This window comes from Aegilops tauschii, chromosome 4, assembly GCF_002575655.3.
Source record: "Aegilops tauschii subsp. strangulata cultivar AL8/78 chromosome 4, Aet v6.0, whole genome shotgun sequence".
Taxonomy (NCBI): Eukaryota; Viridiplantae; Streptophyta; class Magnoliopsida; order Poales; family Poaceae; genus Aegilops; species Aegilops tauschii.
Window position 1 is genome coordinate 509,127,466 of NC_053038.3, and position 71,364 is coordinate 509,198,829.

The 71,364-nt window shown below is 47.1% G+C and overlaps 4 protein-coding genes and 2 pseudogenes across 5 annotated transcripts; 4 read left to right on the plus strand and 2 right to left on the minus strand.

Annotated features, from left to right (window-relative positions):
• The first annotated feature begins 831 nt into the window (after nucleotides 1–831).
• On the plus strand, nucleotides 832–1,608 carry LOC109756783 (uncharacterized). The gene has a single exon (XM_020315616.4). It carries the CDS (start codon nucleotides 884–886, stop codon nucleotides 1,316–1,318), a length of 435 nt encoding a protein of 144 aa, XP_020171205.1. The 5' UTR covers nucleotides 832–883; the 3' UTR covers nucleotides 1,319–1,608.
• Nucleotides 1,609–18,443: 16,835 nt separating this feature from the next.
• Nucleotides 18,444–22,119, plus strand: LOC109756781 (uncharacterized). Its single transcript, XM_020315613.4, has 6 exons — nucleotides 18,444–18,661; nucleotides 19,536–19,653; nucleotides 19,745–20,116; nucleotides 20,672–21,125; nucleotides 21,391–21,472; nucleotides 21,799–22,119. The coding sequence occupies exons 1-6, from the start codon at nucleotides 18,482–18,484 to the stop codon at nucleotides 22,000–22,002; spliced, it is 1,410 nt and encodes a 469-aa protein (XP_020171202.1). The 5' UTR covers nucleotides 18,444–18,481; the 3' UTR covers nucleotides 22,003–22,119.
• Nucleotides 22,120–22,594: 475 nt separating this feature from the next.
• LOC120963149 (uncharacterized) lies at nucleotides 22,595–23,507 on the plus strand. The gene has a single exon (XM_040387635.3). It carries the CDS (start codon nucleotides 22,679–22,681, stop codon nucleotides 22,934–22,936), a length of 258 nt encoding a protein of 85 aa, XP_040243569.1. The 5' UTR covers nucleotides 22,595–22,678; the 3' UTR covers nucleotides 22,937–23,507.
• Nucleotides 23,508–23,619: 112 nt separating this feature from the next.
• LOC109735569 (uncharacterized) lies at nucleotides 23,620–25,848 on the minus strand. 2 transcript variants are annotated; one of them, XM_020294789.4, is made up of 4 exons: nucleotides 25,403–25,848; nucleotides 25,015–25,300; nucleotides 24,158–24,835; nucleotides 23,620–24,087 (listed from the first exon to the last, which is right to left on the minus strand). In XM_020294789.4, exons 1-4 carry the CDS (start codon nucleotides 25,663–25,665, stop codon nucleotides 23,752–23,754), a joined length of 1,563 nt encoding a protein of 520 aa, XP_020150378.1. In that variant the 5' UTR covers nucleotides 25,666–25,848; the 3' UTR covers nucleotides 23,620–23,751. The 2 variants fall into 2 exon arrangements, with proteins under 2 accessions (XP_020150378.1, XP_020150377.1); XM_020294788.4 differs by having other exon boundaries at nucleotides 25,015–25,306; nucleotides 25,403–25,846.
• Nucleotides 25,849–30,143: 4,295 nt separating this feature from the next.
• LOC120963639 (small nucleolar RNA SNORA57) lies at nucleotides 30,144–30,275 on the plus strand (annotated as a pseudogene).
• Nucleotides 30,276–68,921: 38,646 nt separating this feature from the next.
• Nucleotides 68,922–71,364, minus strand: part of LOC109735560 (uncharacterized) — a 3,299-nt pseudogene continuing 856 nt past the window's right edge.

Consider the following 71,364-nt stretch of genomic DNA (forward strand, 5'->3'; position numbering starts at 1 on the left):
GATCAAGCCGTAGTAGACCAGGAGGTGCCAGGTTTTAAATCCCACCATGATGATTTTTTCCATGTTATTTCTCGTATTTGAGGTCTTTCCTATGTGATTAAATAAACATAAGGGATTTCTGTAAAAAAAAACTCACGCGCGGAGTACCCAGCACTTTCCCGCTCTCAACCACTTACAGGTGGGTCACCGCCACGCTAGCACGCCACGCGGGCTGGACGTTATGTTCGGATACGGAAGGAGGCACCGTATTTGCATGATCTAACAAGTTCAAGCATCAATTTTATGTTTTTATAGTTTTAGACATCAAACTGACCGTGTAGGACAATTCGAGACACCTCCCGTGTATTTAACTCAAAAATAAAAGTAAAAACGACATAATTGCGCCGGCAATGATGTTCCAAATAGAGATATAGTATAAATTCCCCTATTTTTCTGCGATGAATCCAGCATACATTTTCAATTGTGCTACATTGCATATTGCATACCCATTCAATTCAGCGGCTGGCGGGCTGTGCTATGCCGTCGCAACCCTTCTCCGGACTTGGTCAGAGAAGGCTGTGTGAGTATCACCATATCTTCCTTCTTCACCACTTAAGGGCTCAACAAAGCTCACATATGTTGACGAATTCAATCAAAAGATAAAGAAGTACGTAGTTCCAAACATATTGACACTCTAGAAGAAATCACCAATCTGTAGCTCTCAAACAGAAAATACTCTTATAGACGGTGATCAACATTGAAGCTTTCTCGCATCTACTACTACATGTAGCTAGCTATATATACCTTGGCCTGGCATATCGCATTCCATCACTCACGGCTAGGCAGCTCTTCCATTTCGCAAGATCGTCAACACCGCGTTACAGAAAATATAGCATCACCTGACATGGCATCCCAAGCCGTCGAGAGCCACCGTGTGGGTGCGGAGATATTCCGCGGCGACGACGCCATGTGCAGGAAGAAGTGCGTGGAGGTGCTGGAGGAGCTGGGCCTCCCCACGGGCCTGCTGCCCCTGGAGGACATGGAGGAGTTTGGGTACAACCGCGCGGCCGGCTTCATGTGGCTGCTGCAGAGGAAGAAGACGGAGCACACGTTCAAGAAGGTGAAGCAGACGGTGTCGTACGCCGGCGAGGTGACGGCCTTCGTGGAGCCGGGAAGGCTGAGGAAGATCGCCGGCGTGAAGACCAAGGAGCTGTTCCTGTGGCTCAGCGTGGTGGAGGTGTATGTTGAGAGCGTGACGGCCCCTGGTAAGGTCACCTTCAAGACCGGCACCGGTCTCTCCGATACCTTTGACGCAGCTGCTTTTGCACTTGGAGAATGAGTAGTTGTGTTGTGCTATATATAGTTGCACAAGTCTGTGCCAGATACTTATAAACCGTTGCGATGCTTGTAAGCTGTCCGTCTTGTTCCTTGCCTGAATGAATAAAAGTGTCCAGTTCCTGCCTGCCTCCTATGCAATTCAGCACTGCGAGACCAAAGGCAAATCCTATTCCCCCGAGCAAATGCACAGCACTGAGGAGCTCTCTGTGCCGGCCAGCTGTTGGGCTGCCGATTTTATTTTCATTTTATATTTCTTTTTCCCATTTTGGTTTTCTTCACAAAAAAAAATATCCTTCCTGTCTTTTTCTTCCCGATTTCTATCGGTTAATTTCATTTCATTTTACACTATTCTTTTTTTCATTATTTTTTTATGTTCGGTATGTTCCCTTTTATTTTTTTTATATTCATGACCTTTTTAAAATACACGACGAACATTTTTTACAGTATGAGCTGAACATTTTTGTGATACAGGACGAACATGTTTCAATACACTATCCACGTTTTCCAAATACTCGACTAACATTTTTTTATTATGTGCAAAATTATTTCAAATACATAACAAAAAAAATTAGATATCAACGAACATTTTTAATACACTATTAAAAATTTTCAAATATGTGATTAACATTTTTTTTAAGTACATGATCAACATTTTTTCAAATACGTCATAAATATTTTTGTAAATATGCGGTGAATTTTTTTCTAAAATTTCTGACGAATATTTTCTCACTCACAAACATGCACATATTTTCATTTCTCGAAGCTGAATTCAAATTATTTATTTATTTATTAATAAAAATTGCAAACTTTTTCTCAACACGTGACATGGCCCCAGCTCTCAAACACTGCGGGGTGCACGTTGGCTCGCTATCCCCCGCCCCTATGCGGGGACTATGAGCTCTGGAGACGAGACCAAAGGTACCACCGTGCTCTTGTTTCGCAAAAAAAAAGACCAAAGGTGTCACCGTGCGATAAATTGGGCTCTAGTTGATCGCGAACGCTGCCGGCAGCAATGGCCGGATGTGCTTGCAGCCACTACCGCCCCCCCAAAAAAGTTGAAGAACGGCAACCTACTTTGGTACCCAGGAATTCCATTCTAACCATAAGGACAACTCTAACGGATTCCCTAAATATAGAGAAGTAAAACGGCAAAGTAAACCTTAGTGGAGTAAACCACTAAGTTTTGGTCGTTTCTAACTGATCCCCTAAACTTAGTGGAGTAAAAAAAGTTCATTTGCATTACATATTCGGCCACCGAAACATATTTCTCTACTTATTTATTCCATTCAACGACATTGGAGTACATAATTCACCAATTCTTCGCCACGAGAACAAGACCAAAGAAAATAAGAACCACAATTAGATATTTTAGAAGATTTTCAACTTCCCTAACTGCTCCCACTAGTTGGACTAATATCTTCTCTATGTCTTCATCCTTGACCTGCAGATTCTCGATCTTCAACACTTCATTCTTCTTCGATTCTAAAGAAGTAGATGTTGCTTCGCATCTAATTTCATCTCTAATCTCATGTCTAGTCTCATCTCTACCCTAATTCTAGCAACGAGTGCACGAACATTTAGTAATTTTCATGCTATCAATAGATCGATGTATTCTTCTTCACAATACCAAAACTTGCATCCATCATTCTACACACATAGATGAGCAACAATTAGCTGCCAAAATTGCGACGAATCCGGTGAAGAACCGAATCAAAACAAGCACATACCCCATCGTTTGTGCATCTGAAGAACATCATCTGGGATGTTGCGGCGTGGTAGAAACTCGGCGCACCACCTGCCGCGAGCAGGCACTATGCCAGCGCCGAGCCCGGGCGACAGTCGGGCGTGTATTTGCCCGCGAACCTTCGATGGGAGAGATTTGAGTGGCTAGAGGAGGAGCCGGTACCTGCATGCGGTGTGGAGGGGTTGTCGGGGATGTGCGGTCCGCTTCTCGACCAATCCATGGCAAGGCGCAGCCCCAGGCGGCCGAAATCGCCAAATCCGGCGGCGATGGCAGCAGCCGCAGATCCACCGCTTTTCTGCCGGCCACGAGACGAGGCGGCGCAAATCCAAGCAGAAGGGGATAGCGGCGGAGCCTACTGAGTGTCCCCGACGGGGGGTGGGAGGGGCAGCGCTGGCACAGTTGCGGTGCTGGACGGGAGGGGGGGGCAGTGAAGAAGAGGTGCGGCTTTTAGTCAGCCGCCGAGTGGCGGAGTAAATATAACGAGATTTTATGGGTGAGGGGTACAATTTTATACCCTTACGACAAATAAGGGATCAGCTAGTCCTGTTTAGAGGAGTAAAACCGCTTTTTATTACTCTAACCGGTTATAAGGGACCGGCTAGTGTTGCCCTAAGACATATAAGTTTCCTAAATCTGAAATCACCACGAGCAGCAGCTCTTGTTTCTTTCTGGGCGGGACACGCAACATGAAGGAGCACCAGTCGCTATGCCCATAGGTGTAGAACCATGGAAGCAATCCCTCTGGATGGCAACAGATAAGGGCTCCTTTGATTCAAAGAAATTTTATAGGATTTCTAGAGGATTGAAATTCTTAGGATTTTCTCCTATGTTGGTCCTTTGATTCATAGGATTGAATCCCGTAGGAACTTTTCCTATGGAATCTTTTGTACTACATTTCATAGGAAATTTAACATCCACTCCAACCTTTTTCTATAGTTTCTTTGTTTTTCCTGTGCCATCAAACACTCATTGCTAATCCTATAGGATTCAAGTGGGCATGCCACTCCAATCCTATACTTTTTCTATTCCTACGTTTTCAAAATCCTACGAATCAAAGAGGCCCTAATGGATTCAGGGAGCTGATTGCAGAAAGGGCAAACTAGAAAATGGACCAGGCCTCCACTTGGAGGCGATCTGATGTAAAGCAACGATTAACACATTACCAACCGACAGTAAAACAGAGATGCTCCGCATAGTGTCTCTCCTCCATGCCAAGGAAAAACATCATGTAGGCCGGTCGGGACGACTAAGCACCGTTTGGTGTAAGTGTCCGTTGGTAAAGATTATTCTCATCAGTTCTGGCAAAGACAAGATCATTGATGAACAGGAGGCAAGTCATCTGAATTCCGTGGCAACGGGTTAAGAATTCAGCAATTGACTGCGTTTTACTGAATGAACATGGCCAGCAAGCACTTTCCTGTTCATCACGGACACATTCTACTGATTATGAACTCTTGCCTCCACGACCGAACGGATCATGGCACCATGGGCCCAACCTAAAGGGTGCAGATCAGGTGCAATTTCCACGGGGCTCCTGTTGTTGACACATCTGTCAGTATCAGAATGAGGCGCCATAGCCATTGCCAACGACACATCTTTTGGTTGCCAGAAAGAGGTTAAGCACTTTCGCAGGGATCAACATCGAGAGCCCCGACCAAGCTCTGATCAGGCCACTTTCTCTGGCCACCACCATCCGATTTCAAGGGCACCATTGAGAAATTTCAAATTGTGTATGCCTCATCCCCCAAGCTCAGTCGGGCGACTCACTTGATCCCAGGCGACTGAGGCAGTAGCCGTCATTTACAATGTTAAAACCCATGGAGGTAGATCCACCGAGAGCATGTGATAGATGGCAATGGACCGTTTTGATTAGAACAACCCGGTGGCTACATTCATGCCTAATTTGGGAATTTTTTCATGCAGGTTCATGTATGAACCTGACTAGTTTGTTTAGCAGGAATGAGAGACCACCCCCCCCCCCACCCCCCCCCCCCCCCCCCCCCCCACCCCATGTCTAGGGAATGCTTCGAGGCTCCTAACATTGGACTTACTTGCACGCAAGGTCGGTATCACGAGCGAGACAGTGGTCGACCTTGGTTCCATTATGCAACACCAATAGGCCTATATTTTGAACCAGCTCGCTAGCTGGTACTCTTGTAAGTTTCAACTCCCCGTCGGCATCAGCAAGGACGTGGATTGTTATTCAGATTAGCTTCTAATCTGACAGCCAAGCAAATTACGAGCACCCGCGGACCGATCGACGTGGAGTACACGTTTAGTCAACGTCTTACGTGGCCAATCATCAAGCGATTGCACAATTACATGGACCTAAACCCACGAAAAAGATTCTTGAGGGGGCTAATCAGAGTTGAGAGAATGAAAAAGATAAGTTATGCATTAACTCTGAATATTTTTTTATGTTTAAGCCTAATAATTAGGTGTACACTCAAGAGTTTTCATAGAGTAGGGGGGCAATAGCCCCCATGAAGCCCCATGATAATGCTCGTACTCCCCTGGAGGCTGTCTTCACCGCTTGCTCGTTTATATTATATTGGGCAGGGTTGCTTAAGGAGGACGACAAGACGAAGTTTCAGGCTGGGGTGAGGAGGCTAACTCAAATAGTTCTTTGATAGTTTTTCAACTGAAAATTTTGTGAATATCTCCCTCTGTAATTGTATGAAATCATCCACACCTTTTCATTTTCCTTTTATCGCTACCATGCATACTTTCTGCACAACATAAATAGTATTCTCTTTGTCCCGAAATAAGTGTCTAAATCAAGGAACCTTATTTTGGGATGGAGGGAGTAACACATAATGCTGGGAAAAACTACATCAAATGTTGAATGGTTCAAGCAATAAATCATGTAGGGTAGAGATAAGGAAATGATAATATGATACCTCGGATTGGTCAAATCGGCGATTTACCTGTGTGTGCCTGAAGATGGAAGAGGACGGCAGTGTGGCGTATTGACTAGCGTCTCGCGATCGGGGGTCTGGGAACTGAAATCGACGAGACAACAAACTGACGATCGGAATTATAGGAGAGGCGGGTAGCCCCTTGGCCTCCGGCGGCGGCGGCGGCCACCTCGTCGGCGGCGCCTTGGGCGCTGCTCTCCTTCTTGAAGGCAGCGTTGAGGTTCACCTCCCCCTCCTCCCCCTTCCCCTGCACCCGGGTGAAAGCCCACAACTTTGGTTTGGGCGGCGGCGGCGCCATAGCGGCGTCGTTACCTTCTTGAAGGCGTCGCTTTGGGTCTGTGGGGAGGCGGGTAGGCTCCTGCGTGCTTCGGGTGCTCCCGGTGGCGGCGTCTTCTCCTTCCGGTGGTGACTCTTCCCATGGATGACCCTGTTCCCTCCTATGGCCGCCGTGCTCTCCCTCGTGTGGTCCTGTCTGTCCGGCGGATCGACGCCCACGGCCTGGGCGAGAGGGGATAGTGGTCCTCTCTTCGGCGACTAGGACGTGACGGTGGTTCTGAGATGGTGGTCGTGGCGAGCTCTGGTTCTTCATGGTGGCCGTGTTGCTCAATCAATGTCGTGCCTTCGTGGGACGCCCCTGGTCCTTGCCTTGCGTCAACGACTTGCTTCAATTGTGGGCGGCAGCTTGTGTTCGATGTTGCTTGCTGGGGTGGTCGTGCCCATTGCCTCCGCCGGCCTGACATATATGTCGAACTTGCTCTGGGGAGCAAGTTCCTCCTTGTCGACGGCGCCGCATCCCTCAAGCCTGTGCGTGAAGACTTGGCCCCGTGGTGGTGGCTTTCAATCTTGTTGGCTTCGGGTGCAAGTCGTTCCCTTTCGACTCCCCTCAAGAACTTAGATCTTCAAGCTGTAGCCTTCTTTTATGTTCGTTGCGTCTGTGCTTTCCTTTCACTCCTTGTATTGGCCGTTTCAGGGTTGCATCCCTGCTTTCTTTTTCTTTCCTTGTTGTTTGGTCTGTTGTCGTTGTAATCCTGGCCGGTTGATGGCTTTATTAATTCAAAACCGGGCTATGCTCGAACCCTGCTCGGGCTCAGGTTGTGCCTTCTCTCTAAAAAAAGAATTATAGGAGAGAGGGAGCGCGAACTCGCCAACATTATGGTGGTTGGCGGCCTGAGATGGGATCGCTGGCTCGGCTAAACGACGAACTGACGATCGTCGGAATTAGGAGAGAGCAAAGTCGCGAACAATATGGTTGTCAGCGGCAGCAGTTGGGGATCGCTAGCTCGCTGCATCTGCGTATGGAATAGCCGAATAGGAAGGACTCGGTCGCTTTCCTTTTTCTACGCAAAGGAATCAATAGCTTTTTTTACAACCTCGCAAAGCTTTATTATGTCGTCACAATGTTTACAGGGACGAATAAAATGCCATTGCGCTGGCTTAACCGAACATGACGGCCAGCACTCAGAGTTAAAGCATGCTTTGCTAAGTTGTGAGCATCAAAATTTGAGCTGCTAGACTGATGAACTACGTTACAAGAAATAAAAGAAGAAGCTTGTAACTCGATCTCCCTGACCACTGGTCCGTGTGCCGCAGTACTCCTCCTGCCGATCTCAGAAGCCACACCCTTGCAATCTGTAGCGGCCTGCACCTTTGATATGTTTAAATCTGCCGCAAGATCAAGGCCTTCTCTTACCGCCAAAGATTCTAGTGTAGCAGGATTTGTAATATGTTTGAAGATAAGAGTCGAAGCCCCGAGAGAACTACCATCTTGGTCCCTGCAGATTGCCGCAACAGCTCCATATCGGCTCCCGCGTCCAACAGCCGCATCCACGTCCAGCTTTGCATATCCTTCAGGAGGAGCGATCCAGGCCGGGTGGTGCGGGGTTTCACCCCCTGATCCTGCTCTCGTTGGGGCTATGACCTGAAATTCAAATATATAGGAGTTGATGAACCCATGCGTCGTTTGGGGCGACTTAAACAGGCCTTCATACAATGCTTTCCATCTTGCTCCCCACATGGCCCATAGTGATACTGAGAATGTTATAAAATCATCAGGTTTTAAAGCTCCCATCATCGCGAATAACCACAACTTGGGGCACACTTGTTGTTGAGAACTCAGCTGGTCCAGAATGGCCTCCGAAGAAAGCGCCCAAGTGCATCGCACCATCGGACAGTTCAGCAGTGCATGTCTCCAAGAGTCGGGTGACCCGCACAGCCTGCATGCCCCTGTCGTCGCCATGTTCCTCCTGCATAACACGTCACCCGAGGGTATAGAGTGGCGAGCAAGTCGCCATAGAAAAACCTTGATTTTGCTTGGTACCTCAACCTTCCAGATGGCTTTCCATTCCTTGCTATACCCCTCACTGGTAGATGGCGTCTCTCGTTCTTCAAGCCATCCTTCTCTATCATATTTAGTCTGAACTAGCATGCGGTATGCAGACCCTACTGAAAAATTTCCCCGAGGTTCTTCTCCCCAGGACTAGAAATCATCGATTCGTCTTGTGCATAGAGGTATTTTCAGGATTTCTTCCGCATCGAACTCAGTGAACACTGCTCGAATCATCCCCTCTCTCCATGAGGCCGTAGCCGTCTCAATAAGCTCCGACACCATTTGTGGTGGGGCTGGAACCAACGACGTGATTGGTCTCTTGTAGCTTGCTCGTGGGATCCAGTTATGGTCCCAGATCCTGGTAGAGGCTCTGTCACCAATACTTCTAATCACACCTTGAGCCAACACATCTCTACCCTCTAAAATCGCACGCCAAATCTGAGACGGATGCGACCCCAATTCTGCTTGAAGTAGTGATACTTCTGGATAGTAAGCAGCCTTCAGCAGCCTCGCACTCAATGATTCGGTCTCATTCAATAGTTTCCACGCCTGTCTCGAGAGCAATGCTAAGTTGAAAATCTCCAAGTCCCTAAACCCCATTCCTCCCATGTGCTTTGGTTTAGTCATGATATCCCACGCTACCCAAGCTGGTTTGTGTTTCCCCCTTCTGCTGCCCCACCAGAACTGACGAATCATAGATGTGATATTGTCACAAAGTCCCCTTGGCAGCCTGAAACAAGACATGGAGAATACTGGTATTGCTTGTGCTACTGATTTAATGAGGATTTCCTTCTCTGCCGCCGACAAAAGCTTCTGCATCCACCCTTTCACTTTCTCCCAAACTCTATCACGCAAGTATTTAAATGTGCCATTGTTTGACTGACCCACATCTGTCGGCATTCCAAGATATCGTTCATTGAGGGACTCATTATGAATGTTCAAATGGGTTTTCACTCCGTCTCTAATTCCCTGTGGGCATCCTTTACTGAAGAAAATTGATGATTTTTCAGTATTTATTTTCTGATCCGAAGCATTGCAATATATATTCAGTAGGTTTGGAACTCTGTCTGCAACCTCAACACTAGCCTTGAAAAGCAAGAAGCTATCATCCGCAAATAAAAGGTGGTTCGCGGCCGGGGCCGTTGGCGCCACTTTAATACCTGTGAGTAAGGATGACTGAGAACTAGATTTCAGGAGGCACGAAAGGCCCTCTGCTGCGATAAAAAATAGGTAAGGTGAGATAGGATCTCCCTGCCGAATACCTCTTGATGGATAAAAACGCTCGAGTCTTTCTCCATTAAACAACACCGAAAAAGAAACTGAAGAAACCATAGCCATTACTGTGTCAATCCAACTTGTTGCAAACCCCAATTTCTCCATTATAGCCTTCAAATAAGACCACTCCAACCTATCATAGGCCTTCATCATATCCAGCTTCAAAGCACAGAAGCTGTTATTTTTTGACCTGCTTCTCTTCATAAAATGTAAGCATTCATAGGCACATATTATGTTATCTGTGATTAGTCTGCCTGGCACAAACGCAGATCGCTCCTCTGAGACGATGTCCGGTAGAACAAGCTTTAGTCTGTTTGCAACTACCTTCGATGCAATCTTATAGAGCATATTGGATAAGCTAATCGGTCTGAACTGTGAGAGAAGGTTGGGATTAGTCACCTTGGGGATCAGCACTAACACTGTGTCATTGATACACTCCGGGCTCTCCTCCCCTTTAACAATTCTGAGAACCATTTTCGTCACATCCTCTCCGCATACATCCCAATGCTTCTGATAGAACAAGGCAGGGAAGCCATCTGGGCCAGGTGCTTTTGTGGGAAACATCTAAAAAAGCGATGTCTTTACCTCATCGCTAGTGTAAGGTGCACACAAATCTGCATTCATGGCATCGGTCGCCTTTCTAGGTACATGATCAATAACCTGCTGTATTCCTTGCACTCCTTCTGACGTATACAGATTCTGGTAAAAAGCATTCGCCATTGCCCTCAATTCAGCCGGATCATCCACCAGATGCAAACTGAGCCATCCATGGAGCATTGGCCAGCGCACGATCTAGTCTGCATCTAGTATATGTCCCTCCAACCACTCTCTTTTCAAATGTCCAAGGCCTGCCTTTGTATCCGATGTCAAGCAGCATGCATATATCAACTGTTTCCTTGAAAGCTTGTATTTGAGTATTACTCCTCATCCCAATTCCGACATGTTCACTTGCGCGTAAAACCTCGTTGAAGTCCCCTATGCACAACCAGGGTAGAGAGCTAGATGTGCTGATGTTCTTTAGAACATCCCAAGTCCGATATCTCAGGTGTGTTTGAGCCTCGTCATATACACACGTCATTCTCCAAGCATCATGACCTTCTTCCTCTACAGACACATCCAGATGATAACAAGAATAACCCAAAATATCAATCTTTATTTCATTGTTCCAAAAGAGACCAATTCCACCACTTCTGCCTTCGCTATCAACGGCATACGCATTATCATATCCCAAAGTGCCAGCTAAATTCTCTACCCTAGATCCTCCTATCTGAGTTTCAACAATACATAAAAGGGTAGGGGCAAGCTTCCTCGCAAAATCGCGAAGTTCTTGGACTGTCGCGGTGTTGCCCACACCACGGCAGTTCCAACAGAAAGTACTCATTGGGCCCGGCGGCGGTCCTCGAAGGAGCCCGCCAAGTTCTTCACCGGGATGCTTGAGCTGTCCCTTTCATCACCTTCTGTCCTTGAACGCTTCGGGTCTCTGATCGGGGGAGGACTGACCATGCCAGCGCCCACCGGGACGATGGCGAGTGCTAACGCATTTTGCTCTCCCTTCTGCTTTTCCTTCAACAAATCGCTTTTTCCTGAGTCCTCCCTGTCAGCCCTCTTCCTACTTGGGTCATCCACAGACATATCATCCATGCTTGGTTGCAGCCCAGCTACATAATCCTCATCATTCCCGAAGTCTTCCTCATCATCTCTTGGTGTCCCTCTGTTTCCTCCACCACGGCCGCCTTGCCGTCCTCCACGGCGACCTCTGTCACCTCCAGGGCCTCCTCCTCGCCTCATGGACCACGTGGCGCAGAGATCCTGGGCCATGCCCATCGGCCTTTTTTTCTTAGCACAAGCAGTATGACCGTAGCCTACCCGCTGCATAGCATACATCTGGGAGGGGACCCGGGGCGGCCGCCCCCTGCCCCCCTCACAGGGCCAGCCCTGGCACTGGCTTGATGTCCATGTCAGTACCGACGTATAGAATCAACATCCAATGTGGTTTAGACTAGTGTAGGGAACGTAAGTGATTTGATTTGCGGGCATGTTTTGTGGTTATTTCCCTGATATAAAATTCGAAATTCTTAGATCATCTACACCTTCAAAAACAAAACTGATACGAGCATTTTGGGTATTAGAGGTGAGAGATCTTTATTTTCTCTTGGAAATTTTGAGATTTTGATCAAGTGGGCAAAGGAGGATGAAATGGCAGAAACGATGCACATCATGTGAGCTTCCGTGCGTTTGATCTTGGATGAATAATGCATGACTACTTTGGAATCAGATAATGCTTTGACATATTACAATGTGAGACGAGCTATATAGAGTGTGCATTGGTGCTCTCTTACGATAACTAATAATGGAAAACACACAACTCGAGGAAAAACTATCATTTTGAACTGCACATAAATGGAACAGAAAATGTTGAGAACGAATTAGAAACAAACATGCACATGAGATGCTTGTGCTCAAAGCTTCATCTTCCCAAAGTCATAGAGACTTGCCTATGGTTTCCGACTACAAATAAATTGATTCGGTTGCATGTTTTTGGGCATAAGTTGCTCCACACGCTTATGATTTAAGACTCTCAATGTGGCATCTTGTGCTATCACAGGGGCAGGATCTCAGAGTTTCGATGTTTTGAGATCTGAATCATCTGGAAAGGGTCTATTTATTGATGGTGTTTCTGCACAGAGGGGTGAAGATTTTTGTAGGCTAGAGAGCGTGATGTCGATGGGAACTGTAGCGGAGATAATGTGGGGGCCAGTCCATCTGGATTGAAATGAAGTGATCTAATAACTGGCTAATGGGATCGATACAATACGGCTAATGTGGCGAATGGGTTTCTGCAACAACAGTACTCTCACACATCCTTTTCTCCACTCCCACCTCTACTTTATGGCGTAATCCTATTTGGCACTCCTGACTTGTCTTGTTCGAGCCGACTAGAGAGGGGGATTGGTTGCTATAAGAATGACACTCTTGCACATGTGCTCAGCTCTTCCCTGTCGGATGTATCATTTGGGCGGGATTTCATTGGTCTCCATCTTATGTTATGGTCTCATCTCTTAACCCATTTGTATTCAGTTAACCTGGCATAAAGACGGGTTGCCGGAATCTAATTACATCAAGGTCCTTCACAGTTGACTCTATGTATCATGCTCTTATGCAGTCAGAGATCCCAATGCAAAAAGAAAAATCGGAAATGAAAAATACAACTAAAAGTCAAGATCTTCATGTGGTATCTTTGGAGAAGAGTTGTGCTAACTAAAGGCAACCTCGTCCTCAATTGGCATGGAAGCCAGAAGTGTAGTATTTTTACTTATGATGAGACAATCAGAGACCTCTTCTTCCTATGTAAGTTCACACGTTCTACGTGGCTAGCAATCCAAATAGCATCCAATTTATATCCTCCCTCAAGTGTTGTCAATATATATGTAGTCATTGACTTGATGGAATACCATATAGGTTTAGCACGCTTATAAGTGTCTGAGCATCTGTCTTATTATGGTCGCTTTAGTTTTATAGGAAACGATATTGTGTTTAATACCGAAAAAGGGTTTTCCCCCGCTTTGTATACAAAACAACCAACCGATACATCCAACGATAGGTGCTGGGGCGGAAGCAGCACAGTCACGCCCAAAAGAAAAGAAAGAGAAAATACAAGAGAAACTAATGCCAACAACGGCGGATCGGCAGAAAAACGAAGAAGCCTCGTGGCCGCCGCACCCACCGGAGATCGCCCACCAAGCTCCGAGCCTCCGAAGCGCCTGTACCAATCAGCACCTCCAAGAAGGGACGCGGCGATGGCGACGCTGCTGCCAAGAGTCCCCCCCGGTACGCTGTGAGGAGAGAGGAAGGGTAGCCCCGACGCCCTTCAGGAAGGTCGGGCGGTACCCACAAGTGCCATCGCGTCAGTGTCGGCCAAGCCAACAGGGATTTCTCCCGATCCCAACCTCCACCTCAGGGACTCCAGAGCTCGCCACCAAACAGACCCTCACCCTGCGCCAACCCGGTCACGAAGCTTCTCACGCCGTCTCACCACGGCACCGTGAAGCATGGTCCGCACAAAAGGAGGAGAGGAGCCGGGACTAGGGCAGCCGCACCGTCGGCACGAGGGAGGGCCCCACCTCCACCGTCGAAGACAGTAGCTGACCGGACGCAATAGCAGGAACATACCAGGCCCGTGGCCGCACAGGCCCGGCCGGGATCTCCGAGGCCCGTAAAGTTCCCGCCTTCGCGCTGCAGCCGGCACGCCATCGACGCCGCCGCCCCTGTCCAAGCCGCTCCCCTGCCTCCCTGCACAGAGAGCCACCAAGTGGAAGCACCACCACCACGTGTGCCGCCGGCCACCACCACCAGGTCGCCGGACCGCCACCGGCCGAGCCGCACCACCACCGCACGCCCGCGACGGAGAGGAACCAACGCAGCCGCCGGGGGCCCGAAGCCGGACCCCAGCCGCCGCCCATGCCGCCCGCAGCCCGCGCCGCCTGCCGGACGGAACCGGCCGCCACGGCGAGGCGCACACCACCCGCAGCCGGCCACGCCGCGCCACGCCCGCCAGGAGGCGCGCGCCGCCACGCCGCGGTGCCCCGCGTCAGCACCGCGCCCGCACCCGAAGAAGCGGCCCGCGCCGCCCCGTCGCGCCGGGGGAAGAGCAGGCCCCCCCGCCGCCGGCGCCGGTCGGGCTTCGCCCGGTTGAGCCCCCTGGCAGCGGCAAGGGAGGAGGGAGGAGGGGGGAGGCTCGCGGCGAGCGGATCTGGAGGCCCTCGCCGGCCGCCTCGCGGGTGGCAGCGCGGGGAGGGAAACCTAGCGCGGGCGCCTGATGCCCGTAGTAATCCGTGCGTCTCATTGTGTTTAATAGAAAATTATCTTCAGGTATTTAGGGCATCCATTGTATGCACTAGCTTCGTACATGGGATGTGCTCACTAAACATTGTTCCAACTGCTCTTCAAGGTGGTGTGTACGTGGTTGAAGTGAGTGGCCAGGTTTTTGCTCAATATGGGTGACAACATTATCTCCGGATCGTTCCACCACCTCCTTTGACTATGCATAATCGGTTTCATATGACTTTATTGTTGGATACTCATTTAGGAAACAAAATCGTCCGTACAGCCCTAAAGCGCTTTCCAGGCGACGCAAGGGGCTAAACCTACGGTCGCCCCAGCCAACCATGACGTGGATCCTCCTCCCGCCGCTGTCGCCGGCTTGCGCCTCAGTGGCTACGGGCCCTACTACCAAACGGTGGTGGGGTCTTCTCGATGGTGATGGTCGCATTATGTGGGGCGACGGCGGCTTGGAACATGAAATTCATGGTGACGTGTTGCGGTCCTCTCCCCATGCGGCAAATGACGTATGGGTGGTGACCTAGCCCACAGCTGCGACGGTGGTAGTCTGGGGCGTGGCAGCGCTGCTCAGCCATGTCCGATCTGGGCATGCATGGACCTCCTGCAGGCGCTGCCAGTGGGTTCTCTAGTTCTGGCAATGTCGTCCCTTGGGGGTCCACGGGCCTGGGAGATCTCTCTCCGATGAGGTGGTAGTCGGTGGTAATGTGCTCCGCCGTCGGTGTTGGTCGTTGTCGTTACAACTCTGGTGTGTGACGGCGACCTGCCCGCGGATTGCGCTGGCCATCGAAAGATCTTCGCGGGGGTTTCCCTCTCCAGATCCGGTTTCACTTCGTGACACCTTGACACAGAGGGATGGTTGCGCAGCGGTGGCTATCGCACATCACATGTAGCTGCTGGGATTACAGAAAGGTGGTGGCGACAACACCTGAGTAGCATTGATGGTGGTGCTACTTGGGCACCTGGTCTTGAGCTCCGGGTGAAAGCCTAGGTCTAATCCGAGTTGGTTATATCTGGCAATAACGATGTTTTTATGTTGTTAGCTTGTTGATTGCTTGGATATGTCTGGACTGATTCTTCAGGATGAAAACTTAGAATCTGCTTTTGGGTGGTTGGATCCGCGAGCGGTGCTTGAGCGTCGCTCCCTTCCCGAAGGCGTTAATGTCAAAGAACCTCGTCGAAAAAATTCACCCTTGGTCAAAAAATGTGACTTCATGGTTGTCAATATGTCCTTTTCTTTATTTGTGTCAGACTCTTGGTTTAGTCCTTGTGCATCTTATCTATGGAGAGGTCAGGTGTGCCTCATTTTGCATTATATATCCTCTTGATACTGAATTTTAAGCTAATAAAAATTGACCGGAAAGTAAACACAAATGAAAAAGATGGAAATCACGCAACGCTTATTTCTTCTTCATACTGTATTTCTTACATATGTTTACGAAACGGTCCTGGCAAATCTCCAGACAGAGAATGAGCCCCACAAGTACACAATCGTTAGTGCGGCAGCTGTTGGGAAATCGCTATCAAGGGAACGCTTTGAGCTCCTAACTTTGGACTTACACGCACGCAAGATCGCCATCAAGGGAATGCTTTGAGCGACGTAGCGGCCCGGCCTAGCCTTTGGCTCCATTACGCAACACCGACGGACTATCTTCTGAACCCTAGCACTCTCTTTTAAATTTCAACCTCCGGTTGGCATCAGACTGCATGGAGATTAGCTGTTCAGATTAGTTTTTTTAACCTGACAGCCGAGCAAATTAAGCCTCTACACTACATCCATTTGCACATGCGCCCGCTTAGTCAGAGTCCTACGTGGCCAATCATCAAGTGATTGCACAATTACATGAACCTAACCCACCTAGTAGCATACATTCCTTATCCTGTTTAGCTATGCACTTATGCTTCTCCACCGTCAAATGATTAGGCATCTCTGTCGGAGCGAGTTTGTGGCTGTTTAGCTGCGTATGTCCTCGTTGTCAACTACTCCTATATATATTAGTGCTAGTATATAGTCTGTTCCCCTAAATGTCGTGCCTTCTACAACCAGAAAACATGGTCTTGTCTCCTGAAGGAGTTCATGACTGCATAGAAAAAGCGAACATCCACTAAAGTGTTATTGTCATGGAGTTTGGAGGCAGCTTCTGGAAGTTGGGTCGATAGCCAAATTTCAGGTTAACTGCATTGCGTGTACGGCATTCGACATGGAACAGTTTAGGTCTCCTTTGGTTCAAAGGAAGAGCGGAGAAAACACATAGAAATGGATTTTTTTTTTCCTATGATGGCAGTATTCAAGCCAGTTCGAAGGAATGCCGCAAAGGAAAAATAAAGAGAATATTTTTTGGTCTCGATTTCAAAGGAAAAACACATGAATTTTACAGTCCGTTTAGCCCTTTTCCTTTTCTTCAAATTTCTATGTGCGAAGAACGAGACTGACGTCCTTAGTGGCATAATGGCATGCTAATCGTACGTTTTTTATGCTGTTTGGCTCCGTTGAGTAAGATTCATGTGTTTTTCCTATTCCGATGAACCCAAACACCCGCCAAAGTCTGCAAAATTCACCCGTTTTCCAATCCTCTTTGCGCGTGCATATTCATATTCAGTTTCTTCCCTATCCAGCATTTTTAGAATCATGTAAAGCAGAGGAGAAGCCGTTTTAGTTCAGCTAAAACAGCAGTCAGTATATGCGCCAGCATGGACAAGAATAGACAAGTCGCGGTGACAGGAAATGGAACCGCACGATCTGGACCAGGAGCGTCTGAACCTGATCCAACTCTGCTGCTGCATGTGTGTGCCTGCCTGCTACAGCTACTGCATCCAGGTTCGTTCATGTGTGGTGATGCGTCTCACTTTGGCTTTGGCTTTGGTCCTCCTCCTCCTCCCGGCACGTCCCATCTGCAGGCTCGTTTCCCTCTCTCCCACTCAGAGCTACCGACCCGTCACAAACATTGCAACTCCCCCGACTAAAATAGGGTTTTCCCCAGCACAGTAGTACGTGTACGAACGAATTGATGAGCCCATCGATCAGATTCAGATTGTACCACCACCGCTCCACAGTGCACGTGCGGTCCCTGACACTCGCTCCCTCACTGTGCCGCACGACCTGGTATCACTCCGTAGTCCGTACCACAGCTGCTCGTTTAGTACAGTACCAAGTTCCAGCGACAGCGAGTGATTAGTACCATGCGAAGATAAGCAGTAAAAATACGTAGTAGGGTAGCCAGTGGAGTCTGACTTTCACCTTCTTGTTTAACTTGACTTTGTATGGAGTATGGAGCAGTTTCGAAACGGCAGAGTTTGAATAGTGGCTGTTGCGTCAGGGGAAGGGAGAGCAGACTGCGGCGCGCGTAACGTAACCTGCTGTGGCCGGCGCCGCGCGCGCTGCTGTCCCGTCCCTCTGCGTATGCGTACTGCAGTGGCAATGGTGAAGGGCTCGAGACGGCTTCAATTCGGACGGCATCCATCCTTTCCCCGCGTCCGTCGCGTCGCCGTGCGGCACTGATCTACTAGTAAGTACCATTTATAACGTGAGCCGGTACCGCTGATCCATGATCAGTAGTCCTGTACTGTACCAGTATCTGCATTTCAACTCAAAATGCACCTAGTACAGTGGTGTTTTTGTTCATGATTAGTTCTAGTATACTACATGCCAACTGGTAATAATGTTGTTGCCTAACCAAGCGCAGTCTTGAGAGAGTGCGGTGCGCTTGACTGACAAAGTCACTGGCAGAACAAACAAATGCAAATGCCCGGAGAAGAGGGAGTGGATGAGGAGGATCCGGCGAGCAAGTCGTGTTCGTGTGCGGACAGACACAAGCGCACGCGCAGATTGGTATAATTGTATTATCATCTTCTCGACTCACGAAAACGCGGGAGAAAAGGATCCAACCGGACCCGCACTCCCGATTCTCCTCGCAATCCTCCAAAATCCAAATGCAATTCCTCCCATTCTCCTCGCATGTCTTAATCGGCTGGGTTGATTAGCAATGGCATAGTGGGATGCATATTGTTTTGCTAATCAAGCAAGCAGGCTTGATTGACTAATCACCCCCACCGGCCACCACTCGGATGCTCGCACGTCCCCACTCCGCCCGCTCGCTAAGCTTCCCCTCCCCTTCTTCTCCCCACTCCTCCTCGCCCAGCCCAACCGGGACCCCCAACCAACCCCCCCACCGTTGCCGTTGCAGAGCCCGCCACGCCACGCCGCCCATGGACTACGAGCGCATCCACGACCCGCCCCACCGCCAGGTCCGTTCGCCGTCTATCCCCCCTCCCCGCCGCCGGTTCGCTTCATTCTCATTCGGATCGGATCTTCTCGTGCTGCTCGCCATGGTTTCTTGCGGTACTGCTTCCTCCCTGCTCCTCCCATGGCGGGCACGATTGGGTGCCTTGGCTGCCGCTTCTGGCGTTACGCGCGGTTTGCAGGGCACTGGCGGTTCGGCGCCGGCGATCTTGGCTCGATTCGGCGATTTCGCTCCTTATCCGCAGCATAGGATTCCCTCGTCGCGCAGTTCGTGGGTAGCCATCGTGAGGTTTCCGCTGCTAGCCCTACCCTCGTGAGATTCCTTCGTCGCGCAGTTCTGTATCCTTCTTGAGTTGTGCCCTCCATAATGACCAGTTCTTGGATGGAAAGCAGGCAGGCATATGCCTGCCGGCCGTCGCTGAATTCGATGCGCTGTCCAGCGACAGGTCCACATTTGACTCTTCCCCTGCGTCGCTCGGCTTCTCTTCTTCCCTTCTCCCCCCAAATCCGGCCTTCATTTTTGGTCCTGAATTCGACGCTCGCTTTGCTGAAAAGTTGCCGCTTTCGCTGTCCTCACCCAGTCGATGCCACTGCTCTGCTCTGCTATGTTTCGTGTTGAATTCGGCGACGATGTCAGTAATATGCGCCGTTGCTTTCACCGGGTGCCTCTGGAGGCACGGGATTGGGACGGGTCGGGTGTTTTGGGCGCACGATTTTCTAAAAAGCTGGGGATAGTTTTGTCCATTCTCCCGTGATTCCGTCAAATTTGGCAATTTCTCGGTTCAATTCGCCGCGGAAAGCGTTGCTCTACAAAACGTCCCGATCCCCTTCTTTCAGTCTCGCTGAATTCCTCTGCTCTTTCTGTCTTGTGCAATGCAGTCGGGCGGATTCTCGCCGGCCAAGCTGCGAGCGATGCTTCTCGGGCTCGAGAAGCACCAGCACTCCGGCGAGGACACCTCGCCCGAGGCCAACGACTCCGGCGAGCTCGACGACCGGAGTAAGTCCAACTGCCATACATACAGTTCATCAAATGCTATCATCTACAGTTTACTGAACACTAACACTTTTGGTACCAATCGTGTCCACAGGGAGCTTGGAATGCTCCACCTCCACCGAGATGTCCAGCAACAGCGGCCACAGATCAAGGAACCGGGCTCCGGAGGACGACAGCTTCGACTCCGAGAGCAGCTCTTCGGGGCCGACAACGGTTAAGAGGGCCGCGGCGGTGTCTGCTCTGCTGCCGCCGTTCTCTAGACCGACGCCGTCGAAATGGGACGACGCCGAGAAGTGGATTTCGAGCCCGACGGCGAACCGTACTGGCCGTGTGATGACCGCCGCAGGGTTTGCGCCGAAGAAGACGGCATTTGCTTTACCTGAGCACGGTGCCTGCCCGCCAGCCGCTGCTAAGGTGGTCGCCGAGGTGCCGAGAAACACCGGAACATTGACTGATAATTCAGTTGGTAAGTGATAACTTGCCATGCTTTTGATGTTTTTATGTTGTCTCACTCTGTTTTACTACTACTTGATAATGACTGCGATGTGATCATGAGCTGAAAAATGCTTCTGTGGGGGACTTGAGAGCAATATCTTTGCTTCATGTGTCTGGTATGTCCTAAGATGTGTGTCTGAACTTTTGAGGTTCAACTAGCATGTTTCATGATTCTTTATGATGCAGCATGCTGAATCGAGTCAAGGATTGTTTGCTAGTTCTTGGGCGGCAAATTTGAAGTTGTGGGTGCCAGCTGAATCGGGGACAAGTAGAGCATAACATCATGATACACTAGTTGGTGGTGCGAAAAGGCCCGACTCTGATGATATCATTGTAGTAGGCCTGATGTTTCCTTTACCAGAAAAGCCAATCTGCCATTATTCACCACTTATTTTCTCTTTATTCGGCAAACAGTTTCAAGTGGGGTTTCCAGCTAAACCAGAAAGGAAATTTGTTATCTCTGTTTTTGTTTTGTTGATACAGTTAATGTGCTGCTGACTTTGTTTTGGGTAATCTATATCTGCAGGTTCCACGCAGCCCGATTCAATCAAACCTGCAGAAACTGCCCCAATAGTCGACGAACCAGAACACGTAATTCGGTCTGTCTCGATGAGAGATATGGGAACAGAAATGACTCCGATTGCCAGCCAGGAGCCCTCTCGGACTGGGACTCCGATAATAGCATCCAGCCCTACCTCCACTAGGACGCCAACTCCTAACCGGAGCGTAGAATTTGGTGTTGGTACAATTGATTCCAGCAAGATGGGCATGTCTGAGGAGGAGCTACAGTTGAATACCAGGAAGGAAATCATGGATCTCGGCGAACGGCTAGGCAAGACGACCATAGCTGCATGGGCAAGCAAGGAAGAGAGAGCTACCGCAAATTTCGCAAATGTTCCAGCTGATAAGGCTGTAGAAATCGACAGAGAGACCCGTGCTGCAGATTGGCACGAGGCAGAGAAAGCAAAGTATCTTGCAAGGTATATTTTCTCATTCTTCACTATCTGCTATCGGATACTAGCGGAACTGTAATGTAACAGTCCTCAAATCATTACTGAATTAAGCTTGCATTGATGACATTCTGGTCTCGTCATTTGGTAGAAATATACACGTGTGCAAAGAGATGGACACTATCTTGATTGGCCCATTTGAAGATGTGCACACTTGTGAATATGATCTTGATTGCGCATTCTCCCGCATAACGAGATTGATCATTAATCATCTATATTCATGCGATTCTTGTAGGTTTCAGAGGGAAGAGGTAAAGATCCAAGCTTGGGAAAATCACCAGAGAGCAAAAATTGAAGCTGAAATGAAGAGCATAGAGGTATATCATGAGATGTTGACTAAATATTGATATTAGCGATTGCGCTTGGAGTATAAATGTAAGGAGTGAAGTGAACTGTTACTTGATGATCTGATACCACTGAAACTTCTAATCTGAAGCACATCTTGAAATTTCGTAGGTCTGATCTGTAATCACTGGCACTGCAGCATAAGAAGCACAGCATAGTTTCTTTGAATTGCTCAAAAAACTGCTTAGTTCCTCTGAATTACCATATAAACCATCCCTAAATAAAATTGTACAGCTCATAGCTGAGAGAAAAGTCAAGCATTCAGCATCTAACGAAATAACTTTCCTCCGGATCGCAGGCGAAGATGGAAAGAAAGCGAGCTCGCGAGCACGACAGGCTTGCGAGGAAGCTGGCATCAGCGAGGAGCAGAGCAGAGGCGAAGAGGGAGGCCGCGGAGGCGAGGAGGAGCCAAGAAGCGGAGCGAACGGATGAGCAGGCGGCGCAGATCCGTAAGACCGGGCACATACCTTCCTCAATCTCCTGCTGGTGCTGGTGCCTATGATAAATCCCATGCCTCTGAGCATCGTAGAAATGTTTCTCCTGAAAACGACCATTGTAAAAATGCTACTGGCTCATCTTTTACCAGCAAGGAATGCAAAGTGTGTCGCCGTTTTCGTCCTCTCGAATTTGCCATATCGGATAATATCTGCGTATTCATCATTTACATCGCGAATTAAAACCTTGCCACGACCGTCTTTGGCGAGGAAATTCGACATTATTATATTTATTATAGCCGTAGGAAATCCAGTTTTAGTTAACACGGATAAAAATAATAAAAAATCCTGCATATAAAAAGGAAAAATGAAATCCCTTGCATAATGGTAAAAATTGTACTACCAGCACATTAATGTAGGAAAAAAAATAGCACGGCGCCATTAATTTCCTAGGCGGATCTGGATAATAATGGTGGAATTAGCGAGCGGTTCGTGATGCCACGTGCGTCCACAGCGGCCGTGCGATGCCGGATCCAACGGCTGGGAATCGCTCCGCGCCAAAATAGGATATATCCAAAAACATTCCCGTTCCGGCGTCGTCCACACGGGGTGTCCTGATCCGATCCAAAGTGTCCTGTATAAATGAAACGGCTACGAGAAATCTCTCGCTGACTCTGTCTCTCGCCACGATCCAAACCCTAACGCGAACGACCGGATCGACAGATCGAGCGAGGCAGGGTCGGGATGATGGAGGCGCCGTCGCTGGAGCACCGGGTGCCGGCGGAGGAGCGGCACCGGATCGAGCGGGTGGCGCGGTTCGTGGCGCGGGACCGGGACGGGGACCTGGCGGAGGCGCTGCTGCTGCGGCTGCTGCGGATCACGCGCAACGGCCGGCGATGGGGGTTCCTGGCCAACGACCACCCGCTCCACCCCTACTACCTCCAGCAGAAGGTCTCCGAGCAGTGCCGCATCCTCCGCCCCCGCCACGCCGCCGACCGCTGATCCTCCGCCCTCCTCCGTGCCGGGCGATCGCTTGGCATGCCGGCGCGCGCATGCATCTTGCCGTCTCTGCTCTGTTGTTAATTTTTTCTTTCTTGTTTCGTCGTCGCATCACATTTTTTTTTGTAGGATCGTAGTGTGTGATTAATGACGTGCCGTTGTTGTGAGATCGGCTGAGGATTCAAAGGAGGCAGCCGCGGATTCTAATAAGAAATAAGAAACTGTAATAGGCCAGATGATTTCTTTTTTGGATAAGATTGATGATTGATTATGTGCTTAACTGTTTCCGAAAAAAAAGTGTGCTAACTTCGACTGGCTCTCTATGCTGGGAAAGGCTGGGATAATGTCAGTGGCCTGGGCTCCAAGCTTCACTGGGGTTTGCCTGAGCCCAGTTTCAATTTTTTTTTTTAATTTTTTTTGAGATGCTGAATTCTGTTTCTGCCTTTGCTAGTCCCCTTTTTGTCTTTGCAAATTGGATTAACATGACATAATGCGGTTTAATTTTTGTGTGTTCAATTATTATGTTCTATAATACCTCCAACATTGCTTGGTTGAGATGCATTTGCAGTCTTACTGACCAACATGCCGTACGGCTTCGCGGCGGTTCCGTCTTCCATCCGAAGGAGAAACCACCACGAACAGAAGTTCCCCTGCATTCAGGCAACTGATAAGTTTTTCAAGCAGACTGGACAGACAGATCATTACAGGAGAGCAAGGCACCATCCGACCACCACTGTCAAATTACAGGACAGACAGAACACACTGCTACTACCACCAGGCACCAGAACTTACTCAACAGCGGCAAAACGATTGCACGACTACCAAAGGCCCGTAGATAATTGACGAAATTCGAGGGTGATGCTACATTTGCTGACAAGATTGTATTCAGCAGCGGTGCACGAATCTTCCAAAATTTTGATACCGTAGAACAATTCATGACGAAGACCTGCTGGAATGGGCACCTGATCGTTGATCCTGCGCTTGACGGTGGCAATGGTGTCGAATCTCGAAACCTCCACGGTTATGATCTTACCTGCAGGGAACTCCACAGAGATCTGCATTTTTTGCAGGGAGGAGTGTTCCTCCAGCCTGTTATTGAACACGTCGGTCAGCGGTGTCCTCGAGGTAAGCATGGCTTGCAGCAGCTCAACAGCCTGCAAGACAACAAATTAAATCTGGATCTAGCAATTGTTCTGCACAATTCTAGGCTTCTAGCTACCTTACCTCTGGTTTCCCGATGGTGATCTCCATCTCGACAACGTTAGCCTTGTCTCTCCTGCACCAGTGCTTCGTCACGGACATCCCGGAGGCCTGGTGCATCAGTAGATCATCGCTCACCACATAGTTTCGGTCTTCGACCAGGTCAAGACAGCAGCCAGCACACCAGCTATATGATACCAGACCGTTGTAGTTTTCCGGTTCCTCTTGGTGTTCTTTGGGAGTGGCGCACTTAGGGCGAACGCTGAATGGGCTAAGGGGTGGATTCAGCAGCGTCTCAGTGGACTTGCCACCTGTTATGAAGCCTGCTGCGTCGAGTCCGACGACGCTGTTGTACAGATTGTCGAAGCCACCACCATTGCCCAGAGGAGAGGTGACGCCATTATCACGCATGTTCTTGATCACACAGCCCAGTGGGTAAGCCAAGAAACCGAGGAGCAGATCAACAAACTCATGCTTGCATTCAGCATACATCACCTTTTTCTCCTGCCCGTCATAGAAAAGCTTGATCTTGCACTCTAGTGGAGCATGAGGTCCCGAATCTTCATTGGGAGCTACTACGACTTTCTTGTTGATGCTCGGTTTCACAGGGGCAAGAGCATCCTGATCACCAGATCCCATGGGCAGAAAAATATCGGTGAATATCGTATCCGACGACAGAGAAGCCTTCAGCATGGCTACAACCTAAAATAAGGATCCAAGTTAGCGGAGGAAACGAATTGATGAGTGAACGGCCCTTTTTCTTTTCAAAAAGGAAAGTTTCACCCCCGGCCTCTGCATCATACGATGCACATAACTAAAGTTCAAAGCACGCAAAAATTACAATGAAAAAAGAGAGCGGAGCTCGAAATAAGCAGTGCTACCTCCGTCCAGCCGACGCACACCTCCAGCTCCTCAAAGTCATGGAGGATCGCACCAGGGCCGAAGTTGCGAGCCAGCAACTGCATGGTCCTGGTGGATGCTGGCATGATTGTCAAGTCATCGCTGATCATAAACTGTTCTTTACACCTCACGAACATCACAGACCCAGAGCTCACTTTGTTGTAGACATGCACAAGTCTAGCCATGACTTGCCAACACCTGCAGTAATCGCCATCTACCTGTAGGTTCGGCTGGTTCTTGACAAACGCATCATGAGAATTCCAGAAACTGCTCCTGAGGATGGCACGGTAAGATGTACAAATTTTAACAAAATCAAGAATTCAAGGTCAAGAAAATGAATTAACAAGATCATCATGTACTAATTCGTACCCTCCAAACTCATGGGCGGTCGAAGGCGTGAGAAGCATGTCATGGCAGGCCTCAACCTTAAGCAGCCTACCTCCCGTGAGGCGGTTGACGCTGTCGCAGAGGTTGAAGAGGCATCCCGGTGATGTCGCCGCACAGAACTGGATTGCGGAGAGCGGGAGCGTGAGGAAGGAGAGGAGGACGTCGACGAAGTCGGAGCCGGCGTCAGCGAACAGCACGCGGTTGCACGACCTGTCCACGGCGAGCTTGATCTTGATGGAGTCCATAGGTGCAGACTATTCGTACAAGTTCAGAGGACACCCGTCCAAGAACGACGCAATGGATTTGCAGGTGGTCGAAATCTGTGGAGACTTTGGATTTGGGTGTTGGGGATCGTAGATGGTACAGTAAAGCAGAGGGGCCAATTTGGAGGCTTTTGTCCCCAATTCCAGTGCTCCTTTACTCCGAGCGAGTGCGATTACACTGAGGCTCCTTTACTCTTTATCCTTTACTGCTTTTCACTATTTTGGCCAGGCTTATTGCATGTGCACTCACACGTTGGCCAGGCTTCATTGCCAATTTTCACCTCATGCGTCCTCAATTCATTTGCACATCCGAAATTGTTGTTGGCTAAGCGGACCTTAAACCTTCTTTCTTGATTACTGATGGCGACTACAGTGTGTGACCTAGCTTTTTGCATCTTGTTGTCCATGTACTTCGTGACTCTTTCACATTACCGTGTGTTTGGGTTGTTCAAGATATGCTGCTCTGCTATTTGACGTCTGTCTCTGAAATACTTGACGGTGCCATAGAAAATACCCTCAACGATGGCTGTAAGTGGCAATGCACGGTTTCCTCTGAGGACAAAGTCGTATGTTTCCGCGAGGTTCGTTGTCATGACACCGTACCTTGCTCCATGTGTGTCATGTAGCAAAGACCACCTCTCCAGAGGCTCATGCTCTATCCACTGCTCGAAGGTTTTAATGGACCTCCCGAGCCTTCTCCTAGTACCAGGTGGGTCAAAGCCTGGCAGGTCACATAGCCCAACAGCCTCCTCCTCCACGGCCGCTGTTCCTGTTGTCAACTGTGCAGCTACTGCTTCAACATGTGCCCTCACCGCTGCATCTCTTGCAGCTTTCCTGTCCCTCACGTGTCTCTGCGTGCACACATTAAGTCTGTCGCGTATCAAATTGTACTTCCATAACTGGTTCTGCTTGCAGAGTTTTTTTGAACAGATTCATCAGGTTCTTATTTCTAAACCGCGAGAAGAAATTAGCCCCGAGATGACGCATGCACCAACGGCTCTGCAAGTCCTGCCATGGAACTTGTTCCTCAGGGCCTGGGTTTGTTAGTGTCCTTATCGCACTGAGTATACCTGCATGCCTGTCATGAAGGATGCACACATTGGGCTTCTCCTTCACAACTGATATTTTCAACTGCCTGAAGAACCATGTCCAACTTTCAATGTTCTCACTCTCCACAAAAGCAAATGCCAGTGGGACGACTTGATTTTGGCCGTCTTGACCTATGGCTGTCAGGATCTGACCCTTGTACTTGCCTGTGAGAAAAGTACCGTCAACACATATCACCGGTCGGCAATGCCTGAAAGCTTCGATGCATACACCGAAAGAGAAGAAGAGATGATGCAACACCCTCACAGTTGGGAACTCTGGCATGAACATGTCTTGGATATCGATATAGGTGCCTGGATTCCGCTGCTGCAGGGTGTGGAGGAGGTGGACAACAGAGTCATATGCATCAAAATAAGAACCAAATCTCCTCTCAAGCGCTGCATGCTTAGCCCTCCAAGCCTTGCCATAAGAAATTCTGTACTTCAACCTGGCGAAGACTTTTGTCTGGACTGCCTTCACTTCCATAGCTTTGTCTTGCACTATCTCATCGTAAAACAATCGAGCAATAAGCATGGATGAAAGGTTGGCATGATCTTGAGGGATGCACGGAATAAGACAAGTGTGATTAACTAAGTCACTTATCACCCAACTTGTGCCATACTTAGGGAGAAAGCCGTGCACCCTTGCGGGACAATCTGCGTTCTTGCATACCATTGTCAGGAATTTCTGACTGGACACCTCAGCTTTGAAAACCCTTCGCGTGGACATTGCCCAATTAATTATTGCATCCTTCAGGGCTTGCTTGTTCGGATACATAGCACCCGTCGCAATATTGTTCTGGTGGTATTGCCAGGCTGAATCATGTCCATCATTCACGGTCATTGCAGATGATAAGTCATGATTCCACCATGCAGGATTCGGGACCTCCTCTGCATTTTCTTCTTCATCTGACTCATCAGAATCATCGGCATGACCCCTTTCAACATCGGTGTCTTCTTCTTCCATCTGGTTCTGCATGTGCCCATCTACCTCGTCAGCGTCCACCTCGCCATTGTAATCACCATCGGCATTTCCTCCTTCTACCTGACTACTCTGCCCTGGTTCATAACCATAAGCATTTCCTCCTTGTACCTGACTGCTCTGTCCTTGTTCGTAACCATAAGCATTTCCTCCTTCTACCTGACTGCTCTGTCCTTCGTAGCCACCCTCGCCTTCATGTTCAGTGACCTTCTTCATGACGGGAAGCACTAAAGCAACAGGATTGCATCCCCTTCGTTCACAACCTTGTAACCACCGCACCCAATCGGAGTCTCCCTCTATTGGCCTTAAATAAAAGTAAATTTTTGAACTTGACCATGTCCACAATGCATGAACACCGACGGTGTGTGTTTCAGTATCAAGACCTAAACTTGCCGCAATCCATTCTTTCAACTGACTAACAGACCATGTTTGTGGTGCGCTGATTGCCACCTCTATGTGAGTAAATTCACTCAGATCTGCTCCCAACTCATTTGTTTGGACAGTACCAGGACCATAGTAAAATCTCAACTTCACTACATCGGACATCTCGACTCACCTATTTTTTTCAACAACGAAATACAAGTATTAGACATGTCTATGTATTACCAGGACCATAGTAAATTTCACGATCAATATAATTTAATCTATGTGGACGATTATGATGAGTTGCTTGACTCTTGTTTTAATAATAATATAATAAATAGGCCCATGTTTACTAATAATAAATATGCCTCAAATAATAATAATAATATAACCGACAAATATGATAATTCATTTTATTTCAATTATATGGCCCATGTTGATGTATTTTTAATTTTAATCAATTTTAAAAATATTTGTCTCTTCTTTTGAACTTTTTATTCATGTTCCAAACTTCTTATCACGCACCTGTGTACGTGTCAACTATTAACCAACAACTTATTATCCCCACTAACAACTAATACAATTCACACACCTAAAACTATATTACGAAAATTTGCCGTAGCAACTACAAATATTTACGTATACTACCGGGGCAAATAACAATAGTCACACACAAATTTTATTTCACATCGAACGAAGCGTGCGTGCGAACGAATAATATGTACGTATACTACCGGGGCAAATAACAATATTTACGTATACTACCGGGCCAAAAAAAATATTGCGGTATACTACCGGGCCAAATAACAATAATCACACACAAATATTTACTTATACTACCGGGGCAAATAACAATATTTACGTATACTACCGGAGCACCTACAAAAAATAAAATGTGGGCTGAAATATACCCTTGAAGCGTGCGTGCGAACGACAAACGATGAACGACGAACGACGAACGACGAACGAAAAACTGCCGGTGCTCCGGCTCCAACGAAGCACGACGAACAACAGCCACGACCACCACGAGCTACCCCGTCACCACCACGACCACCCAACTTCACCACCACCACACTGCCACAACTTCACCACCACCACCTCCACCAAAATGCTCACCACGACCACCACGAGCTACCCCGTCAGTAGATCGACACCTCTTTTGGCTGCCCTAAATGAGTTGAACCCATTCACGGTGCCAAAATCGCGAAAATGTAGCTCATTTAGGTGCACAAATGGGTGCCATTTTTCTGTAGAGAGAGGAGAAGAAAGAACACAGAAGAAATGAGCAACCGGAGAAGAAGAATGGAGGAAGGAGAGGAAGGAAAGAGAGGATAAGGCCGGGCCGGCCAGCGTGTCAGGCTACAGCCCCCTGTCGGCCAGCAGCTGGCCGATCGGCGGGCGGTAGGCCGACAGGGGCGCACAAGCCGACAGCCCACTGCCTCCCCCTCGCGCGACGTGGCCCGACCAACCACAGGCCGCCGCGTGCCAGCCGGGCCTGCAATCGGCCTGCTGCTAGCCGATCGGCCTGCTGTGGGCCGATTGGGCCTGCTGCTAGCCGATCGGCCTGCAGCGGGCCGACGGTGTATTATTTTTGAAATTTCTTTCTTTCGCGTAATATTTCTGTAATTAAAAAAAAAGTATTATTTAAAAAAAATTAGCATGGTTTAGTCCATCGACAGCTATATCTTCACTTATTCACATATTACTACTAGGGAAAACCTTATACACAAAACTTTAGCAGTAGCGCTTGTTAAAAAAGGGTGCTAGTGCTAAGTAGCAGTAGCGCGTGCAGGATAAACGCGTTACAGATACAAACATAGCAGTAGCGCGTCTCCCTTTAACCATGCTACTACTAAAATTCTCACTACTAACACTAGTAGAAAAAGGGGCTTTCGTTCGGGTCTGGCCAGCCCATTAGTCCCGGTTCTGTCACGAACCGGGACCAATGAAGGCATTTGTCCCGGTTCGAGAGTCCAGGGGGCCGGCAGGGGCCTCGTGGGCATTGGTCACGGTTCGTATGGGCCCATTTGTCCCGGTTCTTGGCACGAACCGGGACCAACGGGCCTTGCTCCTGGCCCACAACCATTGGTCCCGGTTCGTGGCAGGAACCGGGACAGAAGGAGGGCCTTTAGTCCCGGTTCCATCCACGAACCGGGACAAATGAGTTGCCTATATATATATACCCCATCGCCGGCGAGCAGAGCACTCCACAGTGCTCTGTTTTTTGCTGGCCGGCGAGGGGGAGGGCATTGGGTGCTCTAGCTCACCTCCTATGCACATGAGGTGTTCGATGAAATGCCCGAGCCACACTAGTTAAGCTTTCTCCTCTCGAAGCTCAACCTCTGAGCTCCATTTTTCCCGAGATTTGTCTAGGTTTATATTAGCGGTCCATCACGCCCCGTCCCCGTCTTCACCGCCGTCGATCGCCCGCGCCGATCTCGTCGCCGGGACCACCGTGGTGAGCCTCTTGTTCTTATCTTCTTTCTGAAGAAAAAAATTCTTGCTTTACATTGATACTTGTCTAATTTTCTTACTTTTGACACACATAATTATATATAATGCACGCAGATGAACCGGCAATAGATGTACGGTGACAGACACACCTCCGAGTACATTAAGGGCGTGCATAATTTTCTCGAAGTGGCTGAGGCAAACAAGCACTTAGGAAATTTCCCCCACCTCCCATTCTCCTCTCGACGCCGACGCCCTGCCCCGACGCCGATCAACGCCGACGCCGACGCCGCCAGGCTACTGCTACGCCGCCCTTCCCCGAGCCTGCACGCTCCCCAAGTGAGCTTCGCCGCCCCCAGTGAGCTCTGCCCCCTCTTCCCCTGCCCTACGCCGCCGCCCCTGCCCTGCGCTGCCGCCGCCGCCCCTGCCCTGCCCTGCGCGCCGCCGCCCCCGCCCCCCAGTGAGCTTCGCTGCCCTTCCCCCTGCACCGTCGCCGCCCCTGCCCTGCGCTGCTACCGCCGCCGCCCCTGCCCTGCGTGTTGCCGCCGCCCCTGCCCCTACGCGTTGCCGCCGCCGCCGCTGCCCCTGCTTCCTAGAATTTTTTAGGTTCATATAATTTTTTTTCTTTAATTTTTTTCATATATATAGATGGATGGATTGATGTATTTATATATATATGGATGGATGGATGGATTGATGTGTATAGATTTTTTTATGTACATATGCAAAGAAAAAGGTCTATTTTTTGGTGATATGTATGTTCATATGCTCATTTAAGAAAATGTTCATATGTTACATTTGAGAAAAAAAAAGTAAATGTATGTATGTTCATATGCAAAGAATGTGCAAAGAATTATTTTTGGATGAAATGAGATGAGATGAGATGTGTTTTGTGTAGATGAGATGAGATGTTTGTGGAATTTTTTTTGTTCATAGAATTTACTAAGTTAAAAATCATATTGAAATTGTGTATGATCAAAGTCTTTTATGTATATGTTCATATTTAGAAGAAAAAGAAGAGGAAAAAGAAGAAGAAAATGAAGAGGAAAAAGAAGAGGAAAAAGAAGGAAAAAAAAGAGGAGAAGAAGAAGGAATAGAGGAGGAGGAGAAGAAAATTATTCTATTTTTTCTTCTTCTCCTCTATTCCTTCTTCTTCTCTTCTTTTTTTTCTTTTTTTTCTTTCTTCTTTTCCTTCTTCTTCCTGTTCTTATTTTTAGTAAGTACTACTTTATTTTATTTATAGTAAGTGCTTAATTAGTAGTTGAACTAGTTGATTTAATAAAACTACTTTATTTTACTATATATAGAAATAGTTTATTTTTAGTAAGTACTACTTTATTTTATTTATAGTAAGTGCTTAGTAGTTGAACTAGTTGATTTAATAAAACTACTTTATTTTACTATATATAGAAATAGTTTATTTTTAGTAAGTACTACTTTATTTTATTTATAGTAATTAAGTGCTTAGTAGTAGTTGAACTAGTTAATTTAAGAAAACTACTTTATTTTACTATATATAGAAATAGTTTATTTTTAGCAAGAAAATTAATAGAACTAGTTTATTTTTTTAGTTCAAGCAATTATTCCCGCATCGACGTCGACGATGCCTATCCCGCATCCTCGTTGTCGAGTCGGCGGATGAGGCCGGCTTGATCAGTGGGGCCATGTCCGGGACTGGGCTCCGTCGGGCTGGTATTGGGAGGTGCTACCTTCCGGGGGCGTAGGTTGGTGAGAAGCCAGCCCGTCGTTGACCCGATCCTTGTTTGGTGGCGGTCGCGTGGGCCTGTGACGGTGCCGAGGCTTCCGGACACCGTGGAGGTGGTACGTCACCGTGTTAGCGAGGAGGACGAGCACGTCCGTCGCTACATGGTTGCGTTGGAGGGCAGGTTCGACAATACCTGGCAGCTTCTTCAGGGATCTCACTGGAGCTATGATCCTGTGATGGTTCCTTCTCTTTGGGTGTCCACCGCCCGCGCCGATACCTGTCGGGCGCTACTATTCTAGCTGTACTAGCGATGCTATATGTATGATAGTATTCGAGGTGTATTAGTGATAATATTCGACGATGTACGGACGCAAGAGATGATGTAGTTTTGCTTATAATTGAATGCATCCTAATATGAATACTACTTTATTTTGCAATTTGATTTTGCTTATTGAATGCTCAAATTGGAAAACTACTCCTACTTTGAATGCTAAAATTGGAGAGCACTATGCAAGGCGTATACATATGATTAGTTGATAGCTTATAGGGTTTTTGTTGTCGCAGAAATCTAGGAGCCCCCCTCCATCATCCCCGCCGTCGTCCCGTCACCGACCGCCTCCGACCTCGAGGTGAGACCAGCCAAATCCTTTTTTAGAAAGATAATTAAACGATATTTTGGGTTGACTTTAAGTCTGTCGAGTCTCCACCATATATGAGAGGACGAAAAATCCCAACTGTTGTCGTGGGGGTCGCTTCTCCTTCGTTCCCGTGTGCTAGACATTTTGGTGTAATGCACTCGGGGACGAATGGAGGAGCGACCATCACCAACGGTCGAATGTATACACCACGTGAGCTGAGAGTTTTCAAGAAAAGACTCGACAAACCGACAGTCAACCCGTGATGAATAATAATGATCTAATTTAGTTTTTTAGTACATATATTTAATTGTACAAGTTTAATCTTTGAATTATGAACGTAGGAAATGTCGTCATCGGACGACGAAAGTCTCCCGGGGGAGTGCGGCTGGTGCCACGACGATCGAGGTCTGTGCGACAGGCCTCACCTAGACGATGATCGGCGCTTCAGCATTAAGCTCGAGGAGACCTTCGATGTTGAAACGGTACGCAACGACGACAAATGTTTTTTTCTTAATTAAGCATGACTTCAACTATTTCAACGTGTAATTTTCATCTTTTACAATTCGAGTATAGCTTATCCCATGCCATGCAAGACGCTATGTCTTAGAGAGGATGGATTTTGAAGACCATGAAAATTCACCTAAGGACCCATCATGATGTGGATTTTGAAATAAATCTGTATAATGCTGAGAGCGTAACCCATTTTGGTTGCAAAAATTGGGAAGCATTTTGCAAGATGTATGGTTTTGATGAGGGTATGCTTGTCACCATGGATCTTGGTGATCCTGACATCGACCAAGACAATATGGACATTTGGATCCTTGTTGATACGCCTCTAGTTCTACCGCTATGTGAGTTTCTCAAATATAGTTAATTATTAACTAATTTATATTATTTATTTCAAAATAGTTGACAGCTTATTTCCATTGACAGCTTATTTTGATTGTTCAAACAATGTGCGAAACATGGTAGACAAAACCCACTACACCGATGGCTTCGAGTTAACTTATCAGGAGAAAAATCATCTGGTCGGATTTTGTACTGATCTTGAGAATTACAATATCTACAATCAAACTCCTCAACATTATGGTCAATACGTGCCACTAGTGCACGTGTTGAACTACGGTAACTACCATGGAGATACCCTGGTAAGATCTTTTACTATTACGACATCCATGCATCTTTTGCATACTTCTAAAACTAGTACATCATTGCTAACTATGAAGTTATTACTATGTTTTTCAACAGAGAATCCCAGAGGATTGTGTGCCTCATTTGATGTATCAGAATGGCAGCCTTCGTGTTTTGAACATATATCCAGGTCATCCTCCGAATCTCAACTGTCCATACCGGATTTCTAAAAAAAGTGGAGACATGCTAATCAGATAATGGAAAAAATGTATAGACAGTCGTAACGAGGTTCTTGGAAGCAAGAGGAAGCGCCGCGCAAGAATTGGAGACAGGATGATCTCCATTCTCCATAATGGAGAGTCAGGGTCTATATTGTTTTATGCTATTTTACCTTAAATAGGGTATTTAGGTCCTGCCTAATACTGATGATCATGTGCTAAGAACAATTAAGTAGGGTTGGTTCGATGACTATTAGGATGATGATCGTATGACTTGTTATTAATAACGAGTAGAAGTTGTATGATGATGATTAGTAGGACTTGTTATTATGATGATGCATGATGCGAGCATGAAGAGTTATTATATATCTGTGGTGAAATGAACATGGATTTAATTGAAGTGAAGCCAACATGCATGTGGTGCATGTCGAAAGTAGTACAATCCAAACTTGATCAAGTTAGGATTAGTATTACTTTCGACATGCACCACATGTTGCCTCACTTCAATCTAAGTCATGTTTAGAAATAGCAGTATAGCAGTAGCACGGAGATAAGAGAGGACACATATCTCTATTAGCTACCTATAACAACCTAAATTAACCCCCAAAACCCCTAAACAACCTCCTTTAAAAAAAACAGCCCCTGAAATGCTAACGCGTGGAAGCTTATTGGTCCCGGTTGGTGCTACCAATTGGGACCAAAGGCCCTCCTGCCTGGGCTCGCCGGAGCGGCCAGGTTGAGGCCCATCTGTCCCGGTTCGTATAAGAACCGGGACTAAAGGCCTAGGGCTTTAGTAACGACACTTTAGTCCCGGTTCCCCAACCGGGACAGATGGGCCTTATGAACCGGGACAAATGGCCTTTTTTCTACTAGTGTAAACCGATAGGCTACATATAGTAGTAGAGGTCTTGTAGAAACAGCGCTACCGTTAAGATTATTTTAGTAGCGCGTTTACGGTGAAAGGCGCTACTGCTAATGAAAATAAAATAAAATAAAAAATAAATAGAAAAGTAAATGAAAATGAAAGAAATAGAATTAGGAGAAAGGAAAAAATAAGATGTAAAGAAAATAAATGAAAAAGGAAAAAAAAATGGAGAAAGGCATAGCAGTAGCGTCTGTTCATAAGAGGCGCTATAGATAATGTAGCAGTAGCGCCTGTTTAGACCCCCGCTATAGAAAGAGAAAAGGAAATAAGAACAGAAAAGGAAAATACATAGCTATAGCAGTAGCGCGTTTAGTAAAAATCGCTATAGCTAACTTAGCTATAGCGCGTTTTCAAAAACGCGCTACGGCTAAGTTTGACATAACCCAAAAGCGGTCCCCCCCCCCCCCCGCCCACCATTTCTCCCCCAAATCCCTCGTCCCACTTTGCCGTTGTCTCTCCAATTCGCCATCGCCCCACTTCGCCGCCGTCTCCTGCCGACGTCGACGCCCCCGGAGCCACCAGAGTCGCGCGCCATCGACGCCACCGGAGCCGCGCGGCCTCATCAACGCCACCGGAGCCGCCCTTGGCACCACCGGAGCCACCCTCGACGCCCCTGCCTCCCTCGCCGTCACCGGAGAGGCCCCTGCCTCCCTCGCCACCACCGGAGCCATGCTCTGTAAGCCCCCACCCCTCCTCTCTCTCTCTCATGCATAGCACAAACATTGGATAGAGAACTAGCTAGCTAGGTTAACTAGTTTAATTAGGTTAATTATCTAGGTTAGTGCAAAATTTTAGTTAGGGCTTTGACAGAGAACTAGTTAGGTTAACTAGTTTAATTAGGTTAATTATCTAGGTTAACTAGCTAGGTTAACTAACTAGGTTAAATAGCTAGGTTAATTAGGTTCGTTAGGTTAACAAGGTAGGTTAACTAACTAGGTTAAATAGCTAGGTTAATTAGGTTCGTTAGGTTAACTAGGTTCGCTAGGTTAGAGGAAAAAATTATTTTAGAGCATTAGGTTAGAAGGGTTAGAGAAATGGAGTTCATTTGCAATTTAATTGGGTTCTGTCCTAGGCACAGAAGGGTTAGAGAAAATAATGTGTGTGTGTGTGAGAGAGAGAGAGGAATAGCTAGAACATAATTTGGGTTCTGTCCTAGGCAGAGAAGTGTTTAGTGAGGTCATTTGGCAAAGGTTTTTGATTTTTGAAAAGGCCACTATTTTTCTAGGAAAAGAATTTAGGCAAGTTTTATTTTAAAGATGATCCCTTCCTAGACTTTTATTGTTGATTATATCTTTTCATTGAAGTGGTCATGTTATATCTTTTCATTGAAGTGGTTCGATTGTGCCCAAGTGGCCTTTTGTTGTTTCCAGGGAATGAAGCCGAGTGGCCTATGTTTTGCCGGAATGTTGATTCATTTCCGTTCCGGCAAATTTCAGGTGCTCGATTTGTCCACTTTTTAGCAAAGGTCATGCCGAAATTTTTCGTGAATTTCGGCATGACTTGTGCTACAAACTAGGACATATCGAGTGCCTGGAATTTGCCGCACCGGGAAGGAGTCAACGTTCCTGCAAAACATAGGCCTTTTTTATGTCATTATTCATTTTATTGGATCTAGAATTAATTGACTAGATTTAATCGTAGGAAACATGGCTAGCAACGATGAAGGACAGGGTTCTGGTGATTGCGACAATGTCTATCTGGCAGCAGACGAATTTTTGAGCCTTGCCGACGATCAACGGATGTTGTTGCTCGGCCCACCTGTCACATCGAAGCTGAGACCGACATCGAGACCGGCGCTGAGACTAGCGGAGCCGGTATAGAACCGAAAGCAAAGAGGCAACGGCACCCAAACCAGCTCATGACTACTAGACTGGTGGTCATGGAGGTGGACGACGGCATTTTTGAGCCAAAAGCGCCCGAGGAAGCGCGCGCGTGCTATAGCAATCAAATAGGTTGCATCGTATGGACAACCGCCACCATCAACGATGAGAAACTACAGAAGATAGATAATATGAGGCCCTCCCTCCTAAAGAAGCTGCACTAGATATTCTTGTTCCCGGGCCGGGATGAAAAGGAATATAAAAATCCAGATAAAGACCCGGCAATGAAGAAGATAAACAAACACGCCATGACCAAGTTTAGCGACGCGTTGGCCACCTGGAAAGCAAGGGTGAAACATCGGATCGTCAACAAAAAGGAACCCTACTCCGATATTGTAAAGGATAATCCGACAATCACGGAAGAGCAGTTTGAAATATTCAAGGCGGCTTGCAAGGCCGAAGCTGCCAAAAAAAGTCGAAGTACATGAAGGGGCTTCAACAGAGGAACATGGGGCACCACCACCTCGGAAGCCATGGTTACGGCGGAAGAGGTCCATATGGGCCAAGGAGGACGCGGAACGCGAAAGTCTGGGCATCCCAGACCCCTTGACGGACTTCACCGCCCCGCAGGAGCGTGACGTCCTCAGGGCCTGGTACCATTGGGACCTAGTCAAGAAGGTTTTCGAGACGGACCCGGTCACGACGGAGTTCATGAGATTGCTGGTAATTTTAGTTTCTGATCGATTCGACTGCACGTTTAGTCATATTTGTAAACGATCCTTGTTCCTTTTAAAGAGAGAGCAGAGCAGCACAGGATTGTGGCCGAAAGCGACTCCCCGTCTGAGGCGTTGGCGAGGCCCAAGTGGTACACTCCATTCAACCGGGCGTTGAACATATTGAAAAGACTCCCGATGGACACTCGGCCATCGTATGGACGCGTGCACGGTGTCGGAGACGGCGTCACGTGGAAGAAGTACTACCGTGAGACCACAGAGGAGAGAAAGGAAAGACGGAGGTTAACTGAAAAAAACATCGACAAGAAGGTTGAGATTGCGGTTGAGAAGAAATCAGTTGAGACAGTCGGAACAGCGGTAGCTGCCGCAAAACAGGTGATTGCAGATATGTCTAGTGTCTTGGTTCCGGCCGTTTTCAGTTGGAGCAGGCAAAATCCAGAAAAAAATGCAGCAGACTTTCCCCTTGTCGATTTCTTCGGGAGCAGCTCGACTAGCGTTGCACCAGCACCTGCACCTGCTCCTGCACCGGCTCCTGCACCAGCTCCTGCACCGGCTCCCACACCTGCTCATAGCAGCCCATCCTCCGTCTCGGACGTGCTCGGCAGTGCTTCGTCTTTGGCTGAGCTCGATGCCCTCACGGTATCTGTCACACCGGCCCTCTTCAATAAATGTATAATCTCCCATTTCCGTTGCCTTTCGGATGTCTTACGTCGCAGAGATGTCTTTGCAGGCCGACGTAACCCCATGCATCATATTGTACACCATCGGCGACCAGAGGTGGAAGTGGGGAAGGCGACGTTAGTGAAGCCGAAGGAACCATTGTTCCACAGCCGGCCGATCCCCCCCTGACATCTTCAAGGTTTCCGTGGTCAGTGTCAAACCAGGCCACGAGAATTTGGCTCCTCCGGTACTAGGGAGGATGATGACGAGACCCCGCGGCGGCTTGGTGGTTGCAATGGGTGGGTCCTGTTGTGACCAAAGAGTCTGCTTCGTCTGGAGGCGGCCGGGAGCACACCCACGAGCACGCAACCTCAGTAAGGCATGAACATCAACACCCCACCTACCCGATTAGCGTCGGTTGTCGTGCTGGGTGATAGTGGATGGGGTGAGGAAGAGGCTCCATTAGTCGCTGATGACGTCGCCATAGATGAGGATGAGGATGACGATGACACTGAACAGTATCTCAATACTGGCGCCTATGATGAGTACTCAGGGTTTGAGCGTCATGAGTTGGTGCCTGAATTGCCGCCTCCGGAGGCTGAACGTATTATGGATGAACTTCCAGTAGGAAAGAAGCATAGGAAGAGACGGAGGAAAGGCAACAAAGCTGCTTCTATGATCCAGCCGCCTCAGCAGCCTCGGGTTCAAGACCGTATACCTATCCCCGGTGCGGCAAAATGGCATATCGCCGGTGAACCAATCCTACCTAAGGCAGTGTTAGAGGCCACACATGGCAATCTAAGGAGACTTCATGACGATGTGTTGCGGAGAGAGAAAAGCCTCATCGCCTCGGAAAATCCAGGACACCCACTCTACATGGTTAACGTGCCGCGTCAAAGGTCGTACGCCCACACATGCCCCGCAGACAAGTTCTTCCTTCAATCCGATTACAGCTTCGACATGTTTCACTTGAAGAAGCTGGATTTTACGTTTGTCCGCCTTTTTGCCTTGTACATGAACTACATCATCGGGATTGAGCAGATACCTTATATCTGTGTCGCTGACCCGTACTTCATGCACGAGGGCTTCTTGGCAGTCTGCGCAGAGCACCTTGAATACGCGAGGGACTACATCGTCGATTTCATGGTCGCCAATAAGGACAAGGAGGCTATTCTCGTGCCTTATCATCCCCTGTAAGTCATCCGCGCGGATATCCTTCAATCGATTTCAATCATTCATTTGCACGGTGGAGGCTAATTAATTTGAGGTGTACTTATTTTGTGCAGCGGCGGGTGCCCCGTCCTCATCATCCTTTACCCCCGATACTCCCACGCTCTTTACTTGGACTCGTCGATGAACATGAACAAAAAGGATTACACCCACATCAAGTCTGTTCTCGACAGTGCTATCTTTTACTACGACGCACGGGGTGGAGAGATCAAGGACGGGAAGAAAAAGGACGGCAGGCCCTTCTTCGGCCATAAGACCGACTTCTGCTGCATCCAGCAACCGAGTGATTCTCTTAGTGATGGATTCTATGTCCTACACCACATGTTGGAGTACATACGGGATCATCAGGACCTTCGCATGTCACCTCAATATGGCGATGCCCATATTCTGCAATAGGCAAAGATCATAGGAGATATCCCGGATCATCGACTTCGAGCTGAGTTCTATCACATCCAGCGTGAACTTCCCCAAGTCATCATGAAGGAGGTCCTCGACAAAATAGGTATGTTCTACGAGGAAGGACAAATGTCGTGGGAAGACTTCCGAACACGCTTAGCCGCTCAGTGTCTCGACCTGAAGCCTTTCACTAAGCTCGGGGACTATCTCCCTGACTTGGTTGGATGGAACGACATGTTGGAGTGATTGTCGATATATGACAATGTGTCCGTTTAGTCCATACTTTCTGAATGACGAAACTTTAAGTTATGCACGACAAAACTTTATTTGTGATGTAATTAAACCGTCCTCCTCAACTAGCGAAGATCACTCTGGTGATGAACTTTGTTATTTATGCTTATGATATGTTGCTTCTATTTTTGCCAAGTCTATCTCTTTCTGTTGCTCAACTATGTATGTTGCATATCATCGACTCATGTGACGATGCAGGTGCATAGATCATCGATGACAAAGAAGTGCAACGCCAGGAGTATACGACGAGTGGCCGGAGTGTCAGGCCCAGGTGTACCGGTTTCCGGTATCCGAGCGACAGTAGTTAGTTTAGGTTCACGCTAATGCGAGAGAGGGATACGAACTCATGTACTGCATAGTTCCGCTCTCACACATAGTGATAGCTCTTCTCTCGTATATCATTGTTTAGATGGATGACGATGTAGTTGCAAGTAAGCGAGACTTGTATCGCTATTTTCGAGATGATGATGAGAGACCACTTTGTGTTGGATGATGATTATGATGACGACATGATTTGGTGAGACTATCTGTATGTATATGCTATGATTGCATTTGTATGTGTTTGATATGCTAAAGATTATTGTATAAAGCCTGTTCAAATACAAAACAAATATGCAGAAAAATAGAAAATAATAAAACTAGCAGTAGCGAGGGGAATAAAGTTAGCAGTAGCGCTCTCTTACTAGTAGCACGTCCTACTTAAAAGCGCTGCAGCTATTAGCAGCAGTGCGTGGCACCAAAGCCCCGCTGCTGCTAGCCATGTATAGCAGTAGCGTGGGGCTACACATGCTACTGCAACATGTTAGCTATAGCGCCTTATCAGTAGCGCGGCACTGCGCGCTACTGCTAGGCAAAATACCCGCGCTACTGCTAGGCTTTTCCCTACTAGTGGATTGATGCTAAGAATAAAATTGGGGGAGACCTCTCCCAGCAGTGAATAGTTTAAAACTACCAATTTTTGGTTAGGGTTTCAAAAAACTATCATATTTTTGTTTGTCGTAGATACCTACCAAATGTGTGGTTAGCTGTTTCAAAAAATCCAAATGGTCGAGTGGTTAACATTTGATCAGGTTTATGACAGTTGGGGCCCTCTCATCAAGTCCAAATGGCAAAAGATGTCAACACAGTCGGGGAGTTGTTACGGGGCTGCGTGTCAGGTCTTTCCCTAGTCTCGCCCCCCCTCTCCCATCTCTATCTCTCCACTGAGGGAGCCGCCATCGACCGGGAATTCTTCGGCACCGCCAGGAACTCGCGCGAACACTATAGCGCCTAGCTTTCGCTCTGTACCTCCCTCAGACCTTGTTGAAGAACCCGTCCACTAAGCCCACATCGCCGCCACAACCTTACTAGGACCACTCTCCATTGCCCACACAAGCAAGGAGATCAACAAACACCTCCGCCATGAGGCTCGCCTCAGAGCCGTCTGAATAGTCCACCATCCCAGACTGCTGCCCATGGTTCCAAATAGCCCCATGTGGGAATGCTCGGGATCATCATCTCGGCTGCCAGGAGAACCAGCATGACTAGCAACCAATGGTACACGACCACCACCACCCAAGAGTTTGACGTCTTCCACTCTGAGTGTCGAGGAGACGTCTCCTCATCGAAGAAGAACCCGCCAAGGCATAGCCCTTAGAAGCACAAGGGTAAAGAAGGATGACCATCTCTTTGCCTCCTCCTAGAGGGGGCAACTGCACCACCGCAGCATGCTCCATGCAGGGGCTCCCCTCTTGAGTATCTAGCCTCAGATCTGCTACATGTTATCCTAGGGATGCTTTGCCTACATGGGATGACATTGAGCCGCGCCAACAACTCCATGTAGATGAGATCTGAACCACCGAGCCTCCTACCAGCAAGCGAGGGCGCGCCTGACACCATGGAAATGAGCAGCTGCCGTAGGGAGCCTCGTCGTCGCCTTCCTCGCGCTACACGGGCTTGCCCAATGATGGAGGGCATGATGGAGAGAGGAAGGGGTGGTTTGGGCCTAGGGTTAGAGGCCACCCTTGTAGCCCCGATCAAATCATGCTTCATTTAGCTCATCGGACTCAACTTTTTTTTGAGCAAAAGAGGTGGGGGACCCATCCGATTTCATTAACGAAACCACCACGAATTCGTTCACTACAACGTCACCTAATTAACTACCAATTTCTCCGGTGATAAACCAGTCTAACACACAGTAAATCTGCAGATAAGTTCCAGGGTCACAGGCGACCAATTTGAAGAAGAGGGCGCAACCTCCAGCAAACTAAAACATAAGAAAGGTGAAACGAGCCATCTTCAGGAAACGAAGTCGTCAGTTCATCAGGCTAGGAACTCCCGCTCTCCATCCCTGCGAAGCTCTGTAAACCTCACTTGCTACTTGCTCGATTAGCCTTGCCCCCAGCATCAGAAGTTATTGTCCTGGTTTTTTTTCCTGCAAAACAGCCCAATCCACAATCCAATTGCAAGTTAGTTTCACCAACGTCATGGGGTCAGTGATCAATTTATCTCGAAAGATTATATCATTTCGACATTTCCAAATAGCCCAAAGAATTGCAGACATTCCAACTAGCACTAGTTTTTTTCCTCTAGCCTGAATTTTCTGATCCATGCTCCCAGGCAATCGTCAACCCTAGTTAGGGTTGTTTTTAGATTGAAGGAGCATTTTATCAGGCTCCAAAGCAACCTTGCAGCAGAACAAGAGAAAAAAAGATGATCTATGTTTTCATTTTGACCACAGAATACACATCTCTGCTCTCCTTTCCACCCTCTCCTTGCAAGATTATCTCTGGTCAATATACTTTTTCTGGCAATCAGCCATAAGAACATTTTAATTTTCGCTGGGATTTTAATCTTCCAAAGAAACTTGTGTGGGAACCCCACATCTGTTTTAACTAACTGTTGATATAACGATCGCACTGAAAATTGTCTGTTGGCTGTCAACATCCACAGTGGTTGATCTTTGCTCGCATACATTCTCACTTCCTCACATCTGGTTTTCAAACTATCCCATAGAATTCTTTTGTCTTCAGACAAATTTCTTCTAAACTTAAAACCCCCCATCCCATGTCAATGGCCTGGGCCACCGAGATGTCACGGGTTAAGCTGATGAAATATAGGCTTGGGTAGGCCTCTTTCAGTGGTTTGGATCCTACCCACCAATCTTCCCAGAATCTAGTGTTATGTCCATCTCCCAATCTCTTTTTCACATTTTTATAATAAATGTCTTTTATCTGCATCAGGGCCCCCCCAAAACTGAGAGTCGCCAGGTCTTTTTAAATTCCAGATATACATTTTCCTTTGACATATTTATTCAGAAGAATTCTAACCCACATCCCATCTTCTGTCTCTAACTTCCAAAGCCATTTTTGCTAGCAAGGCTTTATTCATACAATCCAGATTCAATATTCCTAGACCACCCAAATCCTTTGGCAAACAACATGTTTTCCAATTGACTAGATGATATTTTTTCTTATCTTCATTTTCCTGCCAGACTAGTCTGGCTCTGAAGAAGTCAGCTTTTTTCCTAACCCCCACTGGCAAGGGGTAGAAGGACATCATATACATAGGCATATTTGCCAGGCAGGCCTGGACTAGAATTACCCTCCCAGCCATATTTAATAGTCTCCCTTGCCAACAAGCACATCTCTTTTCTATTTTTTTAGTCATACTCTTCCAGAATTTATTCCCTAATCTCACATTAGTAACAGGTAGTCCCAGATATTTAAATGGAACCTCCCCTTTATTACAAGTAAATATTTCTTGATAGATCCCACTTTTGTTTCTGGCTTCCCCAATAGGTAGACCTCACATTTATGAAAGTTAATAGTTAACCCAGACATCTATTCAAAAGCTGTAAGGATGAATTTCAGGTTTTTGGCACTATCCCCATCATCGTTGAGCAGGAAAATGGTGTCATCTGCATATTGCAGCATGTTCACCCCATTCTCTCCTAGTTCAGTTAGCACCCCCCTAACATAACCTGCATGTTTGGCTTTATCTAAGATTATAGCGAAAGCATCCGCAGCTATGTCAAAAAGTAATGGTGACATAGAATTGATGTCTACTATACAACCTTCTTCTTGTAGACGTTGTTGGGACTACAAGTGCAGAGGTTTGTAGGACAGTAGCAATTTTCCCTCAAGTGGATGACCTAAGGTTTATCAATCCGTGGGAGGCGTAGGATGAAGGTGGTCTCTCTTAAACAACCCTGCAACCAAATAGCAAAGAGTCTCTTGTGTCCCCAACAGACCCAATACAATGGTAAATTGTATAGGTGCACTAGTTCGGCGAAGAGATGGTGATACAAGTGCAATATGGATGGTAGATATAGGTTTTTGTAATCTGCAAATATAAAAACAGCAAGGTAACTAATGATAAAAGTGAGAACAAACGGTATTGCAATGCTTTGAAACAAGGCCTAGGGTTCATACTTTTACTAGTGCAAGTTCTCTCAACAAGGATAACATAATTAGATCATATAACAATCCCTCAACATGCAACAAAGAGTCACTCCAAAGTCACTAATAGCGGAGAACAAACGAAGAGATTATTGTAGGGTACGAAACCACCTCAAAGTTATTATTTCCGATCAATCCGTTGGGCTATTCCTATAAGTGCCACAAACAGCCCTAGAGTTCGTAGTAAAATAACACCTTAAGACACACATCAACCAAAACCCTAATGTCACCTACATACTCCAATGTCACCTCAAGTATCCGCGGGTATGATTATACGATATGCATCACACAATCTCAGATTCATCTATTCAACCAACACAAAGGACTTCAAAGAGTGCCCCAAAGTTTCTACCGGAGAGTCAAGACGAAAACGTGTGCCAACCCCTATGCATAAGTTCACAAGGTCACTGAACCCGCAAGTTGATCACCAAAACATACATCAAGTAGATCACGTGAATATCCCATTGTCACCACAGATAAGCAAATGCAAGACATACATAAAGTGTTCTCAAATCCTTAAAAGACTCAATCCGATAAGATAACTTCAAAGGGAAAACTCAATCCATTACAAGAAAGTAGAGGGGGAGAAACATCATAAGATCCAACTATAGTAGCAAAGCTCGCGGTACATCAAGATCGTGCCAAATCAAGAACACGAGATATATATATATATATATATATATATATATATATATATATATATAGAGAGAGAGAGAGAGATCAAACACACAGCTACTGGTACATACCCTCAGCCCCGAGGGTGAACTACTCCCTTGTCGTCATGGAGAGCGCCGGGATGATGAAGATGGCCACCGGTGATGAATCCCCCCTCCGGCGGGGTGCCGGAACAGGGTCCCGATTGGTTTTTGGTGGCTACAGAGGCTTGCGGCGGCAGAACTCCCGATCTAGGTTTCTTTTAGGGGGTTTCTGTATTTATAGGAATTTTTGGCGTCGGTCTCACGTCAGGGGGGTCTCCGAGTCATCCATGAGGCAGGGGGCACGCCCAGGGGGGTAGGGTGCGCCCTCCACCCTCGTGGATGGCTCGGGACTCTTTTGGCCCAACTATTTTACTTCGGGGGCTTCTTTTGGTCCATAAAAAATCATCAAAAATTGGCACGTCAATTGGACTCCGTTTGGTATTCCTTTTCTGTAAAACTCTAAAACAAGGAAAAAAACAGAAACTGGCACTGGGCTCTAGGTTAATAGGTTAGTCCCAAAAATCATATAAAATAGCATATAAATGCATATAAAACATCCTAGATGGATAATATAATAACATGGAACAATAAAAAATTATAGATACGTTGGAGACGTATCAAGAATCCCCCTGCCTTAGCCCCTTATATGTTTTAAAGTAGGGTCCAATTCTATCATTCACCTTAATCCCAACTTGTCCCCCTATCATGGTGTGCATGACCAGATCACACCATTTATCAGGGAATTGTTTCATTTTTAGCATTTTGTACACAAATGGCCATTTTATTTTGCCATAGGCCTTCTCAAAGTCCACTTTAAACAGAATAGCACTTTGTTTTGAGTGGTGTATAGAATTGAGGGCTTCATGTAGGGTCACAATTCCCTCCATGATGTATCTTCCTTTGATGAAAGCAGACTGCATGGGAAGGATGATAGGTTTGATAATTTTACTCAATCTATTCATCAGGACTTTAGTGATAATCTTAAAGCTAACATTCAATAGACATATAGGTCTAAACTTTTGAATTTGTTTAGCATCTTCAGTTTCTGGGACCAAAGTAATAATCCCATAGTTGAGTCTTGAGATATCTAACTCCCCTTCATGAAAATCATTCAGAAGTTTCATCAGATCCCACTTGACAATCTCCCAAAAATGTTGATAAAAGTCAACTGGTAATCCATCTGGACCAGGGCTTTTATTTTTCTCCATCCCAAAAACAACAGCCTGAAGCTCTTCCATTGAAGAAGGTTTAATCAGGGTGTCAGCCTGTTCCCTAGTAGTTGACTGCCCCCCCCCCCCCAAAATATTGAGGTTAATTGGAGATGTGTCTGGTTGCCCAAACAGATTTTTGTAAAAATCAGTAATGTATCTAATAAGATTATCTTCTCCTTCAATCACCCCTTCTTCTTGTTCTAAGGAAAGAATTCTGTTTTTTCTTCTCCTCCCATTCACCTTAGAATGATAGTATTTTGTATTACAATATCCATCTTTTATTTCCTTGTCTTTATATCTTTGGGGCCACTTCTTCTTCTTGTTTTAGCAATCTGTGTAGTTGGGCCCTCAGGTCTTTTTGTTCTTCTCTGTCTTGAACAGAGAGGCCCATAATCTCAGCATTTTTATCTATAGCATCCAGTTTCATCAGAATTTATTTTTTTAATTTTTCTATACCAAGCATCAGAATTTAGAATCCACCCCTCACTTTCTGTCTAAATACTCTCATTCTTCTCTGCCATTGTTCAATGGTATCACCATGATAATTTGCAGTCCATATTTTAATAACAAATTCTTTGAAGCCTTCTTTCATCATCCAGGAGTTTTCAAATCTATAGATAGGTGGTGAGTATGTGTTTTCTCCTGTGTCAAGGATCAATGGTGTATGATCTGAAAGTTCTCTTTCAAGTGCAAATACCTCAGTCAGGGGATAGTGATCCTCCCAGTCTGGGCAAATCAAGATTCTATCTAATTTTTCATAAGTGGGATCAGGTAGGTTATTAGCCCAGGTGAACTTTCTCCCATTTAGAGGTAGTTCTCTTAGACCAGCTTGCTCAATGATAGCATTAAAAACAAAGCTCCAGTGATTATATCCACCAGGTTTATTTTTGTTTGTAGATTTTCTTATAACATTGAAATCTCCTCCCATAAGGCATGGGACAGAGGCATTATTCTGATAAACTCTGGATATTTCTGCCACATAAGCAGCTTTACCCACCTCTTGAGCATCACCATATACAATAATCAGATTCCAATCAAATTTGCATTTTTTATCATGAAGTAGTGTTCTAATGAAGTAAACCCCTTTTTCTACATTGATAACCTCAAAAGTATCTTTATTAATCCCCACCAGGATTCCTCCTGCTTTCGCTCTAGGTTGGATCCATTGCCACTCAAAATTTCTACCCCCACTAAGATTATTCAACTCATTCTTGATGGTCTCTTGTAATCCAATAAAATCAATTCTTTTATCACAAATATTAGATCTAATGAAGGATTTTTTAGAATCAGGTCCTATTCCCCTAACATTCCAAATTAACCTTTCATTTTCTTCTACCTTTCCTTCCTCATTTTCCTCCTATATATATATCACAGATTTTCCTCCTGTAAGTCCAGGGGATCCTGTGTTATTTTTTCTCCACTAGCAAAGGTATTTTTCAAGTGGACATAATAGTCCATCTCCATCTCTGCATCAGAGTGGTCCTCATCTGAGCATAATTCTTTCAAAGATAGACCTCCAGTGTCTATGAGAGATATCTCATTTTGCACTGTGTCTCCTCTTTTTGTTTTAAATGGGTGAAATAAAAGTCCCTTCTACTTTGTTCCATCCTTTCAATAATTTCTAAATTTTGATTGGTCATATCAATAGTACAACATAAATCTATGCCAATTTTATCAGCCATGAAAAAAAAGAGGGGTTATTAACCTCCTCATCAATCTTCTTACCATAATTATCTTTGTCAGCTACTCTCTGCTTTGCCAGCTCTTCAATCTTAGCATCTTGCTTGCCAGCCAGCCTACCACATCTTCTCAGGGGGTCTTCTAAGTTGTCGTCTGAGTAAGCCTCTCCTTTTTGATCTTCAGGGTTTATCCCCAACCTGGCAGCAAAAGAGTCTACAGATTCCTGACTGGCACCATAGTCAACTGGCTCCACATAAGCATCAGTATCTTCCACTTTGTTTTCCTCTTCCATTCTCTCTAATTCCTTTTCAGTGATATCATCCATTTCTCTTTCTCTTTCTTCCCATCTCTCAATTTTGTCCACACACTTGGATATTATGCTTTGTTGTTGATTAACCAAGTCCATTAAGTTTTTCCTTTCTAGCACCATTTCCTGGATCTTTTTATCATCTTGACATTTGAGGGCTTTTTGCCTGACATTCTCCTCCTCAAGTTCTTGCATCTTCCTGATAACTATCCTCAGGTCAGCTTCCACCTTTTTCCTAGCTTCTCTCTCTTTGTTGTGTTCTTGCTGGGCCACCAAGATTGCCTCACTTCTTTTCTTGAATTCTTCAAACTGAACCAGGCTCATACTTCCCAGGGCCACATTCTCTTTGTTGCCTTCTCTAGCGTCATTGTTTTTCTGTCTCTTTCTCACCTCCTCTCCCACACAGTCCATGCCAGTTTCCCCCAAATGTTGTCTCTTGTGTTCTCCATACCAGCCCATCTCCACAACCTTTTCCAGCTTAGGCATAATTCTGTAGATATGCAGGTCTTTATCTGTGATTTCAGTGTGCCCTGGGATCTTTTCAAAGTCTCTTACCCAACTTTAGCTCTGATTTTCTCCTGAGTAATTGTATCCATGTCAATTTCTAGAACTGGTCCTAGAGATGCAGCAACTTCACACATGCCAAAAATATGTCTAAAACAATTTGGCACCTTCTCAAAATTCACCCATGCTGTGTGGAGTTTTCCAACTGCCTATGAATCAAAGGCCCACTTCTTAATGTTTATCACAGCCCGAGTGCCCAAAAGCTTGAAGTCATCATAGTTTACTAGCTCCATCAATCTGCCCTTGTTTGGAAACCTCATCAGAAAGGTATTACTTCCTTGTTTTTTTGCATCTCCACTGCCATCCCCAACTGAACATGTAGTTGAATCCATTCAACAATTGTGTTTCATTCAATGCACCATACTTGACTGTGATCAGGGCCATTGGATTAGGATTTTCAAGCTCATTATTGTCCTTGGAGCTTTGAACTAGCAGCACACCCAGACCTCTAGCAGCATATCCTACAAATTTTGGCACATGCTTCATTTGCCTCAACCAGGTGCAATCATCAGTTATATGGTTTCTTTTCCCACACACCACACAATGATCTAACTTGCAATCTTTGGTAGCATGTCTGGTGTCTTTGCACTTGTTACATATCAGTTTGCTTGCCCCACCTAACATCATCTTGCTCCCCTCTTTGGTTTGACCACTCTTCCCAATTTCTCTTCCTTGAAAATCTTCCCTTCCCGCTCCATCTCTCTCAATATTGTTGGCAGATCTGTTTGTCCATTGGTTTCTCTGAATCTCTCCACTCTGAACCAAGCTAGTCTCACCCCTGCTTACCTCTCCACTAACATGTTGCTGAAGCATGCTAACCCCCCTTGTGAATTTAAATTATTCCCTCCCAGCAAGGTAGTCCCTTGTGTCAAATGAGAGAGCAATGCAGAAAGAATGCATTGCTGCTGAATCAAATCCACCTCATTACCAGTACTGCCTCTACCAGGATCTGACATACCTGGGTTAGTAATCTTCAGCGTTTCTTTTTCTTTCTCTGATCTCATCCTTTCTTTATCTTCTTCTTGTCTCCCCTGATCTTGCTGTTGCTCCTGCCTCATCTGCAAATTGCTACTGCCACTTCCCTGCTCCCAATCTTTCCTGCTCTCTCTCTCATTGTAATTTCTGGACCAGTCACTCCCCTCATCTTTCTTTCTGTATTGGAAGTTCTCTCTGACTCTGTTGAGGATATAGACCTTAGAGTCACCCGCCAGATGGGGCCGGGTTACTCATATGGTCATTGCCAGAAGCCCGACGCTAAGCTTGAAGACGGTGGGCCAGAGATGGGCTTAAGACCCGGATACGGCTTAGGGCCCGTAGTTGCAATCATTGTTATGGTAGAACTTGTAGTGTAAGGCAAGAATAACTGAGAGTCCGAGCCGGACACTCTTATGAGCCGGCCGGGACTCTGAGAGCTGCTGGGCATCAGCCTCCCTATATAAGGGGACGACCCAGCAGCGGTTTAGGGACAAGAGAGATCTCGTCGAGAGTCAGGCATAGCAGTTAAGCTCCCTGGTCATCGAAACCCTAATCAATACCACCTCAAACTGGACGTAGGCTTTTACCTTCACCGTAAGGGGCCGAAACAGTATAAACCCTCGTGTTCCTTGTCCCGCTTAACCCCTTCAAGCTTCCTAGTGGCAATGGCTCCACGACTAAGTCCTAGCTCGAGGACATCTGCCGTGACAATTCCACGACAGTTGGCGCCCACCGTGGGGCCAGCGCACGGTGGATTTGAGTTCTTGAAGGGCAGCTTCGAAGGGCTCAAGGGATACGTTGTGGGCCGGATGACCAAGAGTCGTCGCGGCAAGCTCTACATCGACGATGCAAACTGGGGCCCCGACGCCGGCTCAATTGAGTACGGGTACCGGGTCCCCTTCGGCGGGATTCATGTTTTCATTGGCAAGATTGGTGAGCCGGGCCCTGAGCCGGATCTCGGCGCCGATCTCATTGAGACGGCTCAGCGTGCACGACCCGCCCGGGCCCGGCCTGCCGTAAGGCATGCTTTTGTGGGATGTATTCATGGAGGGCTCTCTGATCAATCTGGATCTGGCGATGAGATGGCCGCCGGCTCTGACGGCGAGTCGTCCACCGATGAGTCAAATTCGTTGTATCAACTTCAAGATGGCAGGCTCATGGGTTGTTCTGATGGTGACAGTATTTCGGACCTGTTTGAGCCGCCAAGCCGGGTTGGAATCTTCATGGCCGGAGCGCAGCCTGTTCAGAACCCTGCTGCTGGAGCGGGAAACCCGTTGCCTTTGCCGGCTCAGGTGCTAATGGATCTCACGGACAAGATGACGGCCCTGTTAACCGCCACGGTTGACCCGGCGGATCAAGCTCAGCATGATGCGGAGGTGGCACAGTTAAGATTGGATCTAGTGAAAGCTAAGGAGGATCTGGCAGCAGAAGGGATTAGGATGGCTGCGGAGAGGGCGGCTCTCGATGCCCAAACCCAGTTGATCCAGGCGCAGTCCTTCCGGCTCACGATGGATCAAAACGCGTCCAATGAGGTCATGAGAAGGAGGCATCAAAAGGCCCAATCTCGACTTCCTCCGGTTTACAATCCACGCAACCTCTTCAGCACGCCAGGTGCGGGGTCTAGTAACCCGCCGGGGGTCATAGTGCCCAGATCTGGGACCCCTATTCAGCCACAAGTGATGGGGCCTCCCCAGGTGCCCCCTGCCCCGCCACAGTACGTGCCAATACCACCGGGTCATTATAATAACCCGCTGGAGAACATGGTCACCGCGGCAGCACGGCTGGCGGCTCTCCCAGTGGACGGCGACTCTCCGACGGCTATTGAAACCCGCCGGGTCAGGGAACTCCTTCAGACAGCACTGGCACAGCAAGAGGCGTACTCCTACAGCCGGGACAGGATTCACTCGACCCCTCGTCCAGGCCGGAGCCCGAGTTACAGCAGACACATGGTCTCAGCGACCGGCTCAAGCAACGTCCGACGCCATGACCCGCCCCCTGGCCATGGCCCGGCTCATAACGGAGCCTTCCACGCAGCAGACCAAGACAGAGCGCGGCAAGAGGCGGAGCAGGTGCCTCAGTTGACGGCTTACCAGACTCCCCCGGCTTATCCGACGACGTCCGTCGATGTGGGTATCCCTACCAGGACTGGGGGTGTCCCCTGCTTAGTGCCAGCTATCCGCAATGAACGTCTACCCAAGGACTTCAAAGGCCCTAGGAAGGTGCCCAATTACACGGCTGACTTACAACCCGCAGCCTGGATCGAGAATTACGAGATGGCCATGGAACTACTGGAGGTCAGTGAGGCGGCAATGGCCAAGTACTTCACCATGATGTTGGATGGGACTGCCCGCACTTGGTTGAAAGGGCTACCACCGAATTCCATCGGGTCTTGGGCTGAGCTGAAAGCCCGGTTCATCCAAAACTTCAAGGATACTTGTAGGCAGTCTATGTCAATTGTGGATTTGACTAACTGTAAGCAGGAGGAGGGTGAATCCACGACGCATTGGGTTCGCCGGGTCAAGGAGATCATACATTCATCAGATAAGATGGATGCCGGCTCTGCAGTCCTAATGTTGGAACAGAATTGTCGTTTCATGCCCCTGAAGATGAAACTCGGGCGGCTTAAACGCGACTGCAATGACATGGGTACACTAATGGCGGCTCTTGTCAAGTACGCCGATTCTGATGGTACCAAGGATCCCCCTTCAGATGATGAAAGGGCAGGGAAGGGAAAGAAGAATGGCAATGGCAAGGGTCCTCAGCATAACCCGGGTAACCAAGGAGGAGGCAAGCGCAAGGCCGATGGTAGCCTAGAGTTTGTAGCCAATGCCAGCTCACAAGGTAATAACCAGCGACGCAAAGGGAGGCCCCCTCCCCGAGGCGGCGGGTCAGGCCCGACGCTGGAACAACTGTTGAATGAGCCTTGTCCAAGGCATGGCTCTAGAGAGAAGCCAGCGACTCATCTATGGAAGGATTGTGCAATCATGAAAGCCTTTGAATTACAATGGCCCGGGCGGCGGCTCAGGCGCCGGCGGCTTTCATGGCCCGGGCGGCGGCTCAAATTCTAATCCTCAGAACGGTCAAGGGGGCTTTAATCAACAGTCTGGCCAGGGTCATCAACAGCAGCAGGGGGGTTATCAGACCAATCCAAAGCAGCTTAGCGGTGGACAGTATCATGTGTTTACCACTAGTCTGTGCAAGTGAGATCAGAAGCTTCATAAGAGGGCTGTGAATGCTGTTGAGCCGGCGGTTCCGCGCTACTTGCGGTGGTCTGAGCAGCCTATAGTGTGGAGCAGGGAGGATCACCCTCCACGGGTGGATAATCCGGGTCACTTGGCCCTGGTGGTGGCTCCTCAGGTGGGAGGATATAAGTTCACTAAGGTGCTCATGGATGGAGGCAGCAGCATCAACATCCTCTATTATGAGACATTCCGTCGTATGGGGTTGATTGATAAGAACCTCAGCCAGTCCAACACTATTTTCCACGGTGTGGTACCTGGTAAGTCGGCTTATCCAGTCGGCAAGATTGAGTTGGAAGTGGCCTTTGGAGATGAGAACAACTACAGGGTGGAGAAATTGACCTTCGAGGTGGTCAAGATAAGAAGTCCATACCATGCTATATTTGGACGGCCGGCTTACGCCAAATTCATGGCACGGCCGTGTTATGTGTACTTACAACTCAAGATGCCGGGTCATAACGGGATCATTACGGTTCACGGCAGCCGGAAAGTGGCTCTGGAGTGTGAGGAGGGCGATGCGGCTTATGCAGAATCTGTTTGTGCTACAGAGGAGTTGAAGTTTTACAAAGACAATGTTGACCCAACAGATATGACCTCTCTGAAAAAGCCGACTACGGAGAATGAGCCGGCGATGAAATTTAAGTCGGCTGATGAAACTTAGCTTGTTGATTTTGTTCCAGGAGATTCATCTCAGCAGTTTAGCATCAGTGCCAATCTGGATCCAAAATAGGAAAGCGCGCTCATCGAGTTCATCCGTGAGAATAGGGACATCTTCGCATGGAAACCTTCTGACATGCCAGGTGTACCTAGAGAACTCGCTGAGCACACTCTCAATGTTGATCCGAAATTTAAGCCGGTCAGGCAGTTCCTTTGGCGGTTTAATGAAGAGAGGCGGAAAGCTATTGGTGAAAAAGTGGCCCGGCTCTTGGCGGCCGGGTTTATTGTTGAAGTCTTTCACCCGGAATGGTTAGCTAACCCGGTGCTCGTACTCAAGAAGAAAGGCACTTGGCGGATGTGTGTGGACTACACGGACTTAAACAAGGCGTGTCCGGCTGATCCTTTTGCCCTTCCTCGTATTGATCAAATTATTGATGCTACGGCGGGTTGTGCGTGCTTAAGTTTCTTGGACGCTTATTCTGGATATCATCAGATTAAAATGGCAGTTAAGGACCAGGAGAAGACGGCGTTCATCACTCCCTTTGGAGCCTTCTGCTATGTGTCTATGCCTTTTGGACTCAAGTGTGCACAGGCGACTTATCAGCGTTGTGTACAGAACTGTCTTCATAACCAGATTGGGCGCAATGTTCATGCTTACGTGGACGATATTGTGGTTAAGTCCATAAAGGAGGAAACCCTGATAGATGATTTAAGGGAGACCTTTGATAATCTCCAGGTCTACAAGATGATGCTTAACCCGGCCAAGTGTGTTTTTGGTGTTCCTGCAGGCAAACTCTTGGGTTTTTTGGTTTCTGACAGAGGCATTGAAGCTAACCCGGAGAAGATCAAGGCCATCACCTCCCTGGCTAAGCCGGCGTGTATAAATGACGTTCAGTGCTTGGCGGGTCGCATCGCTGCTTTAAGCCGGTTTATAAGCCGTTTGGGTGAGAAGGCCATGCCATTATATCAGTTGATGAAGAAAACTGATAACTTTGTCTGGAATGATGCAGCTAATACCGCTTTTGAGGATTTGAAGAAGCAGCTGGCAGAGCCCCCAGTCCTTGCTGCTCCGGTTGACAAGGAGCCCTTATTACTGTACGTGGCGGCGAACACACTAGCCGTCAGTGTGGCTGTGGTGGTGGAACGCAAGGAAGAGGGTAAGGAGTATCCGGTTCAGCGGCCGGTTTATTATGTCAGTGAAGTGCTTATCGAGTCCAAACAGCGGTATCCACATTGGCAGAAGCTTGTTTATGGTGTGTTCATGGCAAGCCGGAAGCTTAAGCATTATTTCCAGGGTCATCCTATAACTGTGGTCAGTTCCGCCCCTCTTGGTGATATCATTCAAAACAGAGAGGCCACAGGGAGAGTGGCTAAGTGGGCCATAGAGCTCGGACCCCATGGTCTGAAATACGTGCCACGCACTGCTGTTAAGTCTCAGGCCTTGGTGGATTTCATCAATGATTGGATAGAGTCACAAGTGCCCGAACAAAAGCCGGATAACACATATTGGACTATTCACTTCGATGGGTCCAGGCAGTTGGAGGGCTCGGGGGCTGGAGTTGTATTGGCTTCCCCTAAAGGTGACAAGTTCCATTATGTGCTACAGTTGATGTTTCCTTGCACTAAAAATGCGGCTGAGTACGAGGCCTTGCTCCACGGTCTTCGGATGGCTAAGGAGATGAGCTTGAGCCGGGTAAGGTGCTTCGGCGACTCCGACTTGGTGGCTCAGCAGGTATCAGGAAAGTGGGACTCTAAGTACCCTCTCATGGCGGCTTATCGCCGCGAAGTTGATGCCATTGCTGGGCACTTTCAGGGATACCAAGTAGAGCACATTGATCGCAGGAAAAACGAGGCGGCTGATGCTCTAAGCCGGCTAGGCTCTCAGCGAAAGCCGGTGCCGCCTAATACTTTCCTGGATGTCCTGTATAGTCCTTCTGTTAAGCTGCCTACAGAGGAAGACTTGGCTGTCCCTGACCCGGAGGCGCGACTGGTGGCGGATCTCCACATCATACCGGACTGGACAATGCCCTATTTGGCTTACATGACCCGGGGTGAGTTGCCTGAGGATGAAACTTTGGCCAGACAAATAACCCGGCGGGCTAAGTCAATGATTGTTATCAATGGCGAATTGCATCACCGCAGTGTTACAGGAGCATTTCATCGTTGTGTCTCCCCTGAGGAAGGTCAAGAGATCTTGCGTGAGATTCATGAAGGGGATTGTGGCCATCACGCCGGCTCAAAGTCTCTTGTGGACAAGGCCTTTCGCCATGGTTTTTATTGGCTGACGGCTCATGCTGATGCGGAGGACTTGGTCAGTAAATGTGATGGTTGCCAGAGGTTCTCACGACGGGCTCATGTGCCGGCTCAGGAGCTGAGGATGATCCCAATTACTTGGCCCTTTGCGGTCTGGGGGCTTGATATGGTTGGGCCTTTTAAAAGATCCAAGGATAAGAAGACTCACCTCTTGGTGGCAGTTGACAAATTTACCAAGTGGGTGGAAGCGGAGCCAGTTAGCAAGTGTGATGCAGCCACGGCGGTTCAATTTATGAAAAAGGTGATCTTTCGCTTTGGCTTTCCGCACAGCATTATAACTGACAATGGCACCAATCTATCCAAAGGCGCCATGGAAGAGTTTTGTCAACGAGAGCATATCCGACTTGATGTTTCCTCAGTGGCTCATCCGCAATCCAATGGTCAAGCTGAGAGAGCTAATCAGGAGATTCTGAAGGGCATCAAGCCCCGGCTTTTGGTCCCTTTGCAACGGACGCCGGGTTGTTGGGTGGAGGAATTGCCCTCCGTGTTATGGAGCATCAACACTACTCCTAACAGGTCTACAGGTTTCACGCCTTTCTTCATGGTTTATGGGGCAGAAGCAGTCCTCCCCAGTGACATCCATCATGACTCACCTCGAGTGGCGGCTTATGTTGAGACGGACAATGAATAGGCGCACCAAGATGCTCTTGACTTGTTGGACGAACAGCGTGATGTAGCAGCAGCTCGCTCAGCGATTTACCAACAAGACCCGCGCCGTTATCATAGTCGCCGGGTTAAATCCCGGGTCTTCCAGGAAGGTGATCTCGTGCTCCGGCTCGTCCAAGATCAAACAGATGCGCACAAGCTATCCCCGCCTTGGGAAGGGCCCTTTGTGGTCAGCAAGAATTTGCACAACGGGTCATATTACCTCATTGACATTCGGGAGCATAAAGATTCACGTAAGTCGGAGGAAGAGACCCGTCGGCCGTGGAACATAGCTCAGCTTTGGCCTTACTACACTTGAGCCACCGGCTCTCGTGATGTACATATTTCTCTCAACCATGTATATATTATGATAAGCAATAAAGCAGGACCTCTGTCCTTTTTTCTCCTCCAAATATGCACGTGTTGTTTTCATTGCATGATTACATGATGACTTGAAGGAGGATCCGGCTTATGATCGTATTCGAATCTAGCCGTAAGCAATAAGGTCACTTGGGGGCTTCCTGTTCAAACATGGGTCGTATTCGAACCAAAGAGAACATAGCTGTCGATACCCATTTGATTGGCAAAGTGCCGAGCTCATTGGGGAATTTTCTTTGATCATATTCGAATCTTAAGTTTAACCCCTTTGAGAACCGACGTGGACCGTATTCGAATCAGCGTCGTTAAACAATTCTTAAAATCATTTGGGGGCTTCCTGTTCAAACATGGGTCGTATTCGAACCAAAGAGAACATAGCTGTCGGTACCCTCTTGATTGGCATCGCCACACCCACTAGGGGCTATATGATCGTATTTGAATCTTAGCATAACCCATTTGGGCCGGGTCTCTGGTCGTATTCGAACCGGAAGCCCCTAAGTTTCTTCTACTTTGTAGTCAGTTTCGTCTGATTATTTCAACATGTGTACGGCCGGGTCTCAGTTTGCCGGCTTAACTTTGGTCTACAGTATTAGCTGAACACAATGGGTGTTATTAAGACAGGTAAACCGGACTTGAGGTACCAACCTTACCACCCGGGTTATTTAAGTCGGAAGTATGCTTGCAGGCCGCTAAGTATGTTATTACGGTTGTATTAAGGATATAATTGAAGACCAGTCCTTTTGATTCATATTCCGGGTTATATATCTAAAACTTATGATTCTCAGGGCGGTAAGCCGCCTCGAGATTTGTGATTTGTCCTTCTCTGCAGGATAGTTAAAGGCAACTATTTTGAGATTAAGGAAAACAAATGATTGATTACGACCCGGAGAAACATAAAGGAGACAACTTCAACAGACTTCAGCATTCAAGGCGTGCATGATGGCACGGCAAAGATAAACTATTGGTCCTACTCTATTACAAGACTCATTGAGTCCAAAAGGGTGAGGCATTGTTTGATAAGCCGCCAGCCGAGTTATGACGCTTGCTGGGTTGAAGTCTCCGGCTCGTCCCTCTCTTCTCCTTCGGCTAATCCCAAGACCTGGAAGGTTGATGACTTCCAGTCGATGCCGCTGAGAGCTTCGAATTGGGCTTCCTCGTCAACTAACCCGACCGGGTCAATCTCCGGGGCGAAGGTGTGCTGACGAGCCGGCGGGATCAAGTTGAGGGCTTCATAGCGCGGAGTAGGGATCCTCTGATTTTCTGCATCGTAGCCCGGCTGATACTTAGACAGATCTGTATCATTGCCAATCAGAGTGGCCACCGGGCGTACGGCCTTCACGCAAGCTGCGAAATCCTTCTGATCGAAGGCGGTGCCGTCTTCCTTCAGGCTTGGATAGCCAAGGGCGATGTCCGCCGGGTCTAACTCTGGCAGGAACGCCTTGGCCCGGCTCAGCGCGGCGAACGCTCCGGCTCTTGCAGAGGCCTGTCGCAGCTCTTGGATCCGTTGAGGCAGAACGGCGAGCCGGCGAAGGACTTCAGCCAGGTGAGTCGGCACCTCGTTGGAGAGGGCCACCACAGCCAAGGCACATTGTGACCCGGTGTAGAGTTGCTCTACCAGGGTGTATACGGCCTTCAGCTTGGTCACCACACTCTGGTTCAGGTTGGCACTTCTGGGACCTGTTTAACAAAGTCAGATAAACCGCCGACAAGGATGAATTATGAGATATAAAATTCTAAACTTGATGAAAGCCGGTGAGGCGACTTACCGAAGATTGCGGCCACCATCTGGGACACTTGGCGCTTTAGGTCGGAGAGCTCGGCGGTCTTCTCGGAGAGAGCCTTCTCCGCCTGTTCAGCCCGGTTCACCAATGCGGCCTTTTCTTCGGCCCACGCCTTCCGCTCAGCGTCAAACTCCGTCTTCAGCTTCTCTTGCGCGGTGATGCTGGACACAAACTTGGCATTTGCCTTCCGGGTCTCCATCTCTTGCATCTTCAGCCGGTTCTTGAGATCAGCGAGGTCAGCCTCAAGCTTCTTGCCAGCAGCCTGTATAAATTTCCGGGTTATGGCATGAACAGTTACTATACAAATTTAAAGTCCCAAGCGTTTTCCAAGCAAAGACACTTGGCACTTGGGGGCTAATGCATATTGAACGTTTCTATCTACACATTGCCGGTTCAGTGGAGTAAGCCGGAACCTAAGTCTACAACATACTCAATCATAAGTCGTCGACTTGGGGGCTAGCATGGTAAAGGTAACTAAGCAGTAAGTAAGAGGACAGAAGAATAATACCTCAATTGAATCTCCCCCCTCCTCCGAACCGACCTCCAAATCTATCCATCCCCTCTTCTTTGATTGGCGGCAGGAGGAGGAACCCTAGTTCTGGCTCGATTCGTTCGACTAACCCAAGAGAGGGGGAGCCACTCGAGCTTATATATGTCTCCTCCCCATGCTCTCTCTCTCTCTCCTGGGCTTCCACAGTTATCTGGGCTGGGCTTTAAGCCTACCCAGTTTTTCAAGTCATCGGCCCACTGCTCTATGATTTTGTTTTCAGGAATAATAATATTATGTCTATTATATTCAATTTCCACCACGCAATCCGGAGCATACATGATAAAGTCATCATGCCCAATTTTTGACCAATAGTAGGTATTATTGGGGCTTTTTCCATTAGCTCTTTAACTATCCATCCATCTAAATAATTTCCCCCATTTTTATCATCATCCCCTCCTCTAATCACCTCCTTGCATTTTATCTTTGCAGGGTTCTTTTATTTTTCCAATTTTCTTTTTATTCTTCCTCATTTTACTAACATGTATAGATCTTCTAGAACCAATATCACCATCAACATCAGACAAGTATTGATACGCTCTATTAAAAATCAGTGACTTGCCAATTTCATCAGACGAGTCCCAAGCCTCCTCGTCTGCGTCCTCCCCGGCCAGCAACCAGAAGCGATTACTGGCGGGGGAGACGCCTACTCCACCGGGGCGGAGTTGGAGAGGCTGAGGAGGCTTGGCGAGCGGCGAAGGAAGCGCGGGGAGCGCCTGGGCAGCTGTGTATTCTGCTTCTTCTCCCCCCCCCCCCCGCCGCTGCTCCCACCTAGATTTGTCACCGTCTCCAGTTCCTCTGCCTCCGACTCCATCTCCTCCTCGTTGTTCTCGATCGGGATCGGAACCCAGCGCGTCCCCGGGGTGGGGATGTGAAGGAAATATGCCCTAGAGGCAATAATAAATTTATTATTTATTTCCTTATTCTCATGATAAATGTTTATTATTCATGCTAGAATTGTATTAACCGGAAACGTAATACATGTGTGAATACATAGACAAACAGAGTGTCACTAGTATGCCTCTACTTGACTAGATCGTTGATCAAAGATGGTTATGTTTCCTAACCATAGACATGAGTTGTCATTTGATTAACGGGATCACATCATTAGGAGAATGATGTGATTGACTTGACCCATTCCGTTAGCTTAGCACTTGATCGTTTAGTATGTTGCTATTGCTTTCTTCATGACTTATACATGTTCCTATGACCATCAGATTATGCAACTCCCGTTTACCGGAGGAACACTTTGTGTGCTACCAACGTCACAACGTAACTGGGTGATTATAAAGGTGCTCTATAGGTGTCTCCAAAGGTACTTGTTGGGTTGGCGTATTTTGAGATTAGGATTTGTCACTCCGATTGTCGGAGAGGTATCTCTGGGCCCTCTCGGTAATGCACATCACTATAAGCCTTGCATGCAATGAGACTAATGAGTTAGTTGCGGGATGATGCATTACGGAACGAGTAAAGGGACTTGCCGGTAACGAGATTGAGCTAGGTATGAGGATACCGACGATCGAATCTCGGGCAAGTAACATATCGATGACAAAGGGAACAACGTATGTTGTTATGCGGTTCGACCGATAAAGACCTTCGTAGAATATATAGGAGCCAATATGGGCATCCAGGTTCCGCTATTGGTTATTGACCAGAGAGGTTTCTCGGTCATGTCTACTAGTTCTCGAACCCGTAGGGTCCGCACGCTTAACGTTTGTTGACGATATAGTATTATATGAGTTATGTATGTGTGTGACCGAATGTTGTTCGGAGTTCCGGATGAGATCACGGGCATGACGAGGAACTCTGAAATGGTCCGAAGATAAAGTTTGATATATGGGATAATAGTGTTTGGTCTCCGGAAGGGTTCCGGAATTCACCGGAAGGGGTTCCGGATGTTTCCCGAAATGTTTGGGTACGAGAACACTTTATTTGGGCCAAAGGGGAAAGCCCACAAGGTTTTTGGAAAGCGCAAAAGGAAGTTTTGCGGAGTCCAGGGGCCAGACGCCAGGGTCCCTGGCGTCTGGCCCTGGAGTCCGAGAAGGACTCTTGCCTTTCGGGTGAAACTGACTTTGTGGAGGCTTTTACTCCAAGTTTCGACCCCAAGGCTCAACATATAAATAGAGGGGCCGGGCTAGCACCAAAGACACATAAAGAAACACCAAGCCGTGTGCCGGCAACCCCGTACCCTCTAGTTTATCCTCCGTCATAGTTTTCGTAGTGCTTAGGCGAAGCCCTGCGGAGATTGTTCTTCACCAACACCGTCACCACGCCGTCGTGCTGCTGGGACTCATCTACTACTTTGCCCCTCTTGCTGGATCAAGAAGGCGAGGACGTCATCGAGCTGAACGTGTGCTGAACGCGGAGGTGTCGTACGTTCGGTACTTGATCGGGACGGATCGTGAAGGTGTATGACTACATCAACCGCGTTGATAAACGCTTCCGCTTACGGTCTACGAGGGTACGTAGACAACACTCTCCCCTCTCGTTGCTATGCATCACCATGATCTTGCGTGTGCGTAGGAAATTTTTGAAATTACTACGTTCCCCAACAATGGTATCAGAGCCAGGTTTATGCGTAGATGTTATATGCACGAGTAGAACACAAGTGAGTTGTGGGCGATACAAGTCATACTACTTACCAGCATGTCATACTTTGGTTCAGCGGTATTGTTGGATGAAGCGGCCCGGACCGACATTACGCGTACGCTTACACGAGACTGGTTCTACCGACGTGCTTTGCACACAGGTGGCTGGCGGGTGTCAGTTTCTCCAACTTTAGTTGAACCGAGTGTGACTACGCCCGGTCCTTGAGAAGGTTAAAATAGCACTAACTTGACGAACTATCGTTGTGGTTTTGATGCGTAGGTAAGAATGGTTCTTGCTCAGCCCGTAGCAGCCACGTAAAACTTGCAACAACAAAGTAGAGGACGTCTAGCTTGTTTTTGCAGGGCATGTTGTGATGTGATATGGTTAAAACGTGATGAAATATAAATTGTTGTATGAGATGATCATGTTTTGTTAAAGTTATCGGCAACTGGCAGGAGCCTTATGGTTGTCTCTTTATTTGCATAAGATGCAAGTGCTATGTAACTGCTTTACTTTTATCGCTATGCGATAGCAATAGTTGCAAAAGCAATAGCTGGTGAGACGACCATGTGACGACACGTTGATAAAAGATCAAGATGATGTAGATCATAGTGTCATGCCGGTAACAATGGAGATCATGACAATACTTTGGAGATGGAGGTCAAAAGCACAAGATGATGATGGCCATATCATGTCACATATTATGATTGCATGTGATGTTTATCTTTTATACATCTTATTTTGCTTAGTTCGGCGGTAGCTTTATAAGATGATCCCTTACTAAATTTCAAGGTAAAAGTGTTCTCCCTGAGTATGCACCGTTGCCAAAGTTCGTCGTGCTGAGACACCACGTGATGATCGGGTGTGATAAGCTCTACGTTCATCTACAACGGGTGCAAGCCAGTTTTGCACACGCAGAAATACTCGGGTTAAACTTGACGAGCCTAGCATATGCAGATATGGCCTCGGAACACTGGAGACCGAAAGGTCGAGCGTGAATCATATAGAAGATATGATCAACATGGTGATGTTCACCATTGAAAACTACTCCATCTCACGTGATGATCGGACATGGTTTAGTTGTTATGGATCACGTGATCACTTAGATGATTAGAGGGATGTCTATCTAAGTGGGAGTTCTTAAGTAATATGATTAATTGAACTTTAATTTATCATGAACTTAGTCCTGGTAGTATTTTGCAAATAATGTTGTAGATCAATAGCTCGCATTGTTGCTTCCCTATGTTTTATATATGTTCCTAGAGAAAACTAAGTTGAAAGATGATAGTAGCAATGATGCGGACTGGGTCCGTGATCTGAGGTTTATCCTCATTGCTGCACAGAAGAATTATGTCCTTGATGCACCGCTAGGTGACAGACCTATTGCAGGAGCAGATGCAGACGTTATGAACGTTTGGCTAGCTCAATATGATGACTACTTGATAGTTTAGTGCACCATGCTTAACGGCTTAGAATCGGGACTTCAAAGACGTTTTGAACGTCATGGACCATATGAGATGTTCCAGGAGTTGAAGTTAATATTTCAAGCAAATACCCGAGTTGAGAGATATGAAGTCTCCAACAAGTTCTATAGCTAAAAGATGGAGGAGAATAGCTCAAGCAGTGAGCATGTGCTCAGATTGTCTGGGTACTACAATCGCTTGAGTCAAGTGGGAGTTAATCTTCCAGATAAGATAGTGATTGGTAGAGTTCTCTAGTCACTGTCACCAAGTTACTAGAAGTTCGTGATGAACTATAATATGCAAGGGATAATGGAAACGATTCCCAAGCTCTTTGTGATACTGAAATCAACGAAGGTAGAAATCAAGAAAAACATCAAGTGTTGATGGTTGACAAGACCACTAGTTTCAAGAAAAAGGGCAAAGGGAAGAAGGGGAACTTCAAGAAGAACGGCAAGCAAGTTGCTACTCAAGTGAAAAAGCCCAAGTCTGGACCTAAGCCTGAGACTAAGTGCTTCTACTGCAAAGGGACTGGTCACTAGAAGTGGAACTGCCCTAGATACTTGGCGGATAAGAAGGATGGCATAGTGATCAAAGGTATATTTGATATGCATGTTATTGATGTGTAATTTACTAGTGTTTATAGCAACCCCTTAGTACTTGATACTAGTTCAGTTGCTAAGAGTAGTAACTCGAGACGGGAGTTGCGGAATGAACAGAAACTAGTTAAGAGTAGTGACGATGTGTGTTGGAAGCAGTTCCAAGATCGATATGATCATCATCGCACACTCCCTATACTTTCGGGATTAGTGTTGAACCTAAATAAATGTTATTTGGTGTTTGCGTTGAGCATGAATATGATTTGATCATGTTTATTGCAATACGGTTATTCATTTAAATTAGAGAATAAGTGTTGTTCTGTTTACATGAATAAAACCTTCTATGGTCATACACCCAATGAAAATGGTTTGTTGGATCTCGATTGTAGTGATACACATATTCATAATATTGAAGCTAAAAGATGCAAAGTTAATAATGATAGTGCAACTTATTTGTGGCACTGCCGTTTAGGTCATATTGTTGTAAAGCGCATGAAGAAACTCCATGCTGATGGGTTTTTGGAATCACTTGATTATGAATCACTTGATGCTTGCGAACTATGCCTCATGGGCAAGATGACTAGGACTCTGTTCTCCGGAACAATGGAGCGAGCAACTGACTTATTGGAAATAATACATACTTATGTATGCGGTCCGATGAGTGTTGAGGCTCGCGGCGGGTATCGTTATTTTCTGACCTTCACAGATGATTTGAGCAGATATGGGTACTACTTGATGAAACATAAGTCTGAAACATTTGAAAAGCTCAAAGAATTTCAGAGTGAAGTGGAAAATCATCGTGACAAGAAAATAAAGTTTCTACGATTTGATCACGGAGACAAATATTTGAGTTACAAGTTTGGTCTTCAATTAAAACAATGTGGAATAGTTTCACAAATTCGTGCCACCTGGAACACCACAGCATAATGGTGTGTCCGAACGTCATAACCGTACTTTATTGGATATAGTGCAATCTATGATGTTTCTTACCGATTTACCACTATAGTTTTGGGGTTATGCATTAGAGACAGCTGCATTCACGTTAAAAAGGGCACCATATAAATCCGTTGAGACGACACCGTATGAACTGTGGTTTGGCAAGAAACCAAAGTTGTCGTTTCTTAAAGTTTGGGGATGCGATGCTTATGTGAAAAAGCTTCATCCTGATAAGCTCAAACCCAAATCGGAGAAATGTGTCTTCATAGGATACCCAAAGGAGACAGTTGGGTACACCTTCTATCACAGATCCGAAGGCAAGATATTCGTTGCTAAGAATGGATCCTTTCTAGAGAAGGAGTTTCTCTCAAAAGAAGTGAGTGGGAGGAAAGTAGAACTTGATGAGGTAACTGTACCTGCTCCCTTATTGGAAAGTAGTTCATCACAGAAATCTGTTCCTGTGACTACTACACCAACTAGCGAGGAAGCTAATGATGATGATCATGTAACTTCAGATCAAGTTACTACCGAACCTCGTAGGTAAACCAGAGTGAGATCCGCACCAGAGTGGTACCGTAATCCTGTTCTGGAGGTCATGTTACTTGATCATGATGAACCTACGAACTATGAGGAAGCGATGATGAGCCCAGATTCCGCGAAATGGCTTGAGGCCATGAAATCTGAGATGGGATCCATGTATGAGAACAAAGTGTGGACTTTGGTTGACTTGCCCGATGATCGGCAAGCCATAGAAAATAAATGCATCTTCAAGAGGAAGACGGAAGCTGATAGTAGTGTTACTATCTACAAAGCTAGACTTGTCGAAAAAGGTTTTGACAAAGTTCAAGGTGTTGACTATGATGAGATTTTCTCACTCGTAGCGATGCGTAAGTATGTCCGAATCATGTTAGCAATTGCCGCATTTTATGAAATTTGGCAAATGGATTTCTTAAAAGAAGAGTTGTATATGATGCAACTAGAAGGTTTTGTCAATCCAAAAGATGCTAACAAAGTGTGTAAGCACCAGTGATCCATTTATGGACTGGTACAAGCATCTCGGAGTTGGAATGTACGTTTTGATAGTTTGATCAAAGCATATAGTTTTATACAAACTTGCGGTGAAGCCTGTATTTACAAGAAAGTGAGTGGGAGCACTACAGTCTTTCTGATAAGTATATGTGAATGACATATTGTTGATCGGAAATTATGTAGAATTTTCTGGAAAGCATAAAGGCGTATTTGAAAGGAGTTTTTTCAAAGAAAGACCTTGGTGAAGTTGCTTACATATTGAGCATCAAGATCTATAGAGATAGATCAAGACGCTTGATAAGTTTTTTCAATGAATATATACCTTGACAAGATTTTGAAGTAGTTCAAAATGGAACAGTCAAAGAAAGAGTTCTTGCCTGTGTTACAAGGTGTGAAATTGAGTAAGACTCAAAGCCCGACCACGACAGAAGATAGAAAGAGAATGAAAGTCATTCCCTATGCCTCAGCCATTGGTTCTATAAAGTATGCCATGCTGTGTACCAGATCTATTGTATACCCTACACTGAGTTTAGCAAGGGAGTACAATAGTGATCTAGGAGTAGATCACTGGACAACGGTCAAAATTATCCTTAGTCGAATAAGGATATGTTTCTCGATTATGGAGATGACAAAAGGTTCGTTGTAAAGGGTTACGTCGATACAAGTTTTGACACTGATCCAGATGACTCTAAGTCTCAATCTGGATACATATTGAAAGTGGGAGCAATTAGCTAGAGTAGCTCCGTGCAGAGCATTGTTGACATAGAAATTTGCAATATACATATGGATCTGAATGTGGCAGACCCGTTGACTAAACTTCTCTCACAAGCAAAACATGATCACACCTTAGTACTCTTTGGGTGTTAATCACATAGCGATGTGAACTAGATTATTGACTATAGTAAACCCTTTGGGTATTGGTCACATGACGATGTGATCTATGGGTGTTAATCACATGGTGATGTGAACTATTGGTGTTAAATCACATGGCGATGTGAACTAGATTATTGACTCTAGTGCAAGTGGGAGACTGAAGGAAATATGCCCTAGAGGCTATAATAAAGTTATTATTTATTTCCCTATTCTCATGATAAATGTTTATTATTCATGCTAGAATTGTATTAACCGGAAACGTAATACATGTGTGAATACATAGACAAACAGAGTGTCACTAGTATGCCTCTACTTGACTAGCTCGTTGATCAAAGATGGTTATGTTTCCTAGCCATAGACATCAGTTGTCATTTGATTAACGGGATCACATCATTAGGAGAATGATGTGATTGACTTGACCCATTCCGTTAGCTTAGCACTTGATCGTTTAGTATGTTGCTATTGCTTTCTTCATGACTTATACATGTTCCTATGACTATGAGATTATGCAACTCCCGTTTACCGGAGGAACATTTTGTGTGCTACCAAACGTCACAACGTAACTGGGTGATTATAAAGGTGCTCTACAAGTGTCTCCAAAGGTACTTGTTGGGTTGGCGTATTTTGAGATTATGATTTGTCACTCCGATTGTCGGAGAGGTATCTCAGGGCCCTCTCGGTAATGCACATCATTATAAGCCTTGCAAGCAATGTGACTAATGAGTTAGTTGCAGGATGATGCATTACGGAACGAGTAAAGAGACTTGCCGGTAACGAGATTGAGCTAGGTATGAGGATACCGACGATCGAATCTCGGGCAAGTAACATACCGATGACAAAGGGAACAACGTATGTTGTTATGCGGTTCGACCGATAAAGATCTTCATAGAATATGTAGGAGCCAATATGGGCATCCAGGTTCCGCTATTGGTTATTGACCAGAGAGGTGTCTCGGTCATGTCTACATAGTTCTCGAACCCGTAGGGTCCGCACGCTTAACGTTCGTTGACGATATAGTATTATATGAGTTATGTATGTTGGTGACCGAATGTTGTTCGGAGTTCCGGATGAGATCACGGACATGACGAGGAACTCCGGAATGGTCCGGAGATAAAGTTTGATATATGGGATAATAGTGTTTGGTTTCCGGAAGGGTTCCGGAATTCACCGGAAGGGGTTCCGGATGTTTCCCGAAATGTTTGGGTACGAGAACACTTTATTTGGGCCAAAGGGGAAAGCCCATAAGGTTTTTGGAAGGCGCAAAAGGAAGTTTTGCGGAGTCCAGGGGCCAGACGCCAGGGTCCCTGGCATTTGGGTCCAGACGCCGGGAACCCTGGCGTCTGGCCCTGGAGTCCGAGAAGGACTCTTGCCTTTCGGGTGAAACCGACTTTGTGGAGGCTTTTACTCCAAGTTTCGACCCCAAGGCTCAACATATAAATAGAGGGGCTGGGCTAGCACCAAAGACACATAAAGAAACACCAAGCCATGTGCCGGCAACCCCGTCCCCTCTAGTTTATCCTCCATCATAGTTTTCGTAGTGCTTAGGCGAAGCCCTGCGGAGATTGTTCTTCACCAACACCGTCACCACGCCGTCGGGAATCAGGGCTATGCCGACGGCCTGGGCCGTCGGCATAGGGGTTGATTCCGGTAGTGAGAGCCAAAACAATCATCACGATTACCGAAAAACAACTACCAGGCTTCGTCGCGACCGGCTGTATAATGTATCACTTCTTGTATAATTCGCAGGTGACGGTACATTCTCTGACGAGGTTGCATTCGGCAACGGTGCATGCGTCTTTCAGATATCTGCTACCATAGACCAACTCATGACGACAACCTGCTGGAATGAACACCTTATCCTTGATCCTGCTCTTGACAGTGGCAATGGTGTCTGCTCGCGCAACCTCCACGGTTATCGTCTTGCCCCTGGGGATCCTAGAGAATATCTGTATCTTCTTCTGGGAGAAATATTCCTCCAGCCTGTCGATGAATATGTCGGTGAGCACCGTCTTAGAAGTAAACACAGCTCGCAGCAGCGCAACTACCTACAATACCACCAAAATTATTAATAGAAACACTAGCAAACTGAATTACCAATTGTTAGTTGTGCAATACTACTCCCTCCGTCCGGAAATACTCCATTTCTAAGACAAGTATTTTCAGACGGAGGGAGTAGTTCACATGCTAGACTACCTCGGGCTTCCTGATGGAAATGTCCATCTCCAGTACCATATCCTTGTTTCTCCCGCACCAATGCTTCATCAGAGACATGGCAGATGCCTGATGTATAAGTAGATCATCGCCTACGACGTACTCCCTCTGTCCCATAATGTAAGAAGTTTTTTCACACTACACTACCTTCCATCTTCAACAAGCTCGGGATGGCAGCAAAAACATGCTAACTCTGGCATCGTGTCCTTCCGACACTGGCAATCTAGCGCCCGACACACGAGGTTGCTCAAAGCATCGAACGGTCTGAGGCTTGGATTCAGCAACTTGTCCTGGTGAGAGCACCTGTTAAGCACCCAGCCTCGTCGAGATCGGTAACACTTTTATAGAGATTGTTGAGGCACCTGCCAAGATGGGGAGTGCTAGCCCCTGTGTTCTTGATAACAGAGCTGATAGGGTAAGCCAGGAAACCGAGGAGCAGGTCGGCGAAGTCATGGTTGCATTCTGCATACATGACCTTCTTTTGGTCGGTGTGATAGAAGATCTTGATCTTGCTTTCTGGTGAAGAGCCTGCAGAGTATTGATCGGACGGTAGCGTTTTCTGATTGATGATGATCTGTTTCATAGAAGCACCAGCAGCCTTATGATAGTCGGTTGGCAAATTTGGTAGAAATGCATCAGTGAGTACGGTATCTGAAGAAAGGGAGGCGTTGAACATGAACAAAACCTACATCAAAAGCAAGTACAAACTATTAGAAAAAAAGAAGATTCTACTCTGATCCTAGCAACGTCGTACGTAGTAAATCGATGATCTTACGTCTCCCAGCTAACGCTCACTTCGACCTCCTCAAAGCCATGGCCGATCCCATGGGAACCGAACGCTTGAGGCAGCGACTGCAAGCTGCTAGTAGATGCCGGTTTGATTTTCATGCCATCACTGATGACAAACCGTTCTTTGCGGCTTACAAACGTCTCTGTGCTGCCTGCTTGGTTGTAGACATGCAGGAGTCTGGCGATGGCTACGCAGCATTTGGAGCCCTGGATAGGACTTCGTTGCAGCAACTGTTAGCTGACTTACAGAGCCTGACAAAGTGACAAACATATATAGTCAGTCAGGTAAATCGATGAGAATAGCTGAAAGAGTACTCTATCTGAAAGCACATTCAGATCATAGCATATACTCCAAGTCCAAGAGGATATGTATACGTACTCGAACTCGTCGGTGTGAGCGGGCGTGAGAAGCATGCCATGGCAGGCCTCAACCTTGAGCAGCCTGCTGTCCCTGAGGCGCTCGACGCTGTCGCAGAGGTTGGACAGGCATCCTGGCGATGCCGCGCCTGCCGAGCAGGACTGGACGGCGGAGAGCGGCAGCGTGAGGAAGGTGAGGAGGACATCGACGAAGTCGGAGCATGCGTCGGCGAACAGGACGCGGTTCCGGGACCTGTCCACGGCGAGGTTGATCTTGATGGAGTCCATAGTCAGGGTGGAGTCCAAGGGGCCAGGCGACAGAATACAGGTTTTTTTTTGCGAGATACAGAATACAGGTGGCCCACGGCGTGTTTTAACTTTAAGTACCGGAGAGAAAGAAATAACGTAACACATGGGGACTGATGAGCAAAATAACACAAGAGGACGTATCGTCCAGTGCACCGGCGTAATTCATGCACCCAATGCGTCGATGCTGGACGAGCCATTGGATAGAAAACAAAGGGAGATGAGCTGGCCAGAAAAATGGATAGTTGGCATATTTGACAAACAGTCCTTCTATTGTTCAGAAAAAAAAAACGCACTCCATATCTCACATTCTCGTTCTTACATCAATAAAGTTGTTTGCTTATTTATTTTTTGTCTAAATAAAACCTGGTCATATATTTTGAATTCGAAGTCTGATTTTGGAACTGTTTTGACTGACATCTTTGTTTTAATGAGATCTTTGAGCATGCATCAAGTTTTGAGTAGAGTT

Coding starts and splice junctions, on each gene's coding strand:
- LOC120963149 (XM_040387635.3), top strand. CDS start 22,679: ATGATGGAGGCGCCGTCGCTGGAGCACCGGGTGCCGGCGGAGGAGCGG.
- LOC109756781 (XM_020315613.4), top strand. CDS start 18,482: ATGCTCGCACGTCCCCACTCCGCCCGCTCGCTAAGCTTCCCCTCCCCT. Junction 18,662..19,535: donor ACGACCCGCCCCACCGCCAG/GTCCGTTCGCCG, acceptor TGTGCAATGCAG/TCGGGCGGATTCTCGCCGGC. Junction 19,654..19,744: donor CGGCGAGCTCGACGACCGGA/GTAAGTCCAACT, acceptor TCGTGTCCACAG/GGAGCTTGGAATGCTCCACC.
- LOC109756783 (XM_020315616.4), top strand. CDS start 884: ATGGCATCCCAAGCCGTCGAGAGCCACCGTGTGGGTGCGGAGATATTC.
- LOC109735569 (XM_020294788.4), bottom strand. CDS start 25,665: ATGGACTCCATCAAGATCAAGCTCGCCGTGGACAGGTCGTGCAACCGC. Junction 24,836..25,014: donor TGTGCGTCGGCTGGACGGAG/GTAGCACTGCTT, acceptor TCCTTATTTTAG/GTTGTAGCCATGCTGAAGGC. Junction 24,088..24,157: donor TCACCATCGGGAAACCAGAG/GTAAGGTAGCTA, acceptor GTTGTCTTGCAG/GCTGTTGAGCTGCTGCAAGC.